Below are 72,089 nucleotides of genomic sequence, written 5' to 3'. Positions count from 1 at the left end.
ATTGATCAAATCCTCCTTATCAATCAACTAAGTGATAGTACTTGAATCTTGTGAGCAATTATCTTACCAATAGATAGTAGGTTGACATCAATGACAAAATAATGATTGAAACACATAGTCTACTTCAACAATCTCCTTCTTAATAGTTTCTTTTCAAATGATCTTTTCAATTAGATATCAACAATATCCCTCTTTGGCATTGATGGCAAACCAAACCGATCAACCTATATCATCAAATGATGAATATCTTGTTCAACCAAATTGACTAGGTTAAGATAGTAAGGTAATACCAAATAAAGAACGTGTATTCCTTGTATTCCTCTTTCAACAACTTCAATCTTCTGATTAGGTTACAAAATCTCTTCCTTAAAACTCCCTTTGAGTTCCTTCTTATATCTCCCTCTTACTAGGTAGATTAGGATTTCTCCCTCTTTCTTTCTGGCTCTTTGATTTTCTCCCTCTCTGTTCTAACTTGATTCTTGATATTTTTCTCCCTCTCTGATCAATAGATCACTTTAGGACTTTCTTCCACTTTTCTCTTGATCTTCTGATGATGTACTTTCTCCACTATTCCTCTTGTACTTGATTAGTTTAATGTATTTTCTCCCTCTTTGACAACAATGCCAAAGACATATACCAAACCCTTGGCATCTTTAATACATGTAGATATAGGCTTTTGCAAGTTCTTCAATTTCTCCCTCTGTCACCTTGCTTGTGACTAATTTGAAGTTTTAGCTTCTATGATTACATTAGGTAGTTCCTAAAGTAAGATCCACTGCATCAATTTGTATTGTATGAGCATCATCTTGTTTGATGCAGGGCACTCCCTCTTTTCCTTACATAGCCTTAGACAGGGGTATCACCCCTAGTTTACCTCTTAGATACTCATGAGCATCCTTAGGTAATGGTTTTGTGAAGATATCAGCAATTTTCTCCTTTGAGTTAACATATTCCATCTTCACCTCTTTGCCTTGAACCAACTCTCTTACATAGTAATACTTGATTGCAATTTTCTTTGTCTTTGTGTGCATCACCGAATTCTTTGATATATTGATAGAACTTGTATTATACAATACAGTTTCATTGGTTCTATCATTTCTTCCTTCATTCCTTTGAGTAGGTACTTGATCCATACAATGTTTGTGTAATTTACAACAACAACAACATATTTTGCTTCAGTAATAGATTGGGAAGTACAACTTTGTTTCTTACTTGTCCATGTAACTACTCTCTTGCCTAAGAAAAATGCTCCTCCATTGGTGCTCTTTCTATCATCAATGTTTCTAGCCCAGTTAGCATTAGTGTAGGCTCTTAGTTCAAACTTTTCATCCTTCTTGTAGTATAAACCAAACTCTTCTATTCTTTTCAAGAATCTCATTATTCTTTTCATAGCCATCAAGTGATTCTCTCTCTGATTACCAGAGAATATTGTAACTATCCCTATAGCTAATGCAATATCAAGTTTTTTATGTACTATATATTGCAATTTCCCAATCATAGATCTGTATAATGTTTGATTCGCCTCATTTGAATTATCATTCTTTGATAGCTTATTTCCTATCACCATAGGTGTACTTATTGGTTTGGAATCCTCTAGTCCAAATATCTTCAATATCTCTTTGAAATATTTTGACTAAGTGATGTATATATCATACTTCATCTGATATGCTTGTAATCCCACAAAGAATTTGATCTCTCCAAACATAGACATTTCAAATTCTTGTTTCATCTAATTTGCAAAGTCCTTACACAAAACATCTTTTCCTCCCAATATGATATCATCAACAAATATTCCTGATAGAAAAATACCTTTTTCTTTTTCTGTCTTCATGCACAAATTTTTGTTATCATCAGTCCTTTCAAATCCAATCTTCAGAAGATAAGTATGAATTCTCTCATACCATGCTCTTGGTGCTTGCTTCAATCCATATAGGGCTTTGTGCAGTCTATATACCATGTCCTTATTGTTTTCATCAATAAATCCTTCTAGTTTTTCTATGTAAACTTCCTTTTCTAGTATGCCATTCAAAAATGTAGATTTAAAATCCATCTAATAAACTTTGAAACCTTTGTATGCAGCATAAGCAAGTAGAATTCCTACTCCTTCCATTATTGCAATAGGGAACAATGTCTCACCATAGTCAATTCCTTCTTCTTATGCATATCCTTTGCAAACTAATCTTGGTTTGTTTCTTGTCACTTCACCATTCTCATCTAGCTTGTTTTTGAATACCCACTTGGTGTCAATCACATTCTTGTCTTCTGGTCTAGGAACTAGACTCCATATTTTGTTCTTCTCTATTTGTTGAATCTCTTCTTCCATGGCCTTGTACTAGTCATCATCTTCTAATGCATCTTTCACTATTTTAGGCTCCTTCATTCTTAACATACATGATTCAATTCTCAATCTATTTCTTTTCATTGGCCTTACATCTTTGTTTCCACTGATTTGATCAATAGGATGATGTCTTTTGACATATTTAGACAATCTTGGCTCAGCTCTTGTTTCTACACCATCTTCTAGCTTTAGTGTCACTATGTACATCTCTATTAGGTATCTTAGCATCTCTTTCATGTGTACTAATCTCAGAATTAGAATGTGCATTTTCTTCATTCTGTAACTCGGCATCTGAATGTAGCTTAGTTCCTGAATGCAACTCAACATTCACAGGATGTGACTCAATAGTTACTAAGACTTGTTGTTGGTTTGTAACTTGATTTGTAGCATTTTCTTCAGTAGGAATTCCTTCATAGAAGTATACAAATGATTTGTATTCTTCTAGTTCTTTTATAGGTTCATAGCCTCATGTACTTTTGTAAATTCATCAAAATTCACATTTGCACTTTCCACAATTTTGTTAGTGTTAGTATTTAAACACTTATAGGCTTTGCTTCTTGTGGAGTATCCAAGGAATATACCTTCTTCACTTTTTTCATCAAACTTTCCATTCCTAACATCTTTAAGAATATAACACTTACTTCCAAAAATCTTAAAGTATTTCACATTAGGTGGATATCCATACCATAGCTCAAAAGGTGTTGAATGAGTACCTTTCTTGATTTGCACATGGTTTAGGGTATAGACAGTATTACTTACAACTTCTCTCCAGTATTTTAGCGCAACATTCTTCTCCATCATGAGTGCTCTAGCATAGTCCATTATAGACCTATTTCTTGTTTCATCAATTCCATTTTGTGGAGGGGTCCTAGGTGCAAATATTTGTCTTTTGATTCCTCTATCTTATAGAACATCTCAAACTCATTTGAAGTGAATTCTCCACCTCTATCTAATCTCAAGCATTTTAGACTCTTACTAATATCTTTTTCAACTCTTGCCAAGTACCACTTAAACATTTGAAAACCATCAGATTTTTGTTTCAAAAACATGACTATCATCAGCCTAGAGTAACCATAAACAAATAACATTATGTACTTATCTCCTTTGTAGCTTTGCACTTCAGTTGGTCCACACAAGTCAGTATAAACAATCTCTAATATTTCTTTGGAGCTATAAGCTTTACTCTTAAAGCTTGACTTTGACATTTTTCCTAGCTAACATTGTTTACACACTATATTATTAGGTTTCTTCAACTTAGGCAATCCTCTAAATCTTTTCATGTTACTGATACTAATCATATTATCAAAATTAACATGACATAATCTCATGTACCAAAGCCATACATCATCAGGTTTTGCAATAAGACAAGTAGCATCCTCTATATCCAGATAGAATAGATTACTTCTAGTTTTATCACCTTTTCCAATTAGCTTCCCATTTGTGTCATATATCTTGGCAGTTTTATTTTCAAAGTCAACCTTGCATCCTAGATTATTTGGTTGTGCCACACTTAACAAATTATAATTTAATCCTTTAGCATAGTAAGCATTGTCTCATGAAATCTTGTCTGTGAGTTTGATAGACCCTTTTCCTTTTATCAAACATGGTGCATCATTACCAAATCTTACATTATTTCCATCACAAAAATTTAAGGTAATGAACTTACTTTTGTCTCTCTAGTCATGTGATGTGAGCATCCACTAGAAATGATCCATCTATCATTCTTGTTCACACAAATCACAAGTGCAGTTGCCTCATCCTCATCAGATTTGTTGTTCATCAGAATCATTTTCATCAACAATGTAGCATAACTTCTTGCCTTTGTCTTTTTAATCTCTATTGTCATCTTCTCTTTTATTTTTGTGCTTCTTTCCTTCTTTGTAGTTCTTCTTCTATGTACATCTTGTAGCTATATGACCAACTTCATTGCAATTGAAACAAATGATGGGTAACTTACCTTTGAACTTGCCTTTACCTCTATGAAATCTTCTTGTCAGTAGTGCTTCCAATTGTTCAATTTCTTCCTCATCTATATTACTATCACTAGATGCATATTTCATCTCTCTTTTCTTCTTCTTATGCTTTACCTTCTCATAATCCTTGAATAATAATTTATCTTTGAAAGTAGATTCAAAACTCTTTGGTTTGTAATTGTCAAAATTAGATAGCTCAAAAGTAGTGAGTCTACCTACTAGACCTTCAAGGGTTATATTATTTCCTATTATACATCTCAACTCTTGGATTGTAGAAATTCTAATAGCATAAATAGGCAGTAATGTCCTCAAGACTTTACTTAGCATAGTATCATCATCTATTTGACCTGTAGCACCTTTTATTGCACTAACTTCTTTTATCCTATCAACATATTGAGCAATATTCTCACCTTCTTCCATTCTTATATCATCAAACTTACCTCTGAGGCTCTTAGACTTGGCTCTTTGAACATTTTTGTCTCCTCCACAAATGGTGGTTAGGGCATCCCACATCTTCTTTGTAGTGTCACATCCTTTGATAACATCAAATTTGGCATAGATTAGGGTAGAGGCAATCTCCAACATTTCTTGATTGTGTTCTTTATTTTTCCTCATATCTTCAATAGTTAGGTCTCCTATTGGATCAACATGTTCTACAGTAATGGTAGATTGTGCATTATCTCCAAGTCCTCCAAGGTGTGGCTTCATCAAAATTTTCCATGTAGGAAAGGTATCTCTATTGAGCTTGGGTACTTCTCTTTTCAACATCTTGATCTTTGTGCTTCTAGTACCTTAAAACTAGTCCTCTTAAGTAGATGGCTCTGATAACAATTGTTGGAATTACTTTAGAATAACTGAGAGGAGGGGTGAATCAATTATTCAAGGTCCAAATGTACAAAATAAAACTTTTTCACAATTCAATGAACCCATAAAATATTCATACCCATGCATGCATTCATTGTGTATCTACTAAATCTTATATATTATTGTCAAAACGACTTGCAAAAATGTAAATCATGAAACACAACACATTCATCAAAACACTTGACACAATGATTTAATGTGGAAACCCAATTTGGGAAGAACAACCAATAACATGCTACTCCTTTTCATTCTTCTAAAGTGATGCCTTGTGAAAGGCCAACCCTATTAAAGGTTACAATACACACCATTAAATGTGACCCGGTTAAGGGATTTCAATCACCCTATTAAAAGTAAGCCTTGTTATAGGACTTTAGGCCATTCACTTGGAATGCCACCCTATTAAAGGATTTTCCAGTGATTGTTAGATCAACCTTAATCTAAAGGATTTACCCTAGACTGATACAATTGTTAGAGAGTAATAGTAGAGCTTTGATCTGATACAACTTACAACTTCACTTATAAATTACAGATCTCTATTCAATCCTCAATTTTACTTGTCTTTCATACTTTGTAGCTCTGATGTTTTGTTCACCCTTCAAGCATTCATCTCCTTAAGCCTTCTTGCTTGGTATGCCATTTCAGGCTCTTTTCTTGGGTCACTTGATGAAGCAAAACCCTTAATTCCTTCTCCTTAGGTTCTTGCACATGACACCAATCTCTCTAACTCTTTTGCTTCATGATCAAACATTCCTATATAAATAAAATTAGAGTATTTTCTTGCACATTATCCATTTCCTAAATTAGGGTTTTGGGTGGATTAGGTAGGATACAATGTATCTATCCCATGTCTTGTCTATTCTAGAAACTTCTCCTAGAATCCATTTGAATTTTCCTAAAAATAGTTTACATAAAATTCTGTGCTACCAGCTCATTAATCTTATCTTCCTCCTAGTTCAAAAGTTCCAAGAAAAAAAAAATTTGGCTTATATTTGGAAAATATTTGATCTTTTTTCATAATGCAATAGCTCGACATTGTTAATCTTTTGATGCTCGACACATACTGCATCACTCGAAATCAATTGTAAAATCACTCGGTATCAACTAGATTTTACTAGTGCATGGCATCAACTAAAACTTACTCGACATCAACTATCTTTCTTGGTGTCCACTAGAATTTTCTTTCACTCAGCTCCAACTAACTTTTTGCTCAGCTCGCACTAACTTTGCTAGGCACCTACTATTCACTCAGTCAAGCTTGGCAGACAAACTTTATTTAACTTATTCTTCTAAACTTTCTAAGTGTAGCCAACCATTTTGTAACGTTAAGTAGATCATCAATACATCATATCATTACTGTCTTAACTGATCCTTGTACTTCATTACATAATCATAACTCAACCTTTCCTCTAGGTGCTTTTGTTACATCTTATTGATCAAATCCTTCTCATCAATCAACTAAGTGATAGTACTTGAATCTTGTGAGCAATTGTCTTACCAATGGATAGTAGGTTTGACATAGTGACAAAACAATGATTGAAACACATAGTCTACTTCCAAAATCTCCTTCTTAACAATCTCTTTTCAAATCATCTTTTCAATAACATATCAACAACTCCTTCATTTCCTAATAAATATTGGCATGTGCTAATCCACTAGTCCTCTTAAAACTCCAATTCAAACTTTCATTTCTTGCCTAGGGTTCTCTTGAAAAATTAGCTTCCTATCTTGCACAAATTGCAAAAGCAATATGTACACTATTTACAAATTTTATTTCTTGATTTGCAAGAGCCATGGTATTTTGACCATGAAAACTCAAGCCAGAGCCATGTTCATACTAGTAATACAAAACTAGACAACATGAACACTAAAACTAACCAATTTTATAAACCATAACAAATGAAAGCTTGAAACCAAAACAAGTATGAAAAGATTCAAGACATGGTTCCAAGACTCTATTCCATTCAAAACAACAAGTTATTAAATCCTTCAAAACTACATTCATGTTCACAAAATATTTCCACTATAGGTATTGTCTGTACAAGTAACTATCCAACCCTTGAAAAATAGTTGAAGAATGTTTAAATAGACTCCCCACTCCATTTTGGCCATCAATTTGAACCATAAATACACAAGTAGTTTGTTCTTCCAAAACTGCACACAATGTTGCTAAGCAATTTTGCAAAAATTACAAAGTTGTCAATGCAACTTTTTGACAAATTTTGCAGTTTTGCATATTGGACCTCCAAACATGGCTAGTCTATTTTTAAACCTCCTAAAATGACCTTTTAACACCTAAGGACCACCCTTATACACATATTTCCCCCTTTTAAGGTAGTTTCCCACATTTTGCCTCTTTAAGCAATTTCTAAGCAACTTTACCTAACAGGACCTTATTGACAAAACTTGACTCACATTCCAAATCCTATCTAATAATATCTCCTAAACTCACCTTGGGACTTTATTTCTAGTCCTTATTCCCTCAATTATTGGTAAGACCATTTACAAACCAAAAGTTTCGTTAGGGCTTTACCTTACCTTAGGTGCTCTTACCCCATTCTCCCCTACAAGAAAAAGTTTAAGATACTTTTGGAGAGAGGAAGTCCTTGCTGATACCATGCTTCTTGAAATCACTCTCAATAATCCAAGTTACCTTAGATTTAGGTGTATTCAGCCACTTCACTAGATTCTCCTTATAAACCTTGTTTCGTGTACTCTTCTTTATCCTGGAATACAATATCCTCTCCACCTATGGTTGTTTCTTTTTAGGTACTTGTAGGTCTGAGATGTCCTTGCTTAACTCTTCTTGAAAATAAACATGAAAGTAAAGACATGCATGAAAATTGATAATACACAAATTTGGTAACCCAAAAACCATCCAAAATCAGAAGGTAAAAGTGGGGTGGGGATGACACCCACAAAATATCACTACAGCAATGTGTAACTATTCAAGGTTACAATGTTTGACTACTTCCAATGGTCTACCTTGTGAAAGGCATGTCCTGTTAAAGACTTTACACCTTGTAAAAAGTGACCTGGTTAAAGGATTTGACTACCCTACTAAAAGTAGGCCTGGTTAAAGGACTTTTGTACATTCACTTGGAATGCCACCCTATTAAAGGATTTACAAATGGCTACAAGGCCAACCTAGGTCCATAGGATTTCCATTATCTAATACAATTGCTAGAGTATTAGAAAGTCTTTGACCTAATCCTTTCTTGATCTGATATGTCACTCCTCGAAGTTCTGATACTCTATTCTTAGTCAACTAAATTTTGTAATGCTACTCTATTCTTTACTAAGTCTTTTAAACTTCCCTCTAAATTTTGCTATAGTTCACCCATACACTTCTCTCATCTACACATACAATGGGGTTTCATCCTCTTTTTAAAGATTTTGAAGACTTAGGGTTAGGTATGAATCTATTATCAATATTAAATCTTCATTTCTCACACATTTCTTGTACTTTTCTTATTGGTTGCATGTCTTCTCCATTTTTCTTATTGGTTTCATGTTGATTACATAGGTAATGCAAAAGATTCAATCTTATCCTCAAGATCCTTCAAGATTCATCCTATGTCGGATCCAAAAAATGGTTTACATCTAAGTTTGTGAAGACACAAACTCATATGTTGATTCTATGTTACTCGGCACATACTAGTTGCTGATGCTTGACACATATAAAAAAATTGGCTCGCTCAGCTCCTATAGTAATTCTATTTCACTCGACATCTATTAGTGACTCATCATATATACTTTTCTCGAAACTTGAACTTTGCTTGGCACCTAAAGATTACTTAGCACCTGAAGTTTACTTGACACCTATTAAATTTTGTGGCTTAGCATACATTATAGCTAGACTTCTATATTATACTAGGTGTCAATTGAAGAATTGGTTAAGTGTGTTGACACTCGAATATCAAAACCAATCTAAGACTAACAATCTCCCACTTTGACATGAGTGGCAAAAACACTTAACTTAAATATTGTGAATCTAATCTCTATGAGTATACTACATATTATGTTCAGCATATGTACAAGACTTCAAAAACTTATTCAAAATTTTGTATACCTCAAAATCTTGTGACTCCCTCTGAGCTGATGTGCTATTTCCATTCCTGTAACTAAAACTCTTGTGTTGAATTTGTCTCATGCTAATATATCTGATACTCTTTGTCTTGTTTGCCTTTGTTTCTATATCTATGTATCCTATTTCTACTTCCTGTACTCTATATCTATTCCCTATCACATCTTCTTACAGTTTTACACCCTTCTTGACTTTTAATTACTTCCTCAAAATGTGAATTTGAATATCTCCATTTGGATAGTCTTTATTGCTTCCATGTATTATCTCCTATTATCTCCTATTCTTATTCACATCTCTGCAAAACATTATATCTCCCCCTTTCTAATTACACACTATATCTCCCCCTTTTTGACACTTATGTCAAAGGGTCCTAAGGGTGAATAGAATACCTTCCCAAAAAAAAATTTATTTACCTCCATAATCATCTTGAGAGAAGCATCCCAATTATCTAAATCAATTACCAATGACTTGTGTTGGATGGCTATCTCTACTGCAAGATGAACAAGGCCTTCTATAGTAGAAAGATTAGGATCTTTCTTGAGAACATTATTTGCATAGGCTTGTTCCTTATGGAGTACTTCTAGATGTGGGGTAATGGAAGATTTAATTTGCATCAATTTGGCCTTAATATTGGCCTCTTCTACTGTCAATACAGCTAATTCTTTTTGTGTGTGAAGCATAGCTACAAAATGTTTCTCACTTTGAGCTTGATCTTTGGGTAGCTGAGTGCTAGAGATCTTTAGATTTTGTTCCAAGGTCAATATACTTTGGCTAGTTTCCTATGTGAAATATGATGAATCACACAACTTGGTGTACAATGAGAATACATTCTCAAGTACTTTCTTCACTTTTTCAATATTCTTCACCAATTCAACTTGTGAAAGTGCTATTTCACTTGATATTTTCTCATTCACTTTCATCTAAAACTTTTTCTCTGGCCATTCTAATAATTTAACATTAGTGTCAAGGTCCTCATTTTATACCTAGTCCATAATGTTGGACAATTGCTCCATGATGTTGGGTTTCATCAGGTACTTGCAAGCTAAATGCATCAAGAAATATGTCCTTGATTTCCACTAGTGCTTACTTTTGCCTATACTCATTTCTGATTATCTCTTGTCTCTTCCTTCTCTTTAGTGCCTCTTGCACTTCATTTGTTTGTTGTAGGTTCATAGTTCTTGAGTCATAACTAGGTATGACTATTTCTTCATCAAGTGCAGGGTCTCCATAGTGAAGTACCCTTGCAACCTTGGTGGAGCTCGAGCCTGGTGCTGAAATTTGCAATGGGACTGCATTAGTGCTCAGTTTCTTATTAGGAGTCCCTGAGGTAGGCAAGTTTACCAATGTCTGTATTGCCTCCTATTCCTTAGGGGTTTTCTCCTCTTCTTTCTCCTCTTCTCTTCTACCTTGATCAATAATGATAATTTGAGGAGGTACACCTTGGGTTTTTGCTATAGGAACATCTTGTCCTATTTGTTCCTTGGTTGGCTCCTTGGTAGTTGTTGCTATTGTAACTATACTATCAACCTTAGTAATTTTTTCTTGTTCTTCTTGCTCTTTGGGTTGATTTTTTGTAGTTGTGGGAGGTTGTGTAGATTGTTCTTGTGTGCTATCTTTCTCCCTTTTTATCTCTACTATAGCTCTCTGCAACTCATCAACACTCACCAAAACTGGATTTTTATAGAGTTGTGCTTGCAATGTAGATTGGTGAAGGATATTTTTGAGATCCTCTACAGTTAAAGGATTGATGTTCTAAGCTGAAGTGTTAGGAACATCCTTTAAAATTAGTACAACTATAGGTGTTGTGTGTGGGGGACTAGGTGGTGGTAGTTAGATGTCTTGGACACTCTATTCAGTCTATTGCTCTTTAGTTGTTGCCTCTTCACCATGTGTCTTCTCCACTATCTCCTCTTCTATCTCTTTCTCTCCTTCATCTTTTTCTTTCTCTCCTTCCTCATCTTTCTCTTTTTCCTCTTCTTCTTCATCATTTCTACCCTTAAATGGGTCTTCTTTTCCTTCCTTCACAATTGTCAAACCATATATTAATTTCCATATTTATGTGGACTTTTGGACATCTTCTATTTGGTTTTGCAAAATTTTAAAGGCTCTATATTTTGTTGCAAATTTTCTCCCATGCTTCCTGCTAGCATTTTTTATTTGACCTTTAGTAAGGTTTAGCATTACATGAGCCAATGTAGACTCCCTTATTTCTTTCTCCATTTTGAGATAGTAATGCAATTTGTTCTCAACTAATGAGCTTAGATCCTTAGGCATTGAGTTGTCTAGTTCAAGTGGGGTGGTCTTGAACTTAGCCATCATAGTGTAGATGGACTCTTCCACTATGTTTTGTTGTTCCTTTGACAACTTATTAAAATCTATGGTCTTTAGACTAGTTAAATCAGTATTTCTCTAATATTATTACAAATTCTTTCCAATTTAGATGTGGTAGAACAGCTTACCAATCTAAATTGATCTTCATCAGACTCTGTCCCCTCTTCATTTGATTTAGGAGGTGCAACATACTTTCTTCTATTCTTTGGTTCAACAAGCCCTCCTTGTTTTGTTACCTTTTTCTTCTCTTATTTTTTTTTCACTTGAGTTGTAGCCCTGGTATCTACCCTTGTAGTTGGCTTGGCTAGGCTTGGCTTTGTTGGTTTCTTCTTTCCCTTGGGTTGTGCAACTAGTTGTTTCTTTTCCTTTCTCTTCTTTGGCTCAGGCTTTGGTGCTTCCTACTTGGCACTTTCATCTTCATCTACATCCTCTCCCATACCTTGGGTTAAGGTAAGTGGCCCCTAATCTTGTTCTTCTTCATCACCCTCAACATCTTCACCTTCTACTTCTACTTCTTCTGTAGTGCCTTCCCCAAATTTAGCTTTTAGCTTCTTAATAAGCTTCTCTTTCTTTTTTGAAGTGGACGTAGTCTTCAGCTCCATATCCACTTTTGATCTCACCATGTCATAAGTTCCAAAATGTGGTGCATCCTTGTCTATTTCCTCTACCAATAGTGCAATTATTGTTGTTGATGCTTCATGTATGTTTATTTCATACCCAAGAGGTCTCAACCATCTCAGTCTTGGTATGGCAGCTTGTATGTATGTGTAATCTATATCTACAAGAAAACATACATCATTTACATGTTTTAATACTAAGGAACTTGGAATTCTGAGCCTTTGTTTCATTGTCTTTTTAAAATCCACAAAATTACTAGTCATCAAGGCCTCAAAATTATTTCCCATCTACTCAATGTATTCATTGAATTGAGCTATGATTGACCTATCGGTTTCCCATGAAACTTTTCCAAAAGAAGGAAATTCATTCTGAGCATAAAAGAAAATACATATCAAAATGGCACCAAATTTGCATTGGGCTCCCTTGGTTCTCTTGATTGCTACTAGATTTTCATTGATTTGTTGTAGTTGCAGTTTTGTAAGATCATATGTGTGATCATTCTTCACCAATATATATCCTACATCTACTACAATGCAGGGCACACTATTGAGTCTTCTAGATTGATAGAATTTGTGTGCAATGACCCTAACAAAAAAAATCAACTAGAGGATCTTGGATAGTGTCAATTGCCATCTCTCTCTTATTCCACTTATCACTTGTATTTTTCTCAATTGCTTCCTTAGAATCACTCCTAAGGGTTTTTGGCCAATCTAGGGTTGGGTATCCTATCACTCTATGTACAATTATCTTTGTGATTTTTATAGGGGAATCCTCCAGCCATAAGCTACCATCATGCATTCTGCTCAACACTAGTCTAATCCATTCAATCCTTAACATTGTAGGGAATTCTAGGGCTCGCGTTAAACCCTTGTTTTCAACAATTTTATACTCTTCCTTCAACACTCCATTTTTACATAATTTCTCATATGCCTCCCTCATTTCCATATCACCTATAGCTCCAATCTTGCAATTATAGCATTTCCTTACATCTTGAACCATTACAACCTTAGGGGGTAAGATGGATAGGGCTCCAACTGGGTTGTTCTTATATGTAACTTTAGGTATTGGATGAAAATTGGGTTGTCTAACCTCTTTGGACACTAGTTGGACTTCAAATGATTCCTTCTCCTAATTTTTTCTAGAGCTAGAAGCCATTTTACACAATCCAAGGTTTTAGCATGAAGAAAACACAAAATTGCATAGCTTGACACAGTTGTAAATACCTTGAAATTGATGGAATCATTCTAGAATGTTGTTGAAATCTTCTTATACACTATATTCTCTACTTTGGATTCACTTTTCACTCTTCTCATCTTTTCTCTTTGTTCACAATGAAGAAAAATGATTAAAAATATGATAATATACCCCCATTTTTGCTGCATTTAATGCTTAGTGTGTTTATAGCTATCCACTTGGCTTATGAAGGATTAATGGATTACTCGGCTTCCATTTCCTTTTCACCACTTGGCTTCCACAGAAGTATTCTTTACTCAGCTTCAACTAAAAATTTCTTCTTTTCAGTTTTTGTTTTTCTAGGAACTAAATTATGATAAAGCTTTGTAAATCGGTTCCTCATGCTTTTACTTTGCTTAGTTTGGTGAAGCATGATCACTTGACCTGTTAGGTGTAGTGATCCTTTCATTTAATGTGCTACACCCATATTTATTCTTCCATATCTTATTCATTTCTCCTTTGATGTGTTCAAAATCTACATTCTCTTTGCCTTTGTCATTCTTTGAGTTAGGTACCTTTGACTTTGTTGGGCAATTCCTATTGATATGACTATTCTTCAAGCAACTTAAACATGTGGTTTGGCTCAACCATCTACTATAGTTCCCTTTGAAATGTGTTCTTATGCAATTTTTAAGAATGTGTCCATATTCCTAACATTAATGATAGCTATATCTGGTTTTGTAGTCCCAATTGTAGTGATGCCCATTATTTGCTCCTGTTGGCTAATTTGGTGTCCACATAGACTTTGATCTGCACTCAAAAGCTCTATGTCCATACTTTTTTCAATTGTAGTAGTGACCTTCAAATCTTGGTGTCCTAGTAGTCCTAGTCCTATAGTTATGTACTTGATGTCCTTCCTTTTTGCACTTATGAAAATAACTTGCATTCTTAGGTTTGTCATGCTGATGGGCATCCTTAATCCTACATACATTAGAGGTATGTCCCTTTTTACCATAGAAATGACAACTAGGTTTAGTGTTCTTACCTTTTTTACTCCTTTTTTTGTAGTCTTGGAAGACTCTCCTTTTTCAGTGCTGGTGTAACCAAGTCCTGAAGTATCATTGCAAGCCCTTGGTGATTTTAGTAGCTTCTCAAAGTACTTGATGGCTTCATTATGTTTGTTGACACTTTTTTCAATCTCCTTTTCTCTTTTTAGGTCATTTTGTAGTTGATCATTTTGCATCTTCAATCTGGAGATCTCAATATCCTTGACATTTAGTTCATGATGTGCATTCATCATCTAACTCAAGGTGTTTAGCTGCATGTTTGAAATTCTCACAAGCTCAATTGATTTTTCTTCTAGTCTATTGGCAAGGTTTCTCTTATCTTCTTCTAGCATATCCTTGTCTTCAATGGCTCTTTTCTTCTATTTAGTCACTTCACAAAGCATTATGGCTTGTGATTCTTGTTCAAGCTTGAGTGTTCTGATTTCTTCTACTTGAGCTCTATTCTTCTCCATTAGGTCTACTATTGCTGCATCATATTATTTGGAATCTCCATTTGAAAATAGATTTGAGGTGTCAATCTCTTTATATTGTGTGTCATTCTCTACTATGGCAATCTCTCTTCTTCTTTTTAAGGATTTTCTCAGTTCCTCTCTAGCTTCCTCCAATGCATGTAAAGAAAGTTGTATATCAATTGCCTAATTCTCTATGATCTTCCCAAGTTTGTAGACCTCCATTTCTAGATCTTTTTGTCCAAGCTATAAGGCTCCTTCTTATGAAAATTGTGCTCTAATACCAATTGTTGGAATTAACAAGTGAGAAGATTTACTTCTAAGAGGGGGCAGTGAATTAGAAGTAACTAACTTTAACCTTTTTAAATATTTTTACTAAAACTATTTATATGCATCTAATTCATCTCATAAACATGAAAGTAAAGACATGCATGAAAACTAATAACACACAAATTTGGTAACCTAGAAACCCTCCAAAATTAGAAGGTAAAACTAGGGTGGGGATGACACCCACAAAATATCACTGCAACAATGTGTAACTCTTCAAGGTTACAATTTTTGACCACTTCCAATGGTTTGCCCTATGAAAGGCATATCCTATTAAAGACTTTACACCCTATAAAAAGTGACCTGGTTAAAGAATTTCACTACCCTACTAAAAGTAGGCCTATTTAAAGGACTTTTGTACATTCATTTAGAATGCCACCTTGTTAAAGGATTTAAAAATGGTTGCTAGGCCAACCTAAGTCCATAGGATTTCTATTATCTAATATAATTGCTAGAGAGTATTAGAAAGTCTTTGACTTGATAGCTTAGCAATCTTCAATTACTGATTTCAGATCCTTGTTCCACTTTGATTAGCCTGATCCTTGCTTGACTTGATATGTCACTCCTCAAAGTTCTAATACTCTATTCTTAGTCAACTAAATTCTGCAATGCTTCTCTATTCTTCACTAAGTCTTTTAAACTCTCCTCTAAATTTCACTATAGTTCACCCATACACTTCTCTCATTCACACATACAATGGGGTTTCATCTTTTTTTTAAAGATTTCAAAGATTAGGGTTAGGTATGAATCTATGATCAATATTAAATATTCATTTCCCACTCATTTCTTGCACTTTTCTTATTGGTTGCATGCCTTCTCCATTTTTCTTATTGGTTGCATTTTGATTACATAGGTAATGCAAAAGATTTGATCTTATCCCCAAGATCCTTTGAGCTTCATCCTATGTCGGCTCCAAAAATGGTTTACATCTAAGTTTTTGAAGACAAAAAATCATATGTTGATTCTATGTTACTCAACACATACTAGTTGTTGATGCTCGGCACATATAGAAAAATTGGCTCACTCGGCTCCTATAGTAATTCTACTTCACTTGGCATCTATTAGTGACTCAAAATCTATACTTTGCTTGGTACTTGAACTTTTCTTGACACCTAAAGATTACTCGACAGCTCAAGTTCACTCAACACCTATTGAATTTTCTGGCTCGACATACATTATAGCTCAACTTTTGTATTATACTTGGCATCAACTGAAGAATTGGTTAAGTGTGTTGACACTTGAATTTCAAAACCAATATGAGATTAACAAATCCTTGGGTAATTCCACCTTGTAGGTATTGGGTCCATACTTCTCAAGTATCTTACATGGCCCAATTGTCTTCATCTGCAACTTACTTGGGATGACCTTTTGTAACTTGGCTTTGTTCAGATAAACTATCACCATGTCTCCCACTTGAAATTGTAGTTCTTTTCTTCCCTCATCTTTCTTCTCCTTTAATTTTTGATTTTCCTCCATTGAGGTTTTTTTCACTTGATCGTGCACCTCCTTCATTGACTAAACAAATTCATTAGCATGCCTACTAATTTTTTCAAGTGAAGTTAGGTCCCTTAGCTCCATTATACCTCTTGGGTGAGTGCCATACACTATTTGAAAAGGACTTAACCCTATTGTCCTATTCTTGCTATCATTGTATACAAATTCAGCTTGGGGAATGACTTTCTCTCAACTTTTTCCATACTCCTTGGAAAGACACCTTAATAGGTTTTCTAAGACCCTATTGATGACTTCTATCTTCCATATATTTGGGGATGGTAGGTATAGCTATGTGCTAGGTTTGTTCCTAGTCTTTTCAATAGGGTCTTCCAAAAGTGCCCCATAAAATTGACATCCTTATCAACAACAATTCTCCTTGGTAAGCCATGTATCCTAACCACCTCCCTAAAGAATAGATTGGCAATATGACCTACATCATGGGTTGTTTTTCATGGTATGAAATGGCTCATCTTGTTAAACATGTCTTCCACCACAAACACACTATCCAACCTTGTCTTGGTCCTTGGAAGACCTAATATGAAGTCCATATTGATGCATTCACAAGACCTATTGGAAATGGGTAGAGGTTGGTAGAGTCTTGCATTTGATGAAGTGCCCTTTGCCTTTTGACACATGCTACATTGCTTCGCATACCTCCTTACATCCCTTTTCATTTTTGGCCAATAATAGAACCTCTCCACAAGCTCTAAGGTCTTGTTAAGACCAAATTTTGCACTCATGTTCCCATTGTACTTCTCTTCTATGAAATTTTCCCTCATAGATCCCCTTGGGATGCACAACTATTGACGTTTGAAAAATAATCCATTAGGCAAGGTGTATTCAACAAAGTCACTATGAAAATGATTAGCAAAATTAGTATATACCTTGTAGACCTCTACAAAATTAGTGTCTTCTTGATATAGGTCTTTGAATCCATCCAAGCCTATGCTTTGCAACTTGACCTTCTATACTGTCAGCAACCTCCTGCTCAAAGCATCTGCCACCATATTGTTTGTCCCCTTTTTGTGCTTGATAGTGAAAGTGTAGGACAACAAGAACTCCATCCACTTAATGTGCCTCAAACTTAGCTTCAATTATGAATTGATAAAGTTTAGGGATTGGTTATCTATGAAAACCACAAACTCCTTAGGAAATAGGTAATTCCTTTACTTGTTAAGGTCTTGGACAACTACATAGAGCTCTAGGTCATATGTTGAATAACTTGTCTTAGCTTCATTAAGCTTCTCACTAAAAAATTCGACTAGTTTTCCCTCTTGTCTCAAAACTTCCCCAGTTGCTATGTTGCTAGCATTACACTCCACCACAAATGGCTTCTCAAAACTAGGAAAAATGAATATTGGTTGTGTTGCCACTTCTTTCATTAACCTCTCAAAACTTGCATCTAATGCCTTGATCCATGTGAACTTGGTCTTCATTCCCCCTTTGATGGTGTCATTCATAGATGCACAAATTTCACTAAATCTGATCACAAATTTCCTATAGAACTGTGCTAGGCCATAAAAACTTTTGACCTTAGTAGAAAATCTAGGAGTAGGCCAACTCAAGATTACTTCCACCTTGTCCTTCTCCATCTTCAGATTCCCTTGGGATATTACAAACCCCAAATACACCAAATCCTCCTTCATGAACTCACTCTTTGTTAGGTTTACTATCAATTTGTCCTCCTAGAGTTTCATCAATGCCAATTCTAGGTGCTTCATATGTTCCTCCTTGGTCTTTCTAAAGATGAGGATGTCATCTAAGTATACAACAATAAATACTCATATTTTTCCTTTCAAGACCTCATTCATGACTCTCATGAAGGTACTTGGTGCATTGGTAAGGAAAAATGGCATTACCAACCACTCATAGAGACCCTCAGTAGTCTTAAATGAAGACTTCCATTCATCCCCTTCTTTAATCAGAATCTAATAATATCCACTTTTAAGATTAATTTTGGAAAAGTACCTAACTCCACCTTGATATTCCATTAGATCCTCTATCCTAGGAATAGAAAATTTGTACCTAATTATGATTCTATTAATTGCTCTAGAATCAATGTGCATTCTCCACATACTTCCCCTTTTAGGTGCTAGTACAATTGGTATGGCACATGGACTGATGCTCTTCCTAATTAGCCCTTGATCAAGCAACTTTTGAACTTTCTTTGGAACATCCTTGTTCTACTCTAGAGTCATCTTGTATTCATCTTTTTTTGGTAGTGATACTCCTAGTATAAAGTCAATTTAATGACTTATAGCTCTCGTAGGAAGTAATTTTGGTGGTGTTCCATCACAAATTATGTATTTGAACTAATATAGTAAGTTTTGTACCTCTTCACATATAGGGGTTTGTGAAGATGTCTCCTCCTCCTTGAGATTCACCATGATGGCATACCCTACTCCTTCACCTTCCTTCAAATCCTTGAGAAACTCTTTCCAAATCATCAACAATGTCTTGGTAGTAGTCTTTTCAACTTTTTCTTCTTCCATTATGGATTGTATCCTATAGATGACTCCATCCTTCTTGAAGAAATACTTATTTTCCTTCCCATGATGCACTACCTGCCTATAATATTGCCAAGACCTTCCTAACAATAGATGGCAAGCATCCATGGGGAGCACATCACATAGAATCTTGTTGTGATACTTACCAATGGTGATGTCTACCCATACTTGTTCATTCACTAGGATATTATACCCCTTGTTCAACCAAGTCACCTTATAAGAACACACATGTGGGATCTTTGCTAGTCAAAGCTTTTGTACTACTTCCCCTGATAGTACATTGTTAGTAGAGCCAGAGTCTATGATTACCTTGCATATACCTTCCCTACTATCTTACAAGTAGTTTTGAATAGTTCCTTCCTCTACTTGGGTTCATCCTTTACTAGTTCCTTAACTAAGACTCTTCTTAACATGAAGTTTCCAACCTTCTCTATGTCAAGGTCTAGTTCACCTACCTTTTGACTATCTTCCTCTTGGATATATGTGATCTTCTTCTCTCCATAGGAAGATGATGGCTTCTCTGGACATCTGTATGCAAGGTGCCCCAACTTGCCATAGTTATAATAATTCATATTGTTGAAGTGTGAGCCTCTTCTAATGTTCCCATATCTTCCTCTACCACCATTGTTGGGTCCTCTACCTTTTCTAGAGCCTCCCCTCTAACTAGTCTCACTTTCCTTCTCATTTCACTTGGAATCCCCATATCTTCTCTTCTCATTGGTTCTACAACTAGAAGCTCCTCTTGAGTCTCCTTCCCTTTCTTCCTCAGTTTATCTTCCACTTTTCTAGCCATATTAAAATAGCTCTACAATGTGGTGAGGCTAAACAAAATCAACTCTTCTTAAATAGACCATTTAAGGTCATTTAGATACTTGGCCACCTTGACTCTCTCTGCCTCTTATACTCTTGACCTTAGAGTCAACTTTTTAAACTCCTCTGTATAGGTAGCCAGATCAAGATCCTTTTGCCTAAGATTCTAGATCTACTTGTGAATATAAATTTCATAGTCCTTTGGAAAATAGGTTTCTTTTTTCTTTATCACCATAGCCTTCTAGTTAGCTATAGGTTTCTTCCTTTCACTCTCTCTTTCCTCTTGCACAAACTTGCACCATGTTAATGTTTGACCTTACAATCTAGATTTTGCAAATCTTACCTTTTGAGCCTCTATTGTCCCTTCACATTTGAAGTAGTTCTCAATGCTCTCAAGCCATTCTAGGACCACCTCTGCATCCATCTTACCATAGAAAACTAAGACATTTTCTAGGCTCCTTCCTCCAAAAGCCTTGAGGGCTTTAAGGAATGGTTCTTGTTTACCAAGTGGAGGATCTAGTTTAGGTATATCATCCTCCAAACTCACCTTCTCCTTACCTTGCCAAAGTCTTCATCTTCCTTAGCTTGGGCTACAACTTCCATCTCATTTATCTTATCTTTCATCTCCTCTATGGCCTCATCAAGGATCATAGTCTTCTCCTCTAGGAGCTTCTCATGCTCATCTACCTCCTTTTCCAACTCTACATTGGTAACCATCTTTGAAGATTCACTTGACTCTATGGAATACAACATACAACCACAAGCCTATATCATATGGATCTAATACCACTTTGATGGGGAGCTTCTTTACTCTAGAACTTTCTTGCTCTTCCAAGGCTATTCTAAGCCCACTTAGGTTTGATATCCCAAAACCCAACCTAGAGGACTCCTTCCCAATCCCCTTTCATTAAAAAACTTTCCCAAAAATTTAGGTTTCCATCCTTTCCCTTTAGTTCACCAACTATGCACTATTTGACCTAGAATGCCAAAAATTCACCAAGTACACATAAAAGGCCAAAATTAGGTTTGAACATTCATTTTAAGGTTCTTAACACTTTTTTATGTAGGAGCATCCTAGGGTTGTTTACAATCCTACATGTTGGAGGGATTTTGGTTTGTTGAAATGGTGCTCAGTTGTTATTAGGCATAGTTTATGCCTAAGAGCTTGACATACTCTAGGAGCTCAGCATACACTATGGAGCTCAGCATACACTATGGAACTTGGCATGGTCTTGGAGGTTGGAATGGTCTATGGAACTCTACAAGGTCTAGGAGCTTGACATGGTCTATGGTGCTCAGTTTTCCCTACAAGCTTAGTGATACATAGGATTTTACTGGTGCTCATCTTGGTATTGGTTTATGTTCATTTCAAGTTGTCTATGAGCTGACTTTTGGAATTTAATTTATGTATGAGTATTTAATTTAGTTTGGTAATAAGCTAGGCTAACTTGTGGCTTAATTGGGTATAAGTAGGGGGTCTTGTATAGTCTTTAGGTAGTTTTTATGATCCAGCTTGGAGAAGGGGATGAAGTGTAGATGAAAATGTTGAAGAGATAGGGTTGCATCTTGAGAACTAGGGAATTTCTTGGTTGACCTAAGGGTACAAGTGTGGATTCTTCTTGGTGTTCTTATCTAGTTGTGAATCTGGACTAGTTGAGATTGGGATTGAGATTGTGAGTTGGAACTTATGGGATCTTGCAGAACTGATATTATAATTATTGTTTGTATTTGGCCTTAACCCAAAAGACCTTATAGTTGAGCATATTGCATGTAATATGTTATATCTATGAATTAAGAGTTGTGATTTGGTATCAGATCTTGCATTATTGCTACTTTTTCATGTTGTTTTTGTTGAGTGGTTATTTTTTGGGGTTAGGACATCTCCTTTGGGGGTTCTCCTACCTTGCATTGTATCAGGTGGTATTAGAGACAAGTTGTTCCTAAGTGTGTGGATAGATTGCTAAAGTTGTGACAATTTGCACCAAGATCTTGGATTGGAGAAGGTTGATCTTGTGGAGTTGATTGATCTTTTAGATTTTTGGATCTATTGCTTAGGGTTTTCAAAAAAATTTGAAGATGCCTCCAAGAAGATTGGACCCTAGGGCAATTGATGATCTTAGTAATGCTATGGAAGAAATAATCTTAGAAAAGATTAGAGTAGAATTTAGATATGAGATTGCATTGATAAAGAGTGACATGGTTGAAATTATAAGTGCTTTAGGTGGTGTACCTAGGAATGTGGGTACTAAAGGTAGTTATGAGGAAGATACTAAAGACTTTGAAGTTACTAGATCTAGTGGTGAGGATAGAACTGATCGTGTGGAGAGACCTATTAGAACTAGGGCTGGTAAGTTAGGTAGACTTGGATCTTAGTTAAAGTTGAAGCATAAGATGGAGGTTTCTAATTTCTTAGGTACTTTGACTTTTGAAGACCTGATTGATTAGATTGGTGAATTAGAAGACTACTTTGAGCTTGAGGATATTGAGGATCCACTTAGAGTGAGGTTGGCACAAACTAAGTTGAAAGGACATGCTTCTTTTTGGTGGAAGGAACTACAAAGAGACAAAGACAAAGAAGTTGAAATCAAGATCTCTAAATGGAGGTTGATGGTAACTAAGTTGAAGACTAAGTTCATTCTTGCTGATTATGAACTTGAGTTGTTTAAAAGGTTGTAGAATCTAATATAGAAATATATGTCTATGAAAGATTATATTGAGGAATTTTACAAGTTGACTATTTAGTCTAGTCATAGAGAATTATCAAGGGAAAAGGTAGCTCAATACATTAATGGTTTGAGATTCAATATTCAGGATGAGGTTGGTATGTTGAATATTTCTTCAGTTGAGGATGTTTATCAATATTCTCTGAAGGCAAAAGATAAGTTGAAAAGGAAAAGTCAAAAAAATGCTAGAGGGAAGGAGAAGTAGGATAGCTTGGCACAAGCTAAAATAAGTGTGGAAGGTGAACCAAGACTTGTTGATTAGAAGAAAAGGATAGGTAGAGGTGAGTTCAGAGGTAATTGTTTCAAATGTGGTAAAAAAGGGCATAGATCTTTTGAATGTTTGCTTGGTAGAACAACTACTATTGTGAATGAGGTTACAATCTATAATATTCAACTTGAGCAAGTAGAGAGTTTGCTAGCTTACTGAGTACTGGTTGGTCAGAGGACATTGGATTCTTATCAGAGGACTATTTTTTAAGGACTTGTGTAAGTCTGGTGGTAAACTCTACAAGGTGATTGTGGATGGTGGTAGTATTGATAACCTTTTTGTTGTGGAGATGCTTCAAAATTTTGGTTTGAATATAGTGAGACATCCGTATCTTTATAGGATTGGTTGGTTGCAAGGTGAAAATGCTTTGGAAGTGAGGGAGAAATGCCTTATTGATTTCTAGATTGGGCAGTATAAGGATCAAGTGTTGTGTGAAATTGTGGACATGAACAGTTGTCATGTGTTTCATGGTAGACCTTGGTAGTATGATTGTAGGGTTGTGCATGATTGTGTCAAGAATTTGTTTACTATTGAGAAAGATGGTAAGAATTTTTCCCTGATTCCTTTTTAGAATGAAGATCTCAGTAGGAGGAGCCTAATTATTGGTAGCTAAGTTGAGTTGACAAATTTTGAGAAGGTTAAAGATCAATATGGAAAGTAGACCTGTAGCATACTAAAGATGGATGTGAAGAAGCAGAAGAAGAACAAGGGAAATAATGTACAAGTTGAAGACTTGGCTAATATATATGTGAAGAACTAGTTTGGGATTTATATGTTGAACCCTAGAGGATGTTCTTCCAGCTATTGAGAACATCTTTTCAAACTTGGGGTGTCTAATGTAGGAGCATCTAGGGTTGTTTGCAATACTACATGTTGGAGGGATTTTGGTTTGTAGAAGTGATGTTTGATCATTATTGGACATATTTTATTCCTAGGGGATCAACATACTCTTGGATCTTGGCATATACTATGGAGCTTGGCATGGTCTTGGAGCTTAGTATGGTCTATGGAACTCGACAAGGTCTAGGAGCTTGACATGGTCTGTGGTGCTCGGTTTTCACTATGAGCTTTATGATTCTTAGGAATTTAATGGTGCTAGGATTGGTCTTGGTTTCTATTGGTTTTGAGTTGTTTGTGAGCCAACTTTTGGTATTTAATTTATGTATGTGTATTTTATTTGTGTTGTATCCAACTTGTGGCTCAACATATATTTAATGTAAGGGATTTAATTTAGTTTGTAATGGGTTGGGCCGACTTGTCACTTAGTTGGGTATAAGTAGGGGGTCTTGTAGAGTCTTTAGGTAGTTTTTATGATCAATCTTGGAAAAGGGGATGAAGTGTAGATGAAAATTTTAAAGAGCCAGGGTTGCGGCTTGAGAACAAGAGGATTGCATTGGTTGACCTGAAGGGTAAAAGTATGGATTCTTCTTGATGTTCTTATCTAGTTGTGAATTTGGACTAGCTGAGATTGGGATTAAGATTGTGAGTTGGATCTTATGGGATCTTTTAGAACCTATATTGTAATTTCTTTTTGTATTTGGCCCTTACCTAGAAGGCCTTATAGCCAGGCATATTTTATGTAATACATTATATCTATGAATTAAGAGTTGTGATTTGGTATCAAATCTTGCATTATTGTTTCTTTGTTGTGTTGTTTCCATTGTGTGGTTATTTTATGGGGGTTAGGAAATATCCTTTGGGGATTCTCCTGCCTTGCACTACATCACTTTTCCTAGAAATCTACATCATTCTTTCAAGTTTCACATTCATACATCTCCAAATTCCCTAGCTTGACCTTATAGCCCTAAGAGCCCCTATTAGCGCTCCTAGAAAAAAGTGATATACAATAGCTCACAAAACACTTAACAAGGCCACCTATTATCTTTAGGAATTTTTTTCCTATTGACTTAGACTTGAAGATTTTTTAGTTCTTAGGCTCCTATGATGATCATATAGTATGGCTTGATAAAACCCTCATTTTAAGGGTTTTAAAGGAAATGATCAAGAATCCTTCACCACTAGCTTCAAAATCCACTTCCAACATCCTTCTATTGAGTTATGAACCCTTGATACTCTACTCCTTCATTATCTAATCAATATTGGCATGTACCAATCTACTATTCCTCTCACAACTCTAATTCAAGCTTTCATTGCACCTTGCCAAGCTTTCATTGCTTACATAGGGCTTGCTTGAAAAATTAGCTTCCTATTTTGCACAAACCTAAAAATAAATATGTACACTATTTATAGAGGCTATTTATTTATTTCCAAGAGACATGGTGTTTTGACCAAGGAAACTCAAGCCATATCCCTTTTCATGTTGGTAATACAAAACTAGATAGCAGGAACACTAAAACTAATCAATTTTCTAAACCCTAACAAATGAAAGCTTGAAACCAAAAAAGTATGCACATATTCAAGACATGATTCCAAGACTCTATTCCATCCAAGACAACAAGTTATTCAATCCAATTTCACTATTTAGTCCTTCAAAACCATGTTCTTGTTCATAAAATTACTCCACTATAGGTATTGTCCTTACAAGTAACTATCCAACCCCTAGAAAAGAGTTGAAGAAGGTTTAAATATAATACTCCCTCTATTATGGCATTTATTTTGAACCATAAATACCAAAGTAGTTCATTATCCCAAACTTACTCAAAAAAAATGCTAAGTAATTTTGCAAAAATTGCAAAGTTGTCAATGCAACTTTTTGACAACTTTTGCAATTTTGCACATTGGACCTCCAAACTTGGCCAGTCTATTTCCAAACCTCATAAAATTACATTATCTCACCTAAGTACCACCCTTATACACATATTTCCCCCTTTTAAGTCATTTTCCCACATTTTGCCTCTTTAAGCAATTTTCAAGCAATTTTGCCTAACATGACTTAATTGACAAAATTTGACTCACATTCCAAATCCTATTTAACCATACCTCTTAAACTCACCTTGGGACTTTATTTCTAGTCTTATTCATTCAATTTTTTGTTAGACCTTTTACAAACCAAAACTTGGGTTAGGGCTTTACCTTACCCTAGGTGCTCTTGCACCATGATACGAGAAGTGTGTGCCCCCATGTCAAATCAATTGCAAAGACCTTAATGGGAGAAATACATTTAACATAAGAATGCATGCATCTACTGAATAATGTTTCCAATATGACATTCCCCTAATAAGAGAAACATATCAAGGGAAATGATAACATAACAAAAATAATGAGCACAAAAATAGATCTACTAGCTATGGAGTTAGTAAGATCATATGATAATATGTAATATTAAATAATAAGTATGGAAATATAACCGTTCCCCAAAGGAAGTCAATCTATGACACAATGGAGAAAAATACACACAAGAACTATGAATAAGAGTCTTTTGGGCCAATAACATAGAGACCAAAAATAATTGGTGCTACCATATCATAAGAAACCAAGACGATTATACAAGATTGTTGGTATGAATAATATAACAATTACAACATAATACTCAACAACATATAGAATAAAAGAGATACAAATAGAAGAATCTATTTGACAGGGAAATTACTTTATCCTTATGAGCTTAATGAAGCAACAAGGATCATCCAAAGCAATCAAAAGACAAAGCATAAAAAAAAATATAGCATGGGGGAAAACACAACACAAGAGTACAAAGACTACTATGAAGAATGAAGTCCACATCAAGCATTTTGCATGTCCCCCTCTCCTCCCCCATCACAGTTTGAAATGGTAGCGGAAGGATGGTGACTTGTGAGAGGAAAAATATCCATTATAGTAGGAATCACATTTATTTCTAAGTAAGTACTTTGGGAGTCATGATGCTCATTACTAGTAGTGATCATAAGGTGCATAGAAGGAATGTTAAGAAAAACTCTATCCATATCAATTAATTCTTCATCACTACTATATAATGTATCTTCTATATCAAGATTAATAGAATCTTAAATACAAACATAATCATCATGTTTATCCAAATGCATAATGTTACCTTGTTTAACTTCCTTCAAAGCCTCACGCATGGTTTCATTAGAGGAAAATAAAGATTGAGATGAAAATGTAGGCTAAGTAGAAAGAGAATTTGCCTTAGATTTAGCTTGATGTTCTTGCAACATTGATGAGCAGGTTGATTACAAATAGTCTTATGTGACACAATAGGAGGATTGGGATTAACTACCATGGGTTCTGAAGAAGGAACATCTACAAGTTCGATAGGTGTAAAGGGGGAAATGGATTTAGAAGTAGGAGTAGTAGTAGGCAAGACAAGTGCAGGTTAACAACCATTAGTTGGACTTAGTTCCATGATCTTGGCTACTTTATATTATTGGTAGTTTCTATATAGATAATTAGGATAGGTATGAGGTTTTTTAGGACTAGATGGCCAATAAAAATCAATCTCAGCACAATCTCTAGGATGCAATGGTTTATAAAGAGAATGATTAATAGTAATAATATTTCTACCATGAGGGAATTTAAGGCATTTATGAATAGGAGAAGCTATGACTTGTATGGAAGAAAGTCATAGAATACCAAGCTAAACTTGAAATTTATTAGAAATGAAATAACAATGAAGTTAGTAAAACCATCTTTCCCTAATAAAGTAATAATTAAAGTGATAGAACCTTGAGGATGATAAAGAAAACCATTACAAGTTTGAATCCACACAAGAGTAGTATCATAATTACCTAGATTCATTTCTTTGTTAAAAATGTTCTCTTTAATGATAACATTCATAGCACATGAAGGATCAACTAGAGTACCACAAGAAGGAATATGAATGACTCTAGTAGTGTTGTAAAGAGGACTATTAGGTGCCTTAAACATATTAGGCTAACTAAAGCTAATAATAGGTCTCTGTTCAAGATTAGGTGGAGAAGAAATTGATAGTTGAGGTGTAATTCAACATGATTAACTAAATGATTTGCTTCTTGTATTTTCTCATCATAATCAATATGGTGATCGGAAGACAGTTGATTAATAATATTCACTGAGTGAGAAGGTAAAGGATTAGTATAAATTTGTAAATTTTGATTAGGTGGCATAATAGAATTATTCACATTATCAACTTGATCATTAATAGATATAGCCTTAGAATCAATAAGGTCCTAAATAGCATTCTTCAAACCATAACACTTGTGAGTATCATGAGCTGGTTGTGACAAAAACAATTTGAATCAAAGGACTTAGGCAATGGTTTACTAGGATCAATAGGATGAATAGGAGGAAGATTAAGAATATGATAATGAATCAACTTAGTTAGTCTTGGATAATGGCCCAAATAATGGAGTATACTAATGATTAGGATAAAATACAAAGAAAAAATTAGTCGTACCTCTAAATATAGTAGCCACTTGATTATTAATCGTAATTGTAGACTTGATTTTTATGAAATTGTTAGGTTTAGAGAACTTGTTTGAATTTATAGTGGTGTCACTCTTATCACTAGACAAAAGAGCCATCCTAATAGAGCTCTTGAATTGATTCACTTGTAACTAGTAATGGTGAAGCACTCAACCTAGATGTAAAAATGAGTTATACTAAAAAAGGAGAATCTTATCCCTAATGTCTTTTTGTAAATTAGACATAAAGATACATTAAATATCATGATCAAGCACAAGATGCGAAATTTGAGCATGCAAATGTTTAAATCTACCAATAAATTTAGTATTCTCTTTAACATTCTAATTACACTACACTAAATATGTTAAAGAAATTTAAGGACCAATATTATTATAAAACTATTGAATGAAAGCATTAGCAAGAAATTGAAAAGAATCAATAGAATAAGGAGGTAGAGATAAATATGATTTTAAGAATCTATCCCTTAAAGTATGTGGGTACACCTTAGCCATAAGCCTATAGCTGTGAGTAAAATCACTACATATAGCACACAAAATTTTAACATGAATTAGGATCTCCCATACCATCATAATTCTCTAGATGAGGTACCTCAACATGTTTGGGGATAAAAACATGAAGGATATCCAAGTAAAGGGGATTATCCACATTACATGTAGGAATATTATACTTTGATTGAGTTAACTAAGCAAGTTGTTGTTCTAAAATAGTAAAACTTTGAACCAATGCACTAATAGTAAGATTAGAAGAAATTATAGTTGGCATAGGTATGCTAGATGATTTAGGAAAATTATAAGTAGAAGGAACATGTAAGGATGTCAACATAGGATGAGAAGGAATGGGTAAATTATTCAAATAAGTAAAATGATCCGCATTGTATGAAGGTAATGAAGAAGGAACAAATTTAGGAGGAACACTCATGGTAAGTGAAAGGCGAGGAATACCAAGACTTGAAGGAGTGGACATTTGGGAAGAAGGAGTCATAAGAGGTGCAGCATATGTAGGTATGCTAGAAAGGGTGGTAGAAATTGGGATGGAAGGTTCAATAGTTGTAGAAGGAGGAGGATATCCTATCTCTTGAGCACATTTTGTCCAAGGCTTAGCATGAGTACTAATAAGGTGAGATATACCACACAAGATAAATAGATTATTATCATCATTATTAACAATATTCTTAAGAGCTTCAATAATAGAAATGATATTTGGATTGTGAATTTCTTGAGCAAGCCAAGTTTCAAACTAATAAAATTCACTAGAAATCTTATCAACTTGCAAAGGATAAACTCTTAAAGTATCATCTTTGTTATGGCATGGGTGAGAAGAGTTATGCTCCATTGTAGGATTAAGATCACTAGTAAATATTTGAGTTCCATAATGAATCCTAGGAAGAAAAGATGAATCATGATCAAAGGAGGCCATGAGTCTAGGACTTCACCTAACAAGAATGGTAAAGGTTGGAATTTGTGTAATTAAGTTCATAAAAGAAGAGATCGCAAAATAAAACCATAATGAGATCTATCCATGAAAATTTAATAAAAAAAATAAAAGAGAGATCTAGCCACACACAAGATAATAAAATCTAACTATATAATATATCTCAAAATAAATGATCTAACTCCAAAAAGAAAGGGGCACAAGTTGGGTTCACCAAAATGTTTAGGGGGCAATGTGAGACACTTTAATAGAACTGTAGATCTCCCAATTATTGCATCCACTAAGCCATTCTAATATGTGTGTAAGAGAAAGTGGGGAATTTCCAAATAATATTCCTCTTATGATCCAAATTAAATTAGCCAAGACCCAAGGGAATAAGGGTGCTAATACTAAATCTAAATGATAAAGAGGAATGAAATAAAAAGAAACATTATCTCTGTCCCTTGATAGGATAATGTGAATGTGGAATCAAACTAATTTCTTAAATAATGTGAATCTAGATGCTATGTGAAGACAATCAACCCAATTAAGATATAAATCTAGGGTAAAGATATGAAAGGAAATAAAAAATGAAAGAATCACCTTGAAATGCATAGAAGAAAAGGAATTTTAGCTCTAAAACTTGTAGATTTGAACTATTTGTAAACTTTCATTTGTAGATCTTGTAATAAAATGATGAAAGGAACAAAACTAAGAAATCTCCCCAAAAATAGAGACTAAAGGATTAGGTCAAATTGGGAAGATGTCCTACAACTAGGTTGACATAGTTTGACAACCTAAAAACTAACTTCTCCAAAAAATTCCAAAAAGTAGGTTCTAGATTCGTAATCCTTTCGTTGTTATTCTAAAAATCAATACAATAAAGAAGGGTTTGGGAATTGGGTATTAATGAGGGTTTTCCTTGTTCAAGCCCTAGGTTAAGTAATTAAAGTTGTAATTGAGAAATGTAAATGTAAATGACTAAAAAACAAGATAAATGTTAGGATTTACCTTGCTTGAAATCCTTATTTGTAAGGATTTCATATGTAAATGTTTTGTAGATCTTGAATTAAGAATTTAGGGTACCTCCAATCTTTGAAAAAGATCTACCATAATCCCATCATGGTGCCATAGATATAAAAGTGCATCAATTAATAAGATGATGAATGATTCAATGTATATCTCCTCTCTTGCTGGCCAACAACAAGCTCAATCTTGAAGAGGAAATGCTCACAAAGGGTCCTTCAATGCTAGATAGAAATCTCCTTTCTTAAATTCTTGAAAATATTGAATACTTGAACTCCTTGAATGAAAAAGCTAGAATATTCCCTTGAGAGAAAGAACTCAGATTACTTGAGTGCTTGAATGAATGAGATATGAAAATGAAGCCGCCAAGTCTCTTTATATATGATTTTTTGGATGGGAATATTTTACAAGCTAATTGAAGAATGGAAAAGAACTAACTAAACCCACCAAGCCTTTCACGGTCCAAGCCCCAAAGCCTTCAAGGACTAGGTGGACTTGGGGCAACCTACTCCTAAACTAAGGTGACTTGGGTTGACTAAGTCCAAAACAAGTCAACCTGAGAAAACTTAGTCCTGGAGATTAGGTCTAGGAAGCTAGAGAGAAGGGTCAATTACCAGAAGAAATAAGGTGGAAATATGAAGAAGAAGAGGGAAAACGAGATCACACATAGGCATATCCACAGTCCAAAGAGGGAATTATGAAGAGGGAGCTAAAAGGTCTTTAAAGGAAAGTGTGTGCGTTTTAAGATGGTACAACCTCCAACTACTAGATAGTTATGGAAAATTTTTGATGAAGATGACACCTCCAACTACTAGATTGTCATGGAAAACTTCTAATGGAGATGGCACTTGAAACTACTAGACTATTATGGAAAACTTGTGATAGAGATGACACCTACAACTACTTGATTATCATGGAAGACTTGTGCTAAAGATGGTACCTACAACTACTAGACTACCATGAAAAACTTATAATGAAGATGACACCAAGGTATATTTTAGTGGCTAATATTCTCAAATTGGCTAATTTTAGAATTTTTTGGCTAGTAATTTGGCTAATAACTTAAGATTTGATACAACCTAAATTGCCATAATTTTATAAAATTTAGTTCAAGAATATTTAAAATTGCTCAATAATTTATTTTATTGTAAAATTTATATTCAAATATTTTCCACAATATTTGTTACATGATTAGATTTCAGTGACCTAAATATAATATATTATTGGATAAATTAAATTGAACTAACCAATAATCATTGCAATTATTAGTCACTTTAGGGATATATCACTAATATTTAGTTTTCACTATTGACTTAAAGTATATTAACAATCCTCATAATATTTCATTAGGTAAAAAAATGTTCAATTTTGGTTTGTAATATTCCACGGTGATTAATGATATTCCTATTATTATTTAGATTCATCAATATTTTAAACAAATAAAAATATGATTCAAAAATAATCGCCAATATTAATCATATTTAGAATGCAAATTTGAGAAATTCGTTAATAGAAAAAAAAAAAAAAAATTCAAAATAATGAAAGATTTGCCAATATTTTATATCCTTTTTTGGAGGTGACTTTCTTAAACTTTACCCTAGATGGCACCTACAACTGCTAGACTATCATGGAAAACTTGTGATGAATATGGCACCTCCAACTACTTGGCTGTCATGGAAAAGTTGTGATAAAGATGGAACTTGAAACTACTAGACTACTATGGAAAATTTTATCTCCCTTGTTTTGAATTTATGTATTGAGTGTACACATGCATACAAGTCAATTGATGGGCTTTAAATTCCTTCTCTATTTATTAATTATGCCTTTGATTATTTCATTCATGTGTACACAATTAATTGTTACTTATATAGAAGAATGTGATTTAATCATTACGAACATAGAGAGAGAGACCAACTAATAGGGGTACCTCCATAATTATATCCATACAGTCACCAAAGCACTTATCAACATCTTTCATTATTTCAAGATCTACACTAAATTGGCTATCAATGTCAACCATCAAATTTTATTTCATCTAGGAAAGAGATCCAATAATTTTTCTGGCTTTTTGAGAAGAATATTGTTGCAAGGTTCCTTTTTTTTCGTGCTAATTTACCCTTAGGTCAATTTTAGACCCTTTTTCCTCCTATTCTTGACATACAAAAAAATGAATCATAGAATTTTTGTTCATGATAAAAATCAAAGAGAAAGTTGACTAAAATGAATTGACATACCTTATAGTTTTGACACGCACTCTCTCTCATTTCTCCACAAGATGATTTATCTTCTGGTTCAACCATAAGAATATATCTCCTATATCTTGACCTTACATTATATTTTTGCATTGCAATTAGGTCTACCCTATAAGTGTTTCCATTTGGATGAACAAAAAACTAAATGATTCTAAGAGCCCCAGTTTGACTTCCAAAAGCTAAAATTTCCTTGATAGAATTGGTATTTGAATCTTGTATAAAAAAGAATTATGCATTGCCCCTCCAATACACCCCTCCTTTGGTGGGCTTTGGGTAGTCTTTGGTAATACACCTAATTTTCTTACATTTTTTATTTATTACTCTCACAACATTTTGAACTAGATGATGAAGTGATTGAAAAATGTGATGGTTATAATGTGTCTCATGTATGGCTAGTTCAAAGCATGAAACTTGGGAATTAGAAATCTTTTATAGTTCCCTAGTTGACCCAATCATTTATTTGATGACATCAAACCATTTTTGGGTAGTTTCTTCTTTAATTGGACCTAATTAGGCCTATGAACAATTGATTGTACTTTTACACATACATAACATGATCACGTTATTTCTAGTATAGTTGTACTAAACACAACATAGTCGTGTTATGTCTAGTATAACACTTTACTCATACAAAGCATAACATGATCATGTTTTGTTAACAAAAAGGTGTGACCATGTTTAGGGTTGGTAATAGGCTTGTTTAACTACCCAAAGTCTTGGGTTTATGTTTTCCCTCTATTTTCTTTGTTTTAGATATTTTTCATCTTCTAAGATAATTCTCATCTTTGAATTTTCATATTTGGGTTTACAAATGGTGAAGTGGGTATCTCTAAAATTACCATTGCACATTTTCTTACCTTTCTAACCATATAAAAAAAATTAATTTTTGGACAAGATTAGAATTGTGAGGTTAATTTTTTATATCAATGCCTTTCCATTCCTCTTAGACATTCGTCTCCCATTTTTCTAATAAGTTTTGACCTAATTAGCCAAATTGAAAATAAATTACATATTATTGTTCTACACTTGATTCTGTGCTCTTTTAAAAAAATACATGTCGATTTTAGCTTATTTTGATGAAAGTTATGCCTAGTGCATGAAGAGGTACTAGAATATCAAGATGAAGTCACTTCAAATAATCAAAGAAAATAAATACTCATCATAAAATTATGAAAACAAACACAACTTCTAAATCTTGCTCTTATCTATCATCCTTCTAGTAGATGGTGAGTATTCATCATCATCATTTGACATAGGCTTACATGCATATCTTACTTCTTTCCTTTGCTTCTTTCCCCTTCTTAGCTTTTCAAGTCCTTATTTGTAACTTCTATCATGGGTCCAAGAAGCTCTTCCCACTCTTTCCTATTAACCAAGTGGGCTTTGTCTCTTAATCCTGAGTAATTTGTTAATAGTTTCATTCTTAACAAAATTCATAACCAAATCCTCTATAGCTAGTTTTCTTCTTGATCACTACAATACTTTCTCCTCAACTTAACATTTTGTAATAAGTTGATATACAAACATGGTTTTCTCTTGGCCAATCCTTTAATCTTGTGATTGAGCTTGTAGATCTATAAAATGATTGAAATCTAGATCTAGTAGAAGAAAAGTATTAGATCTATCAAGTGTGGTTGAGTCAGGTACCATATTGTGGTCCATTAACAAAGATTCAAGGTGGCCTATGCCCCCCTATAATATTTTATGACCAAAAAATCCCACCACTTATATAACTCTCTCATAGATAGAAATTATAAATAAGGTCTTGAAGATCTTCTTGGACCCATGATAGAAATTATAAATAAGGTCTTGAAGATCTAAGAAGGGGAAAGCAATAGAGGAATGAAGTAATATATGCACATGCACCTATGTTAGATGATGATCATGATGATGAATACTCACCATCTACTTGTAGCTCAAGTAGTGATAGAAGGTCTTTGGTGTGCATGTACTTAGAAACAAAATTTTAAAGGATCTTATGAGATCTTAAGGGATCTTAAGGGGTCCTAATGTCCCTTTTGACACACTAGGACCCCTTATGACCCCTTTCAACACATTTGAGATGACAAGTCTCTAGAAGCACTTATATTTGTCAATGGAGAAGATACATCCACTAGATATGCAAAAACTTTATATCTAAAGAGAGGAATAATAAGGGTAGGGAAGGAAAGAGAGAAAATGGGGGGTAGGGGTACATAAGGGGAGTGGGAGAGTGAGATTGTGTGTGTGTGTGTGTGTGTAAGAGAGAGAGAGAGAGAGAGAGAGAGAGAGAGAGAGAGAGAGAGAGAGAGAGAGAGAGAGAGAGAGAGAGAGAGAGAGAGAGAGAGCACAATAAAAAGTAATGGTATAATTTGGATAGCAAGGATCACTCTACTTCATAAATCAAGAATTAAAACATAATCTTAGATATCTCATCTCAATTGATGTCACTTGTTATGAAGCATTATCCCAATTAGAACTCCTTTTCCTTTTACAATACATATTATACTATCAGCGAAAGCTTGTGATGAGGATGGCACTCATAAGTAGTAGACTGTCATAGAAAACTTGTGATGAAGATAACACCTGCAACTACTAGATTATAAACTTGTGATAAAGATGACACCTGCAACTATAAGACTATGATGGAGAATTTATGGTGAATATGGCACCTACAAATACTATATTATCACAGAAACATTGTGATGAAGATGGAACCTATAACTACTAAACTATCATAGAAAACTTGTGATGAAGATCACACATGCAACTACTAGACTATCATGAAAAACTTGTGATGAAGATGGCATCTACAACTACTAGGCTATTATAGAAAACTTGTGATGAAGATGACACTTAAAACTACTAGAGTGTCATGGAAAAATTGTGATGAAGATGACACTTGCAACTACTAGACTATCATGGAAAACTTGTGATGAAGATGATACCTCCAATTGCTAGACTGGCATGGAAAGCTTGTGATGAGGTTGAAATCTGCAACTACTAGATTTTCATTGAAAAATTGTGATGAGGATGGCACTTGCAACTACTAGACTATCATGAAAAATTTGTGATGAAGATGATACCTACAACTACTAGATTTTCGTAGAAAACTTATGATGAAGTTGACACCTACAACTACTAGACTATCATAGGATCTTGTGATGAAGGTGGCACCTCTAACTACTATACTAGAAAAATTGTGATGATATGACACTTGTAATTCCTAGGCTACATGGAAAAAAATTCTCTTTTTCAAATTTATTTATTGAGTGTATACATGCACACAAGTTGGTTGATGGGATTTTAATTCCCTCTCTATTTCTTAATTATGTATTTTTTGATTTCATTTATTCGTACACAATTAATTGTTACTTTTATCAAGGAATGTGATTTTATTAGTGTGAAAGGAGAGAGAGAGAGAGAGAGAGAGAGAGAGAGAGAGAGAGAGAGAGAGAGAGAGAGAGAGAGAGAGAGAGAGAGAGTAGGGCACTTTCACAATTATATCCAACATTCACTAGAGTGCTTATCCACATGTTTCATTATTTCAAGATCTATACTAAATTGGGTATCAATGTTGACCATCAAATTTTATTTCATATGGGCAAGAAATCCAATAATTTGTTTGGCCATTCAAAAACAATATTGGTGTAGGTTTCCTTATTTTTCATAGTGATGTACCCTTGGCTCAATTTTAGACACTTCTTCCTCTCATTCTTGACATACACACAAAAACCAATTACTAAATTTTCCTATGTGATAAAAAACAAAGATAGAGTTGATTAAAATGAATCAAAGTACATGAGAGATTTCACAAGAACTCTTTGTCATTTCTTCACAAGTAGATTTATCTTATGGTTTAACCATAAGAATATCTCTCCTATACCCAAACCTTACATTGTGTTGTTGCATTGTAATCAGATCTACCCTACAAGGGTCACCATTTGGAAGAACAACAAACTAAATGACTCTAAGATCAACATTATGCATTCTAGAAGCTAAACTTTCTTTGATAGATTGCATTTGAATCTTTGTACAAAACTCACTGTGCATTGTCCCTCCACCATACTCCTTTTGTGGTGGGTTTTGGGCAGTCTTTGGTAATACATATATTTTCCTTATAGTATTTTTTTCTAATTACTCTCACAATATTTTGAACCAGACGATGAAGATATTTAAAAAAGTGATGGTTCTAATGTGTCCCTTGCATTGCTAATTCAAAGCATGAAACTCATGATTTAGAAAAAATGATAGTGCCCTAGATGATCCAAACATTTATTTGATGAAACTAGTCCATTTTTGGGTTGTTGCTTCTTTAACTAGTCCTAATTAGGTCTATTAGGCCTTTCAAAAATTGACTATACTTTTACACATATACAAAGTGATCACATTATTTCTAGTATAGTTTTGCTAAACATAATGCAATCATGGTATCTCTAGTATGATAGTTTACTCATACAAAGCATAGCATGATTGCATTTCGTTAACAAAAAAGCATAATCACATTTAGGCTTGGTAATAGGAATGTTCAACTACCCAAAGGCTTGGGTTGTTGTTTTCCCTCCATTTCAATTGCTTTAGGATTTTTTTCATCTTCTAAGATTAATTATCATTTTTGACTTCATCAGGTTTGCAAATGGTGAATTGGGTATCTCTAAAATTACCACAATAATCTCATAAATTTTCTTACCTTTCTAATCACTTTTTAAAAAACATTTGGACAAGATTAGCATTGTGAAGTTAATTTTTCTATTTGTGTCTTGACAGTCCTCTCTGACATACGTCTAACATTTTTTTAATAACTTTTGATCTACCTAACCAAATGGAAAATAAATTATATATCATTGTTCTACCCTTGATTCTATACATTTTTATAAAAAAAGTGTTGATTTTAGATTGTTTTGATGCAAGTTATTCCCAAAACATGAAGAGGTACCAAACTTTTAGGATGGACTCACTTCAAAAATTCATACAAAACAAACTACTTATTAAAAAATTATTGCAAAATACACAACTTATAGATCTCACTCTTACCTATTAACCTACTAAAGGGTTTTTAAAAATACTAAATATAACTACATGTTTTGTGGAGCACACATAAATAACTATGTTATATTTTCAACTAAAAATAGGAATAGTTTTTTGTGAGCATGGGGTTTGACCCTCTTAATCTTATCCATTTTTAAAAAAAAACCTTAGTAGTTTAGAAACTAGATTGAGAGTAATATGATTTATTTTTTACACATTTTCTCATCTCGAGTGCATGAACTTCAAATGGGTCTTCTAATATGAAGTTTACTTGATTTAAGAAAAAATATGTCCACTTATACCCCTTTTTTTCGCACCATCTTGGTGTGCACACCCATGAGTCTTCTAATGCTTTAAAACTAATCATACAACTTTGCAAATTAGATGCCAATTTTTCTAATACATTTATGATGCTCAATTGAGGTGTTTATACTATTTATTTTTCTTTCTCTATATTTGCTTGCATTATGTCCATGTGTAGTGTGATTATGCCTTTTAGCTCCAACATCTACATCTATTGTATCTTCTCTTCTAATTTTAGCTCCTATTCCTTAGAAATAATTTCTTCCATTTTGGTTTCATACTACATATAATGTGAGCTTGTAGGTTATAGGCTATTGATATATTGGTTTAGCTCATTCTTTATTCCAATAGTCTTTCCTTCAATGTCTATAGTAAATTCTATAAAATTACACACAAGTGTCATTACATTGTTGTATCACTCTTTAATAATTCCTTCAATTCTTTAATAATTTCCAATAATTGAACTTGTAATAAGGGAATTTTAGTTAATAACTTTTGAACTATTTCCTCTTCCATTTTCCTCTCTGTATCTTCAGCCAATTTACCTTCTAAGTCTTGTCTGTAGCATTTCTACACTTTATACATGTCTTCAATTTCTTGATCAACGGATTAACTTTATCAATTGTAACATCTGGTACAAATTCCTCAAATAGATTTAAATTTTGTGTTAAAACTCTCTACTAGAACATTTTTCTCTCTGCTTATCAAATCGAGCCTTCTTCTCAAGTAATCTAACATATTTTTATTTCTCCTTTGACCTCTTGAATGTCTATGGATCTTGCTTTAGTATTGTACTCTATATCATCATCATCTAATAGCTACAACCTCTCTTTTCTTCCAGAATTATCTTCCTCTTACATTTAGTATCTTTAAGTTTATGTTTCTCATCTTTCTTGATGTTCTTGTCTTTATCTATATATTTATCATATTTCTCTTCTTTCTTTTCTCCATTTTCTTTTCATTAGTTTTACCTATATTGATTGAATTTCTTGGAGCTTGTAAAGATTGATCATTAATGTTTTTCTCACCGTTACCTTTATGACCTGCATCTTATTGTTTGTCAGTGTTCAACTTATTGTCAATGTCCTCTAATTTTTTTGATAGGGAATTTTGTTCATCAGCTAATATAATATTTTCACATTCAGGTCTTCATTTTTTTAATACTTCCTCTACTATCTGCCATTTTGGTTTTGGCAAGTCCATAATGTGTACAGTAGGTGTAACAACTTGTACAATCTCTTATCAATTTGTATTTCTCTTGTTGGTTTCTATGTTGACACTGGTGTCAACTTCATCAGCTTATTTCTTTACATTAACCTATAATGATATCTCCTTTCTTTCATTTTCATCATTTATCTTGTGTTTCTCCTCATTTTCTTTTTCAATAACTTGTTCAAATTTATCCATTTGCACTTCAGTTGCACTAGGTGCATTACCAATTTACTCATTTACTATAAATGTATCATTGAAACTACATTGACCTACCTCTAAATAGGCTTGTGGCTACTCTTTATTTAATACTTTGTTCCATAAGTCTATAATATCATTTTCCAACATTGATTCCTTATCTACTAATACCATAGTTGTCAAAGTGTTTATTCAAAATACCTTCTTATACTTGTCCAAAGTGATCTCTACATTATTGTTTGACATTTGTGGTACAAGTTAGTTTAATGTCCTCATTCTTATTTCTTCAAATTGATGTAATTCTAAGGTCCATCCTGTTGTTAGTGTCTTATATAACTCTTTTGGTACATTATCCTTCATATCTCTATCATATTTATTGAACTTAAGAAAATGTATAGTAATCATGTCCTCAATCAATTTATTATCATCTTTAATTAGTTTGGCATAATTAGATGCACTTATTCATCTAGCTAGTCATGTTTCAATAATGTGTTTAACAATTTTGGTTGGAGTTTTCAGTATCTTAAATTTCTTCTTCCATGTGCATCTTTCCCATTTTTTATTTCTCTCTTAGGTTATGTATCTTCTTTATCTACTTCAACTTGTTGTGAAGTGGTCAGTGGTGTCCTTGTTTGACTTTGAGTAGTCCTATCATCCTGAACTTTTCATTAAGGTTGCCTCTTTTTTATTACCTTTCTCTTTGGTGTTTCCTCAATGTTCATTTCCTCTTTGCCAATAATAATAGGTGCTTTCATTACCTCTTCTTTTTCTTCACTTTTCTCTACTTTATGTATAGTTGGTAAGGCTAGTGATTTAGTAGGTATGTCACTACACTTTGATATTTTTATTTTTGATGTAGAAGAGGGCTCTAGTAGTTTTTCTTTAGGCTTCTCTTATATCTCTTCTACCTTTGAGCTACTTTCCCCTTTACCTTTTACATATCTTGCTTCCATATTTTATAACAGTCGAAAATATAAGAGGAGTAACTGAGAGGGGAGGGGTGAATCAATTACCACTAAAATAAATTCCATATCCCTTAGATGCCAATACAAATCAAAACTCTGATTAAATTGTATTCTATTGTAAGTTGGAAAACACACATGCACTTAGTTTATACTAGCAAATATTGTAACTTGGTAAACGTCGAAATAACTTGGCAGCTACTTAACATGAAAATCTTTAAGATATTATTTTTGATTAATCTTACTTAATTTAGTTGAACACATATAAATTAAATAGCATGAACACAATTGACACCAAGATTTAATGTGGAAACCCAATTTGGGAAAAACCACCAATGGCAACTAGTTATTGATTTTCACTCTTCTAAAGTGAGCCATATTAGGAGCTAACCCTATTAAAGGTTACAAAACACACTGTTAGGTGTGACCCTATTAGAGTATTTAATTACCCTGTTAGAAGTGGCCTCGTTAGAGGTCTTTAGACACTTCAAATAGAATTGCCACCTTGTTAGAGGATTTACAAATAGTTGTTAAGACAACTCGGTTAAGAGATTTAGATCACTACTAAAATGGTTAGAAAGTAATAATGAGATGAACTAATTTCTAATGCAATTAAATTTCTGATTATAGATCTCAATTCTAGCTTGTATACTTGTTCATTCCTAATTGAATGTATCTTTGTAGCTCAACAAGGATATTTTGTTTATCCTTCCAATTCACTTCCTCTAAGCATCATCAAATTTTCTATAATGTTCCACACATTCAATCCTAAACTTTACCTTATATTTATATCTTACACATTAACAAGTCAGCTTCAATATAACTTAGAATAATTAATATTCATCTCCTCAATCGGCTATTCAAAAAATAATCCAATTGAACTCAATATGCCAAAACAAGAAAATACTTCATTAGATGACCCTACTCAGTACAAATTAACTCAAAATGATTTTCCTATGTTAACCAAGTGAACTCGATAAACACTACATATTCACAAAGTTCTTTTGTAACCAAGTGAGCTCGGTTGATGCTAGTTTCATCCAACATTTCCTTCAATAGCCAAGTGAGCTCAGTTAACACACAACTTTTATAAACTTTTCTTTTTCACCTAAGTGGACTTGGTAGACACTATCTTTTGAACTAGGCAAACTTTGGAATGCTCGACAAACACAAGAAACTATCTTCGATGCCTGAGTGAGCTCGATATATAGTGAATGGAAATGATATGACATTTTTTGTAACATCAAAGACAATACACAATTAATCTATTATTTTCAACAATCTACCTCTTTGAAATTGATGGCAACACAACATGTCATAATACAATGAAATTTTTAGAGCAAGAATAAAGTAAGGAACATATCCTTAGTTTCATTCTAATTCTTGTAATCAACTAAAAATGGTCATCTAGACTATGAGCCCCCTTTCTAGAATTTTTGCTTAATTTTTATAATGGTTATTTTTGTCAAATCCTCAAAAATCTTTTTAGTTGATTATAACCTATGGTATGACCACTTTATCCCAAGTTCATGTTTAATTAAAAGAACATGTCCCCCTTTTAACTAAATAAAATTTCCCACTCATCTCTTATCCTAAGTGTGCACACATAAAGCATTATTAATTTATTCCTATTTTAGAAATAAAAGAAAAGGCATTTTTTTCTACACATAAATACACAATTTCCTATGTGAGAGGAATCTTCTATTTTTAAAGTAATTTTAATTCTCCTCCACACATTTTAAACCCTCTCAAAATTTAGCCATTAATTGTGATTGGTTAAGATGCTTGTGCACATGGATCACTCCCACTTTCAAACTCCAACCTTGATTAAATTCATCTAGCCTCTTAATCTCTACTATCTATTTTTCTTTAAAAGGGAGGGCTCTCTCTACATTCAAAAAATCTTAGTCTCTCATACTATTGTTATGTTGCAAGTTTTCTTTGTGATTTTGGAGACTTGGAGCATTTTTGCATATTTGCATTTTAGCTTAGCTCTCATTCTACTTAGATTATGGCATAATTTTTAGCTTGGTTTCATTTATTCTTTATCTTAGTTCTCTTTTTTAGCTTGCATTTCATTTAGAATAGCTTGTATTTGCATAACATTTTATTCTAGATTCTTGGATATTGGCACTCTTGCCTCTACTCTTTGAATCTCTTGTTCTATGGTGCACCGTGCAAGGGTTGCATAGTTTGGTTCATTTGAGATCCACCATCTCATAGCCTTTACACATCATAGATAAAGATCTATAAGCCAAATCTTGAGGCTCCCTCTTCCATGGGTTCTCTCAAGAATAATGGTTTATAGAAGCGTGATACTTTTATGCACATATTTTTGGCACCCACAGTGGGGCTTGAATCAAGTTTTTAGCTCCATTTTCTTTCATTTCCCATTTCTAGTTTTTTTATAGAAGCATATTGGATCTAATCAAGTGGTTTTTTAGATTTATCACTTTGGTTTTAAGGCTAACCCATATGTAGATTGGTTTGAAGGCCAAAATCCTAGGTTTTTGAAGATTTGATCATGTCTCCTAAACCACTTGGAGTTTGGTTCTTAAATTATTTTTGTAGGTTGACTATGTGTCTAATATGTCTTAGTTCAATTTTTAGATCATTTTGACTTGATTTGTGTTAGTTATGAATTTTTATTTATTTTTCATTAAAAGTCATTTCTGGTCGCAAATCATCAATTTTTTCAGAAAACTTCATTTTTAGAAAGGTTTTTGAATTCTACAACGAGTAATTTCTTTGTGTTTTTAATTTTGAGGTTATATTAAGGATAAAAAACTTGCATGTCAAAGCTTCAAATGCGCAAGGGCTACTAACACTTGTTTGCAAGGCTACCCAATACATAGAAACCCAAACTTGCTTGGTTTTTTTTATTTCATGTGTGGCATCTACTAGTTGTTCTTTTTTTGTAGGCACATTAAACTTGAAATTAGGATTCCTTAGTGATAGGAGAGTATGCTCTTCACCCTTGTGGTGAATTAGAAATCTTGACCCAAATTTGGATTTCAAAAGCAAGGGGGTAATTGAATCTTCTTGGTGTGTTTGGGAGAAACAATCAAGATAGGAGAGTATGCTCTTCACCCTTGAGGTGAATCAGAAATCTTGACCCTTGAGAGTGGATCCATTTTGTGGTAGTTAGGATCCTTTAGAGGGCCTACTCTTAGACAACCTAAGAGGAATGAGCCAAGTGAGGACAAGGTAATACCTGGCTCTTCTAAACCACTATAAACTCAAGGCTATCAAGGACACAAAACTTTGGTAGATGTAGTGTTTTTCTTCACTTAGTGTGATCACTTATGGGATTTTGACCATAATGAGATCACTAGGCAAGAACACTTAAGGTGCTCTTGTGAACACGAGCTTTATTATCCACCACAAGGTGAGGTGTCCCTTAATTGGGTGCAAGAGGAACATTACAAATGAGAGCCCTTTCTAAACACCTTAGGTTAGTATCTACCCTATTTTTCTGCTCAACTTCTTGGTTCAAGGATCGATCCTAGTGGACTACCTAGATCACCCAAAGATTTACACTTCCCATATGTGTTCCCTTGGTTGTGCTTATGGCACTTCCATGACAAAGCCAATATCTCTTGTGGGCAACCACTTGGTGTGAGGCAAAGGAGCATCAAGTGTGGGCCAAGTTGTTGAGTAATGAACCATGACTTTTAGGTAGATATTACTTGATGTGTTCTTGAATTTGCTAGACCTGTGGAAATATTTTGAACATACACATGACTATAGTTCTAGGAATTTCTTTTAAGACATCACATATGCTTGTATCATCCAAGGTTGCTTTGCCTCTTGCTTGATTGTTTGAAGACTGCTCCATGTGTCACTATCTTGCTTGGAAAGAAATTGATTTTGAACATCAAACTTTCTATGCTATCAACTATTGTCAAACTTTGTCAACCAAGTCAAAGCATCAAGTCTTAACATTTTTCTTTTTGTTTCTTTCTAAGGGGAGTCTCATCATTTGATGTTTCTTTTCTATGTCTCTAGTGCTTGAACATGCTTAAAGTGACTCTTTGGTCTTAGTACTCTTGGTCTTTCTATCTTTATGGTCTATGTCCACTTGCTAGTTATCTTTTTTCTGAAACGGTTACCTTGATTTCTTGACTGCACTCTTATGTTGGAAAAGTTGTTCACTTGTCACCCCACTTGCTCTATCTACTTGGCTATTTGGCTTTTTGCGTAGATCTTGACTTGAGTCACTAGCGTTGTAAGTTTCTTGGACACTTTCTTGACAAGTCACTTTACTCTATCTTTACTATTTTGGCAAGTGAACACTCTACCTCTCTTGTTTGGACATCAAGTTATCTTGTGTCACCTTCTTAGCTTCCTCTAGTCTCCTTCATGCTTGATTATCTATCTACTACTATGGCATTCAAACCTTGTGCTACCAAACCTCAACCAAAGCTAGATGATCATGATATCCTCCATACCACTAAAGAGTTTCAAGATCAATATGCTTGATACAAAGAACTAGCAAAGACAAATGATCTTTCTTAACTTCATTTCTCTAAGCATCTTATAGAAATGAAGTCTAAACTTGAGAAAATGTTAGAGGAGAAGATTTCATTCTTAAATGAATCTCCCTTAAGACCTTTACATATACATGGTTCATCTTCTTCAAGGTCTACATATTCTACTCCAAGACATCAAATGTCTTCATCTTATAGATCTAAAGATCTCCTTAGAGAGAAAGAAAGTGGTACCTTTTTTTAGCCTATTCCAAGGTGTCAAGATGGACCTATCTTTGACCAAGACAATGATGAAGACATGGATGCATACCATTCACTTGAGAAACAACAAAAGGACTCTAGACATACTTTTGATAGAATTTTTTCTCCCTTGGAAGATTCTTATGATGACACTTTGCAAACAGTTCTTGGCACCAAGCTCATCACGTTACCTAAGTCTAGCTCATATGGAAACCCATTCTTGGATATCCATTGTGTTTATCATCAACATAATGAGCATAGTACTTCAGATTTCATTGAGTTGAAACATAAAATCCAAGATCTTATTGATAATTGGATTATTGATACCCCTAATAACTCATGTGATGAGGATACTTCTCTTAAGCAAGATTATATTAATGAACCTATGTCCAGTGGTGTTTTCCTTGATACCTTTGCTTCTTCCAACACTCATACATCTCCTAAAACTTCAAAGCTTTCAAACATGACTCCATCAAACAAAGAACCTAGTTCTTTCCATATGGACTATGTGTACCCTCAAGGGCTACCTCTAAAAGAAACTCAACCTAACCTTCACTTGGTTGCAAACCTTTTCCATGCAGCTAATCCTAAAGATCCAAGAACTACTCCATTCACTCTTCATTCTCCCTTGTCCTTAGAAGTGGTTCCATGTCAAAAAGACTCTCAAAAAGAAAAAGCTATAAATGTCAAGAAAGATCAAGATTAAGCACCCTTTCATCTCCTTCAAAATTTCACCCCTCTGTATCCTATGTCTTTTCCATCCCCCAAGTATGATGAAGATACCACTTCCATTATCTCCCTTGAGCTTACTAAAAATTATGAGAAAAGTTCTCTTCCTATGCTATCCAAAGCTACTTGTCAAGATCAAAGTGTCCCCTCATGTTCTACTTCTCCATATCCACTTCAAAATTGTGCTCAAGCTTCAAGTGCTCCTATTAAAAATGTTGTTCTTATCAAAGCTACTCATGAGTCTATTAATGGATTTGACTATGTTGCTCACTCTAAAGATGTTGATATCCCTTTTCACTATCCATTTACATATCCAAAGTCTATCCTTGGTCCTTATCCATCAAAGCTAAAGACTTAAACCTTCCATCCATATTGGGACCTTATGTTCCTTCATCTCCTACATTTTCTACTCCTAGCTCTCCCATCATACCTCAAGATCAACAAAGACACTCATCCTTGTGACTTTTCACCCATCTATCCATCTAAACCAATCATATCATCCTTATTCATCCAAAAGTACCAAGTCTTTTGGAACTAAGAATAAACATAAGAATCCATTGAAAAATGAAGATCACTATGTCTCATCTAATCAACATGTGAATGCGAAGAAGAAATTCAAGAGACCACAAAGGTCCACTATTAAAAAAGATAAATCAAAGAAAATATGGGTTCCTAAACCCATTATTGAGGAAATGTATTATGAAGTATTCAAAGGAAAATCTAAAGCTATATGGATTCCTAAGTCTCTCTTGAAAGACTTGAATACTTCAAAGTTGACATTCAAGCTTCCAAAGGCTTCCATTCCATCTTCTTCCAAAAATCTTCCTAAAAAAATTCCAAAGCCTTGCACTCCACTTTTTCCCAAATCTCTTCTACCACCTCATACATTTAAACCTCAAGCTATTTCATCCATGATTTCTCCATCATTCCAATACCATTCAAGGTGTGTGTCAATGTTGATCTTGGCCAATATTTTAGCTAGCCTCATGAAATCCTCTAAAACTTACACTTACTTGCTATCCATGCTCATCCATTTCTTTCAAGATGTGAACCCTTATCCTTCATATACTCCTATCATCTCCATTCCATCACCCTATCAACATATCTGAGCATACCTTTCTATGGTTTTGACTTATCATGACTTATTTTTCCTATAGGAGCACTATCTACATTCAAACAACTTGAGATCTTTCTAAAAATTCAAAAAGAAAAAAGATAAAAATTCAAAAAAAAAAGTGCCTTGGTGAAAGCCACTTCTTATGGCACCCTAGTAGCAAAAGCAAAGAGAAATAAATTCATCCTATGGTGAAAACCACTTCTTGTGGCACCTTGGATAAGTACCATGATGAAAGCCTGGTAAACAGGCATCATGCATAATTCTTCCATCATCCATCTATCCCCTTGTCCCTCTTCCTCTTTGATCTTGACATTGTTGAGCTATCCTTGCATATTGGCTATCTTATCCATGAGATTATTTATTATGCTTGCTCATTCATTCATATCCTTCATATCCAACTTTATTCTTATTGTGCTATCCCATTGTTATCCTATCTAGTTGACCCCTTGGTCTTGATCACAATAAATAAAACATGATTCTCATTGGTCTCTTGATATGGCTACTCTTTTAGAGTACACACTTCATGCTATCTCACTTATTGGCTTCCATTACTTATCCCATATGCTATCTTAGTTAGTGGCTTCCATTGCTTATCTTGTTCATTGCTTCCATTGCTATTCAAAGCCTTATTCATTCAGCAATCTTTCTCTAGCTTGGGTACTCTTGAGGAGTCAGTCCTTGAGGATCACTTTCACTTGCTTCATACTCCTTTCTTATCCATCTCTGCTTATCCACCAACTTGTTGCTCCATATTATACACCTTGCTAGACATTGGGAAAAAATGATGTGATCTTGCTTGAGAACTAGTAATCTCTAAATCATTCTAAAAAATCTAAAAAAAATCATATATGATACTGAAAAAATCCTAAAAAATCAGAAAATGTCTTGAAAAAATGATCATATTAGTGAAAACCTAGCAATAAGTGCTTTGATGTATCACCAAAAAAAAATACAAAAATAAAAAATACAAAAATAAAATTGAAAAAAGTTCTGAAAAAATCTGTTAAGTGGTGAAAACCTAGAAACATGTGCTACTTGAAACCCTTACACCTATGTCTATCAGTACTCAATCACCCACTTCACAACACATTTCTTAGCGTGGGATTATTTTTTGTCCTTGTCTCAAGGGCACAACTGCTTAGCCTATTTGAAGTTTCCTTGTGCACTAGGGTTTCTTTAGCAACTCACACAATAGTGTTCCTCAACACTTCCCCCAACTTGACATCAAGTGTTTCTCAACACTTTTCAGATAGTTTACCTATAGTCTAGGATGCTACGATATTTCTCGCTATTAGAATCAAGTCTTGAAGAAATGGCCAAGTGACTTACACACATGCACTTAAACATTTAAATGACTAAGATATGATGAACTTTATCTTCTTCGTGTGTTATCTTATGATGATTTATTTACTATGTGTTCCCTCCCTAATAGTCTTTCGAGGATGTCATGGACTAGAACACTAGGGGTATGGGGAATGTTTTACTTGCTTTCTACTTGTGGGTATACTTTGTTAGTCTAAGGTATTTAGAGAATTCATGCTTATCATCCTTGTCTATTTTCACAAGACTACACTCAGGGGTTATCCTAGTGCTTATACCTTGGTACAAGTGTAATCTTTCTATACTAAACTTAGGGAACCTAATTGCATGGTCATCTTGACCTATATGTCTTTGATGCATAGGTTGGTTTCCCACATTCCTATCTGATATAGATCATATTCATATCCTCATATTTTATGCAAGTGATGATTGTATGATCTTCTAACATCCCTAGTAAGGCTCAATGATAAAAACTAGGACCTACTTATGTAACCCTTGTAATTGCACCTTTTCATACTAGCTTGCACTCTAGGGTTCATTCTAGATTAGCTTTGCATTTTGCATGTTGAGAGAGATATCTTCTTTATCTTTCATGGACTTGTTAGCTAACTATGTTCATCCTTCTCTTGTGTCTTCTCGATCTTATCTTATCTCTTCTTTCCTATTTCTTGCTTCTTTTCTATCTTACCATCTCATCTATGCTTTTGACCTATCTTTTCTAATCTTGACATCCTGGATCCATTTTTGGGATTGAAATCCAAATTTGAGTTCATCTTGCTAGTCAAAATTTCTTCCTTCTTCTATGTAGTTGGCTGACCTATTGAGTCTTAATCTTTGAATCTTCTAGGGGAAATCATCATTTCTTCATTTCTTCATCATTTCTACTCTCTTCCACTCTTTGCTTTCATTTCTATTTCATCTCATTTCATCTTTCTTCTTTCTTTGACCTAATTTTTATGCTTTACCTTTCTTGGTCAAAATTAGTCAAACTAGAGCATATCTTCATTTCTTGGTGGTCACTCATTGATCTTAATCTCTTATCTATCATCATGAACTTTTTTTTGTTCTGATTTGATCAAATCTAGCTTATTTCTGCATCTCCTCTATCTCATTTTGATTTCGATCTCGAGGAGGCATGAATATTCTATCATTGTTGTAAATTTTTTTTCTTCTACAACTATATATTTTCTCTTGATCTATCTTCTTTACTTGGTGTTAGTTCCCTTTTGGAGTTTTGATATCTACTCTATCCTAGTGTTCAATACTATCGCTATCAGACTATACATCTAGGGCTTGCTATCTCTTTCTACATTTCATTATTCATAATTAGATCTCTCTATCTATTGTTATGTACTTTTATTATGTATTATTTGGTTTCATGTGTTCCCAGATTGATCACACATTAGTCAAAGAGGAGAAAATGTAATCAATTAAAAATGGTCATCTAGACTATGAGCCCCCTTGCTAGCATTTTTGCTTAATTTATCTAATGGTTATTTTTTATCAAATCCTCAAAAATCTATTTATTTGATTATAACCTATCATATGACCACTTTATCCCAAGTTCATGTTTAATTAAAAGAACATGTCCCCTTTTAATTATATAAAATTCCCCACTCATCTCTTATCCTAAGTGTGCACACATAAAGCATAATTCCTATTTTAGAAATAAAAGAAAAGGCATTTTTTTCTGCACTCGAATGCACAATTTCCCATGTGAGAGGAATCTTCTATTTTTTAAATAACTTTAATTCTCATCCACACATTTCAAACCCTATCAAAATTCAACCATTAATTGTGATTGGTTGAGATGCTTATGCACATGGATCACTCCCACTTTCAAACTCCACCCTTGATTACATTCATCTAGCCTCTTAATCTCTACCATCTATTTTTCTTTAAAATGGAGGGCTCTCTCCACATTTTAAAAAAATTTAGCCTCTCATATTATTTTTATGTTGTAGGTTTTCTTGGTGATTTTACAGACTTGGAGCATTCTTGCATATTTGTATTTGAGCTTAGCTCTCATTCTACTTACATCATGGCATTTTTTTAGCTTAGTTTCATTTATGCTTTAGCTTAGTTCTCTTTTTTAGCTTGCATTTCATTTAGAATAGCTTGCATTTGCATTGCATTTTATTCTAGATTCTTGGATATTGGCACTCTTGCCTCTACTCTTTGAATCTCTTGTTCTATGGTGAACTTGCAAGGTTTGCATGGTTTGGTTCATTTGAGAGCCACCATCTCATAGCCTTCACATGTCATAGATAGAGAGCTAAAAGTTGACTCTTGAGACTCCCTCTTCCATGGGTTCTCTCAAGAATAATGGATTATAGAAGTGTGATACTTTTATGCACACAATTCTCATCCTTGAGAACTCTATCAGTTTGAACACCCTTTGCCTTCAGTTTCTCCCCTTGACTACAAAATTTTATCTTCACTATATACTTCTAATAGTAGATCAAGTTCTCCCTCTTTGACATCTCTGGAAATATATACTCTCCCTCTTTATAAAATTTTTGTGAGATATGACATCAAACTTCCCCTCTTTGGCATCTCATGCTGAAGATAATGGTGAATATCAATGTACCTCATGTACTGATTCATTTGTAATGTATCTTGTCAATACTAAATCAACTATTTGATCTTCAACATGCTCTAGTTGATGCATCACTAAACTACATTTAGTAAGCTTCAAATAGGGGAATGAACCCTAACTTACATCTTAGATATAAAAATACATCCTTAGGTAATGGCTTAGTGAATATGTCTACAATTTGTTCTTTAGTATTCACATATTCCAATATTACCTCTTTTTCTTGTACCAATTCTCTCAACAAATGATATTGTATAGCAATGTGCTTGGTTTTGGTATGTGTCATAGGATTCTTGGATATATTAATTGCATTGGTGTTATCACAAAAGATAACCACTATATCCTTAATCTTTATCTTCATATATACCAATAGTTTCTTGAACCAAATAATATTTGAACAATTAACTAATACTGCCACATATTCTACTTTTGTTGTGGACTAAGAAATACAATTTTGCTTCTTGCTTGTCAAGGATACTAGTCTTTTACCAAGAAAGAATGCTCCACCACTTGTTCTCTTTCTATCATCAACACTTCTTGCCCAATAAACATCTATGAATGATTTCAAATCCAAATTGCCTCCTTTTTTGTACCATAAACCATATTCTTTAGTACCTTTCAGATACTTCATGATTCTCTTGATTTCCATTATGTGATTTTCTTTGTGATTTGTTGAGAAGCTTGCCACCATACCAACTACTAATGCAATATCAAGCCTTGTGTGCACTACATATTGCAAATTTTCAATCATTGATTTGTATGTGATCCGATCTACTTCTTTGGAATCATCACTTTTGGAAATCTTATGTCTAGTAGACATAGGTGTTCTAATTGGTCTTGAATCTTCCATTCCAAACTTCTGTAGTATTTCCTTGATTATATTGGATTGAGTAATGTAGATACCATCTTTCTTCTATTGGATCTGCAATCTAACAAAGAATTTTATCTCTCCAAACATGGACATGAAAAATTCTTTACTCATCTCTTCTAAAAATTCCTTGCTTAAGTCATCATTTCACATAAATAAAGTGTCATCCACAAATATTTTTTCCAACACAATTTTCTTGTCTAGTCCTTCTTTGAAATATATACTATTGTTATCATTTGTTCTTTGAAAATTAATCTTTATCAAGTGATTATGAAGTCTTTCATACCAAGCTCTGGGAGCTTTCTTGAGACCATACAATGCTTTGTGTAAATTTAGACCATGTCTCTTTTGCTAGGATCTACAAAACCTTCAGGTTGTTCTATGTAGACTTCCTCATCAAGAATGCAAATTTTACATCCATTTGATATACTTTAAATCATTTGTGTGCTACATATGCTACAAAAGTTCTAACACCTTCTAATCTTGCAATAGGAGAAATTTTTTTATCATAATCAATACCTTCTTCTTGAGAATAACCTTTACACACTAACCTTTCTTTGTTTCTTGAAACTTTTCCATCTTCATTTAGCTTATTTCTAAATACCCACTTTGTGCCAATTACATTTTTATCCTTGGATCTTGAAACAAGAGTCCAAGTCTTATTCTTCTATATTTTTTATATTTCTACATTCATAGCTTCAATCCAACTTTCATTATCCAAAGCATCTTTAACATTTCTAGGTTCAAATTCAACAAACAAACATGTACCTTTCAATTTATTTCTTGTTATTATTTCATCTAACTTGTCTCTAATGATCTAACATGGGTACTTTTGATGTAGAATTTGTTCCACTAACCTCTTCATGATCTTTTATATTAACATCACGTCTCACTATCTGTGACTTGGTTTTCTCTAGCACTAGCTTGGTAGCTTCTAACTACAACTTAGGTCCTTTAGACTATGACTCATGTTGCACTAGTTACAACTCGATAGCTTTTGGAGATTTTGGGGCTTAGGAGGTGAGGCCACTTGACTTCCAAATAGATTTGGCAATGTATCAGGTTCATATTAAATAAACTTTTTGTAATCCTCAAGTTCTGTGTTTCTTTCCTCTTCACTCTTTTCTAGAAATTCATCAGTTCTCACATGTGCAATTTCTATGATCTTATGAGTAGTTAGATTCAAACACTTGTAATCTTTACTTCTACAAGAGTATTCTAGGAATATTCCTTCATCACCTTTGACATCAAATTTACCTTTCCTAGATTCCTTCAAGATATAACATTTGCTACCATATACTTTCAAGTAACTTACATTGGGTTTGTAGCCATATCATATTTCATAAGGAGTTTGATTTGAATCTTTCTTCAACTATACTCTATTCAAGGTATGTACTATAGTACTAATTGCCTCCTTCTAGTATTTGATTGCAACATTTTTTTCTATCATCATAGTTCTTGCACAATCCATGATGGATCTGTTCCTTCTTTCAACTATAACATTCTGCTGAGGTGTACCAGGGCTGATACTTGTCTCTTAATTCCTTTTTCAATGTAGAATTTATTGAACTCATTGGAAATGAATTCACCACCTCTATCTGATCTCAAACATTTTAGCTTATTTCTAGTTTCTTTTTCTACTCTTGCCAAATACCACTTAAACTTTTGAAAAGCTTTAGATTTTTCTTTAGATACATTACAGTCATCATTCTAGAATAATCATCAACAAAAAGAATAAAATACTTATCTCTACTATAACTCTCTATTCTAATAGGTCCACATAGGTCTATATGAACCAACTCCAAAACTTCTTCTAAATGATAGTTCTTGCTTTTAAAACTAGTCTTTCCCATCTTTCCAATTTGATAATTTTTGCATAAACCCGTATTAGGTTTCCCCATACTAGGAATACCTCTTACTCTTCTATGTTTGCTTATCTGGGCTAGTTTATCAAAGTTCACATGACACAAACTTTATACCATAACCAACTTTCTTCTACTTGAGCAATAAAATATGAACTTTCACTGAGATCTAGGTAGAATAGATTACATTTTGTTTGTTTGCCAAACCCAACTAGATTTCCTTTTCTATCTAGTAGCTTGGCCTTCCCATTCACGAATTCCACCTTGAATCCAATGTTATTCAACTGTTGCACACTTAGTAGATTATGCTTTAGTCCTTCAACCCAATAAGCATTTTTTTCATGTCCCCTTTTCAAATAATTAAAAATAATAATTTTTGCTAAGGCAGGCAGGCCCAAAAAGGTGAAGTTTCAGCAAAAGGGGATAATCTTTGGAAGCGAATGGACTAATAAATAAAAATTATTATTAAAATATGTTTTATTAACCCCTGTAGGATGTGAGTTAGGGTTATTCCCTCTTTTAAGGGGTTTGGAGGCATTATGGGCTGATTCCAAAACTTGATTTTTGCTCATTTCTTTGTTATTCTTCAGAGGCTGCCAAACTTGTGGAGAAGGAGACCCAAGAACGGGAGTTTGTAGGTTTCCAGGGGGACCCAAGAACGGGATTTTGTAGGTTTCCAAGAAGGCAAAGGATGGGAGTTTGAAGCCATTCCATTTGCATGCTCATGAAGAGTTTTCCTTTGTGCTGAACAATGCAGATTTGTGAGTTTTCGGGTGTATTTTTTGTAAGAGTTTGGTGTTTCCGGTTGAGTATTTCATATCAGTTTGGGTTGTTGTTGTATATCAAACTTTTAAATGTTAAAATAGAGCTGAAAATATGTATTTGGATATGATTATACTTCTGTGATAGATTATTAAGTTTTTGTGGTGATTTTGAGCTATTTTGTGCTATTTTTGGGAGCCCGATGAGCATTGCTTTTGTCCTCCGTTTGGGAGCTATTGTGTGCATGTTATACAGATCTGGAAATGTCATTTTATAGGCTGTTATGCTGCTCAAATTTCTGTAAAAATTTCCACTTTCAGATTTATTCATAATAGGTGAAGCTGTGAAGCTTTTGGCACTATTTTCGGCATACCCGATTTGGGGTTTATTGAGAAATTGGTGGATCTTTGAAAGATTGGTTGTTTGATCTTAAAGAACTGATTAGAGGATTGAAATATCATATAAAATCAGAGAAAGGGACATTTCAGTGGTATCAGAGCCATGATCTTGCCAGCCTGAGGGTTTGTAGAAGTTTGCATGTTAGTTCTGACAACTACCCAGATCTTGCATGTCAGTTTTGACAACTACCCAAATCTTGCATGTTAGTTTTGACAACTACTCAGATCTTGCATGTCAATTTTGACAACTACCCAGATCTTGCATGTCAGTTTTGACAACTACCCAGATCTTGCATGTCACTTTTGACAACTACCCAGATCTTGCATGTCAGTTTTGACAACTACCAAGATCTTGCATGTCATAATTTATTGTTGCATGTTGCTTCTAATCAGCTACATGTCAAAATCTATGGTTGCATGCTACTTCTAATCAAATGCATGTTAGTTCTTGGTGTTTGAAGAAGTTATAACCTATTGGGGTTACACTCTACTTTATCCAGAATGGATAGGTATAGTACAGAGTCTCAGAGGACATGATCTTGGACAATTGATATCAGAGTCAAAAAAGTAGAAATGATGGTTATTTAGACATTCAAGATAAACTTAAGAAAATAAGCCATGACATGTCTGAACAGTTGGCCGAGCACCACCATATAATGAATGACATGTTGTCCAACCCAGCTAAGGTGGATAAGTTGACTGGATTTCTATTTGGTAGATTTTCTCACAAGGCAGATGACACAATTACCAAGAACTTGCATGAAGAGTTTGAGAAACTAGCTTATAGCCAGGCTGAGGTCTCAAATTCTACTCCGCCACACGAGGTAGTGAGAAAGGATATTACGCAGATTGATAGTAATGGTCAACTTGATACTCAAATTGAGACAATTGTATACAGCTCATCAAAGGGTGATGTCACAGGTATTTAAGATGGTATAGTTACAACAGGTAGTGACTACAGCGTAGTGGGTTCAAATGATGATTATGAGGACGTTGTTGTGCATGATGGTGAGATACTTGGTAGAGATGAGCAAACATTGAGCATTCATGACTTTGTTGAGAAAGAGTACCAGGAACATTTAGATGCTTCATCACATGAGGTTCAGGCAGGTAGTACTTCACATGATTTGTCCAGCCAGCTAAAGATGAACAAAGATAGTATTGTGACTTCATTATCTCATCATGATAAGATGCAGGATATGATAGAGGATCACATTCAGATGATTCAATTACAGGGTAGACATAAGGGAGTTTAGGAAAAGTCTTCTTGTGTTGACTTACAAGCAATTAAGGAAGGAATGGGAACGATGAAGTTGAGTTATTTACATCTTCTATCAAATCGTGACCATCTTCTTAGCCTTGTCAGAGACTAGTTAGATGCCTTGAGGAGGAAGGAGGAGGAAGCTGACAGGCTTTCTCACAAGCTTGAGGACACTCAAGCTTCTTTGGTGAATACTCCATTGGCATTACAAGACTGGGAGAGACATGGGGATAAGCATGGCATGGAATTGAGTTTAGTTTCATCTTGCACTCCTAATACTCAGCTTTCTGCGAATGGTAGATCATATGTCGACATTGATAATGTTGTGAGTTCATCTTGCATTCACATCCAAGATATAAGGATAATGTCAGACAGGTATGTGGAATTAGTTGGTATTGGTCATATTACTCAGGTGAGGATTTTGCTTGAGTTACCAGCTGATTATAGTTAATGGATATGGACTCGAGATTGTTATATTGCCATTTGGGATTCAGTTGATTGGAAATCTTTAACACTTTTTGGTAGCAGTGATTGTTTGGGTGCTATCATGGATTTGATTAGCAGATTGCATGGTGTTGTCTTTTCTTGTGCCAGGAGCTTATCCAATGTTGGTATTAGTTTTTATACACTGGTGTTGGGCTTTGTTCATATATCTAGTCAACCATACTTGCTGGAATGTGTTGACAATCTTTCATATTTGGCAGTGTGTACAGATGAGTCCTAGCATCATATTGGCATTGATGACATCCAGGAGGATGCAGTGGGCAGTTTTGAAGACTTAGTTTCCTTGGGTACAGAGGAGTTGGATAGTAGTGCTAATGTTTTTGATACTTCTTATGTTGATGTGAGCTTTAGATTTGATTCACAGGATATGGATGGTAATACTCTAGAGACTAGTAACTTTGAGGATACTCCTTTAGACAGTGCATCAAAGGAGGTTTGTAGGAGACAGTCAAGCCAGTGTCATCATGTGTCTAATCAGTTGAGAGTTAGTGACCAAGACATTGCTATCACTTGCCAGCATTTTGATGTTGCTCGTCAGTTGTTAGCAGTTTATGGATGGGGTTCTCCTACTAGTGATGAGTAGGAAGGCAGTTATCTTTCCTTGACAGAGTTCCACTCTTTATGGGAGGCTATCCAAATTTTGAGATAGGATTATATGCATTTGGTAGCCGATAGAAATTATCTTATGGAGTGGGGTAGTATAGCATATGATGCATTGTTGGCCAAGGAAGATGAGGTGAGTGAGCTTACTCAGCAGCTTGAGGTGACTTCTAAGATTCTTGAGAGTACACAGTTGGCTTTCAAGGAGTCACAGTTTCATTTGGCTAAGGTGACCATGGAGTTAGAGCAACTACAGTCTTTACCTAATTCTATACAGTCACAAGCTGTGGTGTTTGATGATCCGAGGATGTCCATGGCCGAGATTGTCAAAGGCAGTGGAGATGGTGATGCATCCATCCTTGATACTAACATTGGCATATCAGGTTCATTCCCACTAGAGTCAGGTTTAGTTGAGTTGGGTGTTGTAGCAGATTGTTGTATGCCTAACATGGTGGTGGCCTCTAGTACGGATGGCACAGAGACTAGAGATGTATCAAAGATCATGTGTGATGTTGGTGAGTTAGCAGTTGGCATGGTTCTTGCTAGTAATACTACTCCCTTGGTGATATCTTCGGAGGTAGTAGTCAGTTCCAACATGGTTAATGATCAATTGCAGTTAGTTTCATTTGGATTATAGTCTGAGCCACTGATTAAGATTGGTGCATTCTATCAGCATTACACTGTGAGGTATGCTCATCAATTTACCTTTGATGACCATGTTGATGAGATGATGATACAGAGATGTACTTTGGTTCCTAGTGCTTATCATCAGTTATGGGATAGTTTGATGCCTCAAGATGAGAGTTGTGATGGGCATGACATGGTGATAGGTTCTACGATTGATAGCTTGATAATATGTGACTTAGAGCAAGAGTTTGGGAGTGATGCTTCAGTGGGTGTTGTTATTGATTCTAATCCTTTGGCTATGACATCTCCTGACTTAGCTAGTGATCAGTCACAGTGGGTTGTATCACTTGTTCATGGTGAGTTGTTGACTGAGGTTGGTTTTTTTAATCAACATTATATTGCAGGGTATGTACATTAGTTAGCATTTGATCCTTGTTTTGAGGAGTTGATGGCAGGCAAATTTGGTTTGGGTTCTATTTCTTACTCTTTATCTTGTAATGTCTTTTCACCATCAGCAGTTCATGGGAGTTATGGTTATGAGACAGTGGCCAGTGATTTGCAGAGTTGTGTTGACTGCAGGAGTTGTACAGTGTGTGGATTCTCCATACTTGGTATAGTTTCATTCGAGAGCGTTCACCATTGTTGCAGAGTTGGATTGTACATTCCGTATAGGCTAGTGGGATGCATTGATGGTATTTACTATGTTGGTAGTTTGATTTGTCCACTTTACTTGGGTTTTGATGTTCTAAGAGTTTGTGTCTCATGGGTTTCTGACTGTGGCAGTGTTGATTTTGGAGTTTGGTTGAGCTGTAATTATTAGTTTGATTATGGATTCCTCTTGGTCATATTGCAGAGGATATTGCAGGAGCCTGTGTTAATTGGCAGTAGTATATTTCATGACTACATTTGGGATCTAGGTGGATTGATTGGTTTATTGTTCAGCCATTTCTTGAGGACAAGCAATTTTTGGGAGGGGAGGACTTTTCATGTCCCCTTTTCAAATAATTAAAAATAATAATCTTTGTTAAGGTAGGCAGGCCCAAAAAGGCGAAGTTTCAGCAAAAGGGGATAATCTTTGGAAGCGAATGGACTAATAAATAAAAATTATTATTAAAATATGTTTTATTAACCCCTCTTGGACATGAGTTAGGGTTATTCCCTCTTTTAAGGGGTTTGGAGGCATTCTGGGCTCATTCCAGAACTTGATTTTTGCTCATTTTTTTGTTATTCTTCAGAGGCTGCCAAACCTGTGGAGAAGGAGACCCAAGAACAGGAGTTTGTAGGTTTCCAGGGAGACCCAAGAACGGGAGTTTGTAGGTTTCCAAGAAGTCTAAGGATGTGATTTTGAATCCATTCCATGTGCATGCTCATGCAGAGTTTGTCTTTGTGCTGAACAGTGCAAATTTGTGAGTTTTCGGGTGTATTTTTTATAAGAGTTTGGTGTTTCCGGTTGAGTATTTCATATCAGTTTGAGTTGCTGCTGTATATCAGACTTTTAAATGTTAAAATAGAGCTTAAAATATGTATTTGTATATGATTATACTTCTGTGATAGATTATTAAGTTTTTGTAGTGATTTTGGGCTATTTTGTGCTATTTTCGGGAGCCTGATGAGCATTGTTTTTGTCCTCTGGTTGGGAGCTATTGTGTGCATGTTATAAAGATCTGGAAATTTCATTTTATAGTCTTTTATGCTGCTCAAATTTCTGTAAAAATGTCCACTTTCAGATTTATTAATAATAGGTGAAGTTGTGAACCTTTTGGCACTATTTTCGGCATACCCAATTTGGGGTTTATTGAGAAATTGGTGGATCTTTGAAAGATTGGTTGTTTGATCTTAAAGATCTAATTAGAGGCTTGAAATATCATATAAAATCAGAAAAAGGGACATTTCAATTGTCACATCTAATTTCATTGGTTAGTGAGATACAATCTTTTCCCTTTATGTAACAAGGTTCATTGTTTCCAAATCTCACACTACCACCATCATAATGTTCTATGTGTTCAAACTTTGTTTTATTGCTAGTCATATGAAGTGAGTAGCCACTATCAATAATCCATGTATCATTTTTTCTAACATGAGAGATAAGTTCCATTTTATCTCCTTCATCATTAAATTCATCTTTTATAGCAATATATACCATTTTATCATCTTCATTACTATCTCAATATTTATCTATGAAACAAGATTTATTACCTTTTTCCTTGTAGTCTTTATAGTTTTTTAAATCCTTCTATCCTTTATACTTGTTGTGCTTCTTTTCATCTTTGTCTTCTCTATTTGGGCACCTAGCAAAAATGTGTCCAACTTCTTTACAAGAGAAACAAATTAAAGGAATTTTACCTTTATACTTTCCTTTGACCTTGGCTTCAAATGCTGACTCAAGATTGTTAAAACTAGGAATATAATTATTATAGTTATCTAGTTCAAATGTTGTCAACCTTCCAACTAGTACATCTGAAGTTATCTTGTTATTTGGATCACATCTCATTTCTTGAATAGCAGACACTCTAATTGCATAGATAGGAAGAAGGGTTCTAAGTACTTTTCTTACCATTGTTACATCATCGGTTGTTCCTCCAAAGGCTTTGATAGCACTGACACTAGCTTTGATTCTTTCAACATATTTTGCAATGTTTTCATCTTCTCTCATTTTCATTTGATCAAAATTGCCTCTCGGGCTTTCTACCTTGGTTATTTTTACATTATCATCACCTCCATAGATATCCTTTAGTTTGGTCCATATTTCATGAGCAGTAGCAAATCCTTTTACTTTATCAAATTTAGCATACTTAAGAGCTAATGTTATGTCAATCATCATGATATTATAATTTATTTTTTCAACAATTTCTTCTATAGACATGGTACTAATGGGAGCCTTATAAGCAGTGTTTAAGTATTTCAAACTTGAAATCACTAATGGTTTCCAGATGCAACTTCATAAGTTCTTGTCATGCTACAAAGTTGTCTCTATTCAACTTTGGGATCTCCCTTCTATAAGACATCTTGATCTTTAGCTTAGGTCCTTGAAACATTTTTTGCAAGCACCAAGAAGCTTTGATACCAATTGTTGGAAATATAAGAGGAGAAACTAAGAGGGGAGGGGTGAATCAGTTACAATTAAAATAAATCCCATAACCCTTAGATGTCAATACAAATCAAAACCCTAATTAAACTATATTCTATTGTAACTCATCAAACACACATGCACTCAATTTACACTAGAAAATGTTGTAACTCGGTAAACACTTAAATAACTTGGCAACTACTTAACATGAAAATATTTAAGATATTATCTATCATTAATCTTACTTAATTTTTTTGCATACATATAATTAAAATAGCATGAACACAATTGACACCAAGATTTAACATGGAAACCTAATTTGGGAAAAACTGCCAATTGCAACTAGTTACTAATTTTGACTCTTCTAAAGTGAGCCTTGTTAGGAGCTAATCATCTTAAAGGTTACAAAACACACTTTTAGGTGTGACTCTATTAGAGGATTTAATAACCCTATTAGGAGTGGCCTTGTTAGAGATCTTTGGACACTTCAAATGGAAATTCCACCTTGTTAGAGGATTTATAAATAACTATTAAGCCAACTCAGTTAAGAGATGTAGATCACTGCTATAATGGTTAGAAAATAACAATGAGATGACTTGATTTCTGATGCAATTGAATTATTGATTACAAATCTTAATTCTAGTTTGTATACTTGATCCTTTTTTATCGAATGTATCTTTGTAGCTCAACAAGGATATTCTTCTTATCCTTCCAATTCGCTTCCTCTAAGCATCATTGAATCTTATATTATGTTCCACACATTCAATCCTCAACTTGACCTTATATTTATATCTTATACGTTTTCAAGTTGACTTGAATAAAACTTGGAATAGTTAATATTCATCTCCTCAATTAGCTAGAATCAACATAAGAAAATCCTTTGTTAGCTGACCCTACTCAGTAGACACTAACTCAAAATGATTTTCCAATGTTAACCAGGTGAACTTGGTTAACATTGCATATTCACAAAGTTCTTTTGATAACCAAGTGAGCTTAGTCAACTCTGGTTCCATCCAACATTTCCTTCATTAACTAAGTGAACTTAGTTAACACTCAACTTCTATAAACTTTCCTTTGTCGCCCGAGTGAACTCAGTAGACATTGTCTTCTAAACTAGGCAAACTCTAAAATGCTTGGAAAACATAGGAAACTATCTTCAACACTTGAATGAGCTTGGCATACACTAAGTGGAAATGATATGACTTTTTTTTTAACATCAAAGACAATAAACAATTAATCAATTTGTTTTCAACAATAAAACCTACTTCTTTTTCCTTTGAGTTTGTGGCTTCTTGATGTGAAGTGTTATTCTTTGTATGCTTTTTAATAAGTACCAACATGATGTATCTTTTTTGCCTTTTGGAAATTTGAAAATGTATTCAATACATATAATTATATCCTTCTTTTTAACCTCATATTTGAATGCATGTACCCAAGATGTTCTTGGTACCACAAGTTATATCATGCATGTCTCGATTTCTACAAGAAAAAAACTTGTATCTACACATTTTTCAACTATCATGTTGGAAATGCTTTAGAATAACTGAGAGGGGGGGTGAATCAGTTATTCAAGGTCCAAATGTCCTAATAAAACTTTTCACCAAGTAAAGTGAGCCCATTAAACTATTCATGCATCTAAGCTTAAACTTTCCTACTTAGCAAGTTACTGAAAATCAACATGCAAGAACAACACATGAAGAATTAACACATAACACAGTGATTTATGTGGAAACCCAATTTGTGAAAAACCATCAGTAACATGCTACTCAATTCTCACTCTTCTGAAGTGATGCCTTGTGAAAGGCCTACCCTGTTAAAGGTTACAACACACTTTTAAATATGACCTGGTTAAAGGATTTAACCACCTTGTTAGAATGGGCCTGGTTAGAGGACTTTAGAGCCTTCACTTGGAATGCCACCCTCTAGATTCTTCCCTCCTTTTAATTTTAGATTGAATGGATTAGGTAGGATTCAATGAATCTAACCCATATCTTTTTCCTTCTAGAAACATCACAAAGAATCCTCTTGAATTTGACTAAAAATGATTTATCTAAAATTTTGTGACACCAACTCATCATCCTTATCCTCCGTCTAGTTCACAAAATTTAAGGTAACAAACTTTTTGGCTCAAATATGGCGAATCTTTGACTTTTCAAATAATGCAGCAGCTCGAGACTATTGAAATTCTAGTGCTCAACAAATACAGTGTTACTCGGCATCAACTACATTTTACTAATGCTCAGCACCTACTGTGGATTCACTCGACATCCACTAAGTTTTTATGATGCTTAGTACCTGTTACTTTGCTCAGCTCCATCTATTTCACTCGGCACACAGTAGATTTTACATTTGCTCGGCACTAACTAAAAATCTGCTTGGCATGAACTAGCTTGCTCAGCACTCACTAATGAACTTACTTAAGCTTTGCAGATAGCCTTGTTACAAATTATTCTTCTAGTGTTTCTAAGTGTGGCCAACATCTGTATCTTCAAGTATACTATCAATACATCATTTTACCATTTTCTTAATTGATGCTTGTACTTCATTACAAAATCATAACTCAACCTTTCCCCTAGTGCTTTTGTTACATCTTGTTGATTAAATCCTCTTCATCAATCAACTAAGTGATAGTACTTGGATCTTATAAGCAATTTTCATTCCAGCAAATAGCAAGTTTGACATCAGTGACAAAACAATGATTGAAAAAATTCTTTATCAACAATCTCCTTCTTTACAATAGTCTCTCTTCTTCAATAATGATCTTTTCAATCAGATTACCAACATATTAATGGCAGTATGATAGTGTTCTTGTATTTTGATTTGAAACTCCTTAAATACCCCCACATAATTATGTTAATTTCATCAACCAATTTCTCAATAAAGTTATTTATTTGATAAGTCATGGGTCTATCTACACTCCAACTGGCATGCCCTATTCTAGGAAAGAAATTCTTAACATAGAAGAATAAACAAACTAGTAATGAACCATACTTAACTTCTTGATTCATGTCTTTCCCTAGAATCTTCATGTTCATTAGTATTTGTGTCCAAGTCATTTTGGCCAAATCATATTGTTCCCCTACTTTTGCAATCTCATAGACTACATGAACAATAATCCCCAATATGTTATTTGGTCAGCTCAATTGATATATCTTGTACCCAATTATCATTGTGTAAAATCATGTTTCTACATCTTTGATCTTGTCAACTCTTAATGCCTTGTAATTCTTCACTATATCTATAATATTTTCTACCTCAGTGATATTGTTCAACCTCAAGGTGCATTCTTCACTTCTCTATTGGTAAACCAATAACCAAATGAATTAGGTCTTTTGCAATTCTCACTGATCTCTCCTCATCTAAGCATAAACAGTTCCATGCACTCAACTTAGCACATGATGAATCTATTTCTCATTAAAGACTTGTGGAAAAATGAGCAAATGGGTTAAACCCGTTGTCTCAAGATGCTTGTACCCATCTTTCAAACTGCCATTAATGTACAATTATTTATAATACAATTTCTTGATTTTTGCATTACCCAATCTAGTAGTCTTATTATGAATGAAGTTCTTGATATCATTGATTAACATTAATCTCAGTGGTAATGACAGTAAGGATCCATCATTCTATTTCTTTGTTACCTTCAGGGGGCATAGTTTAAATTCTAATATAGGCTCATCATTGATGTCCACAACATATTGATTCTCAACTCTAACTATCATTATACCAAAATGTTTCTACTTTTTTCTAATAGATTTCAACTTTCACAACATTTCCTATTGATTAACTCAATTTATCTAAACTAGGGACTAAAATACTCTTTTCAAAATCTTACAATGATTTCTTGTTGATAGCAATCTGTAACTATTAGCTCAAAGCTCTCAAGTTTAGCTCAAATGATTTTGCTTCAGGAAAGTAGGGTGAATAATGAATAAGGTTGAGACATAGTTCTTAGAACTAAGGGGAGATTATTAAGTCATTGGAACTTGGGTAACATATCTATGTGTTACACTAATGACATGCCTATCATTGATCTCAACATTTATATATTTGGGTATAAGATAAACAAAGATTATGTATATTGTAGTGGTTGATTTCATCAAAAAAGTTGGGATTTATAAAAGTTATGTGGCCTTAGATTCATGTTCAAGGATATGTTTAGATACTACACATGAGTTTGCATACATACATATATGTGAGAAAATAGGTAATTGGTAAATTTCTTGTATCTAATAAGAAAGATAGAATAAAGGTGATCAATCTTAGATTGTGGTTGAAGAATTTATGATATAAGATTTAGTGTGCAAATAATGTTAACATAAATTTAACACTCACAACTAAAAATATAACAATGTATGAAAAGATGAAGGAGACACAAAGCAAAATACAAACCAAGTATGGTGAGCTCTCCAAGTGTGACCTTGATACTTAGATATGTGCAAATGATGGTTGGATGTGTGCTCAAATGTGTTAAAGATTTGAATGATGGATTATGGTCAAGTATGATGGTGAGTGAAGGGTTTAACAATGGGAGCATGGGTAGATTTTTCCATTATATATAGTCTTTTAATAGTTTATGAGCTCTCAAAATAGCATCATAAGTTTGCATAAAAAGTGGATGATATGTGAGAGGGGAAGGGTCCAATTTATAGGCTAATGGTGTAGTGAGATGGATGGCCAATATATAAGGATGGATGAAGGGAGAGGGAAGGCTAGGATTGAAGTAGAGGGAAACACATGGATTGTGCTTTCTCAAATCCATAGCCTTGTGACAAGTGTCACAAAGGGATTAGATGAGAAAGCAGGGTCAAAATGGGTGGTCAAAGAGAGTTATGAGGGGGGGGTATGGAAGAAGGATGTAAGAGGCCTTAAAGTGCCATTAATGCCTTTGGATAGGAATGTAAGGGGGATGGGATGAAAGTTTGACTTGTTTTCGATTAGAAAGTCTTAAGTCTTGTTTAAAGTTTTGCACATGTTTAGGGAAGGGATTAGGCTTAGCTTAGGAGGGAATTATGATGCAAGTGGCATGTTAGAGGGATGCAAGTGGGCTAGCATTTATGAGGTGGGTTAATTAGCTGGTTAAGTAAGGTCAACACAAGTTTGATTTAGCTAATGATAGGGATTTAGGAATAGTTAGGGGTTGAGGATTAATTTATTAAATTAAAGGGGATTTTAGGAATTAAATTAAATAGGCATAGTGAAATTATTTAATTTAATAGAAGAATAGGGATTTAATTGTTAATTAGGATTTGGGTTGTCATCTAATTTTATCAATTGGACTATAGTTAATCAAATTAATTAATTAATTAGGGGATGATGATTAATTATTAAATATTTAATATTTAATCAATAATGTCCTTTAAGATGACTAAATAATTTTACGTTAATGATGTAATTAGATTTAGGTGTTTACATTTTTCCCCTCTTTGACATAGTGTTGGGACACCATTATTTCAAAGAAGTTTGAACGTAAATGACACAAAGAATATTTTTAAACTAATAAAGCTGGCTAAGTTTCGAATAGAAAGAGGAGAGATTGGACTGTGTGATGCCCCCTCAATAAGGCAACAAGGAGAGAAGATGATGCTCAATGACTTCTTGAAAAGGTACAACAAGCTAGGGTGAGCAAGAGGACGCAAATAGACTAAAGGAGGGTTAAAATTTTAATAAAATTTCTAAAATAACAAGGCTGAGGTGAAAGGGGCCATCATAGGTGGAGGATGGAGAATTAGAGCACCATGAGGGGCCTATAATAGGGTCTAGGAGGGTCAAAAATGAGTAATCATAGTGACATATTGTGATTTGTGAGCTATGGATGAGACAACATGATGGTTGCATAGGGATGACTAGAGCATTAGGTGTACATAGTATGGCACATGCAAGTAGGATAGACATTAGAACATTCGGTAGGCTCAAAGCATTGCCTTGTGGATTTTTTCTGTTCTAGTTATAGTGTTCCCAAATTTGCAAAATCATGTTCCTACAGGGACAAGTCTGGCAGGAACATCATAGGGATTAGTAGGAAAGTGATCCCACAAAAAAGATGAGGGGAATGGGGGTAAAGGGTCATCTTAAGAAGGTTTTTTTGGAAAGCGATTCTAGGATGAATTATGAGATACCAGATACTTTAGCAAGAAAGTGTTCCTAGTAGCGGGAATGTTGTTTGTGGGTTAAGTGGTATCAAGGAGGGGATTCAATGTAGGAATTCATTTGGGGTTTGACCAAGATGGGAGAAAACTAGAGTCTAGACACGTTCCCACTGTAATCTATAGTTGTAGGAACTCAAGGTTAAGTATGGGTCACAAGAACATAAACCCACTTACAGGAATGTGGTCATATGGGTAGCAAGGTGGGAAAGGGAGAAAAAAGGAAAAAGGGGTTTAGTCAAAACTAAACTGACATGTGTTTTTTTTGATGTGGATACAATGATCACTAGACATTTTGGTGTCAGGTGAGCAACAAATCATGGTATTGTGAGTAGGAGAGCATTTCACACTAGCAGATTGCACGAGGATTGATGTGATTGGGCTAGGGTATCTTGTGAGATTACCTAATACCCAAACCTATATGGTGATGGTGACAACATTGTGTAAGTGATGACATAGTGAGACAAGGACATCTCACCTTCTTCCAGGTGAGATGACTGTGACACTAGAGGATGTATATAAGATATTCAAACTGCTAGTGTGAGGTACACTAGTGATAGTTGCGAGGGGAGTTATAGGAGAGAGGAAAGTGTTGGGGCCCAGGGTCTAGTTTAGGATCTAGATGGGGTAGTTCATGTTGGATGAGCATTTGGATCAGGTGGCACTAGACAGATGGATTTATTTCTATTTTTATGGATTAGTTTCAAGGTATATTGCCCCAGACACAAGCAGGATGAGAGTGACACTATCCTTGATCCCAATGATCATTCAAATCATGGATGAGGGAGTCCCAGCCACATGGGGCTCATTGATGCTAGAAAATATTTATCAAGATTTGTATCATATTGTATACTAGGGCATAGGGCATCACCAAGGGAGGAGTGTGGGCTTCCCAGTCTTTTTATAGGTGTGGGCATTGGAGCACATTGTTGTGTTCACACTAGTTGAGTGGAGAGAAGTAGCTAGAGGAGCCTATGGTTTATAACTAGGAAGAATCACTAACTTACCACCATATAGAGGAGATGGACTACTAGATAGTATAGATTGATGAGATCAGGGTGGTGACCTGGAGACCATACTTAGGTCTCAGGTTGTGGGTATAGGAGAGGTAGTAGCTACCATATACCATATCACCATGCTTATATAGCTAAGAAGTATCAGCCTTATAAGGAGTTGTGGCAATTTGGCTAGTCATAGGATGTGCTACGAGAGCTAATGTGGTACCAACAAGTGACAAGAGAATTGATGACCCTATTTAGTCCACCACTATAGAGGGTGGGGTTGTTCCAGGCATGATGGGGCATGCCATCATAGGATTGGGATTAGTTTGTCAAGCCAAAAAATGTTAGGTCCACACATGGGTATAAGGACTAGTTCTAGAGACCAAGGCCCATGGGGAGGGCACAGGTGATGAGAGTGGCAATGGTGGTAGGGGAGATCACCTAAGCAGTAAGGAGGGGGAGATATGAGTGAGGAGGTTGAGGTAGTGGGTAGAGGCGGTGGTGCAAGGCAAGGCACCACAATAAAGGAGATAGTAGGAGGGAGAGGAGGAGGAGAGGGTACAAGGGGAGGAGAGGTCTGAGGAGGTGAAGCCATAGTAGTAAGAGAGAGGAGAGGGGGCCTAGGGACCAGTTAGAGGGGGAGGAGAGGGAAGTTCATCATCAAACAGAGTGGATGGTGGATTAGTAGAGAGGTATGCCTCCCTACAATATGTACAGAAGGATACTAGCTAGCTACTCTAGGATATGCAGTGGGAGAGGGACCAACTCAAGGATGAGAGAGACCAGTTCTAGAGGGAGCAAGATGCTACCCAAGGATAGTTGGAGAGAGAAGATATTGAGAAAAGGGGACTAGAGCTAGGTGCAAGGCATTTGGAGGGAAGGATAGAGGAAATGGAGGTCGAGATAGATAGGCTTTAGGGGAGAGTGGATGGATTGTAGGAGGAGAGGGATTGGATGGTTGTAGAGTTAGTGACCCTTAGGGCTCTGATGGCAGAGGGGGGAGGGTTGGAGGAGCTGAGATGATTGAGGGGAGAGGTGGAGGATCTGCTGGAGAGGGCATGTTTTATAGGGGGCGATACCATGCGGCCATGTCAATAGATTAGATAGAGCATTACAGGCATCTAACATGATTAGGGACAACCAATATGCATATAGGGATGTAGGGTGGTGGGGAGAGTGGGTGGAGTATAGGGGAATCCCAGAGGAAAGGTGGGATAGAGAGGATAGGGTAGAGCCACAAATCAATGTAGAGCCAGAGGTAGGAGAGAGGGATAGTGGGGAGGAGAGATGAGGGGGAGAGCTCTGGTACAAGGGGAGGAAGGGATGGGTGGAGGATGAGGCTACCACCACTAGTACTAGTACCACAAGATTCAGGGAGGGACACATATGAGTCTCATGAAGAGGAGTTGATGGATGAGGGCACAAATGAGCAATGATATGATGTATTTTGACTATGGGGTATTCTTTTATATAGACAAGCATTTTTGCATGCATAGCCTTGTGTGTACTTCTATTGATACATGTACTATATTGACTTTGTATTGGTAGAGGATGTGGACTATGATGAACATTTTTGTATTCTTTCAGGGATGGGTGATGTATTTGTTATTCATAGTAGGATGTGAGATATATGATGAGCATTATTTGGGGTGGGAGATGTGTGTTATGAGTATTGTGCCAATGTGATTTTGTTGCACTCTATTCTTTCATGAGATGCACAAGATATATGTATGAGGTGGACTGACATGTTGTAACACCTTGCCAAGGAACCCAAAGGAAATTAACCTAAAGTTTCACTCAATTTGCCAAACTTTTTTTTTTGAAAGATAATAACTTAACAACAATATAAATATAATAGCGAAAGCAATAACATACACATTAACACATACCATATTTAAAAAAATACAATTCTTAAGGGTACCATGACGTTGAATCACATTTAAGTTTAATTAATACTAAGACCAATATATAACATATCCACATGAAAGAATAACTACTGGTACAAATCCATTTAAATAATATACAATTATAGGATACCACTTGGCAATAAACAAAATGTACAATCATCCACTATACAAGTCACTGGGTATGAGAGGCTGAAATAACATACATCATGAAATAGATTACATCATCTTGTAAGATCTATGAAATAAAATACAATACAGTATAGTACAACCATCTATCATAGTACATAAGAAACAAAATAAAAAAGAGTATAGAATAGGGAACTCTAGCCATGACATCAAACTGCCGGATCTCAATGGTATAAAAAAAAGCACTACCACCCAACCTCGTGAAACTTAAAAGGGTCCACTCCCACTACACTGAGGAGGTAGTCTCAAGTTCCAAATAGGATAACAAACTCACAAGTCAAAACCAACATCTAGGTTTAAGGAATCACCAGAAAGAAAACTATCTCAAAGAGTACCAAGACACAAGTATCAACTAATCCCAGTGGAAACAAAGACACATAAGATATCTACTGTGTAAGAGGATAAGTGTCATCACATGAGCCAACTCTGACATTACCCTAGTAGCCACTATGGACTCTGGATCCCCCTAGTGTCTCTATGCAGAATTAGTATACTTTTGTACAAACAAGGCATACTAACAAGTCAGGTCTAAGGTTACCTTGGTAGTCTTTTAATACTTTAGACCCCGTAGTGACTTTCTATGGTACCAATATCTTATTAATTTATTTTAACCCATTTAATGAAATGTTATCACTTATTAAAATAACCTACAATGGGTTACCTGCCAACCTCTTTAGGGCCTTGGCCTCCATTGCAAGCTACTCCCAACATGACATATAGATAACCTACCCTAAGCTTAGCAAAAGAAAAAGATCTCAAATGACTATAAACCACACATCGATTCTTAAAAAAGCAACTGGAATGTACTAAAACATTACTGATCATAATCACAAATTCCACCAATATGATTATCCTAGCAGGACTGATCCAAAATCAAGTACACATAAACTAAATCTGTGTCATAACATGACATCACCAAAAACAAATCATTTAATCACCTCATTACTATATAAGAAACTGGGAAGCAATCAAGGGTAACTAATCAAATACTCAAAGGTTATCTCAGAAAAGACACATCATTCACCTCAGTTCACATAAGAGAAACTGAAAGAAATAACAAAATATCCAATCAACTCAGCATAGAGCACACATGACACATTACCATGGTCAAGTATAAAATATCATAATCAAAACATCATCATGACATCACAAAACAAAACTCCCAAGCCTTTGGTAAACATCTTGATTTGGTCAAAGCTAACTCAACCCTGAAACCCAACATCAATAAACCACACATCACATATGGTGCAAACAAAAGTCAATTTCATAGTTCATTAGGTTTTGAAAACATGACAATTCAATTTTCACTAAAGGTTTTCAACTTTTCATTTTCATTTCCAAATATTACAGTTGATAGGGTTTCTGATTCACAATACAAGGTTTACATTTTCATTTCATTTTAAGTCATAGATTTTCTAATGTTCTAGAGTCCATCCAAGTCTCAACACTCAACAAAACATAGCAAGGTGTTTGAACATAGTTTTCATAGTTCAATCTGTTTTCTAAAGAAAATACAAGATTCGATATATAATTAGGTTTTTAGTTTCTATTGCCAAGTATTATAATTGATAATATTTTCGATTTCAATTAGGGTTTCAATTTCCATTTCTATAGTTTCCAGATTCACTAAGGTTTCTGAGTTCACTAGAATGTC

This window comes from Cupressus sempervirens, chromosome 2 (assembly GCF_028749045.1).
Source record: "Cupressus sempervirens isolate cs-2001-9-10 chromosome 2, ASM2874904v1, whole genome shotgun sequence".
NCBI classification, from domain to species: domain Eukaryota; kingdom Viridiplantae; phylum Streptophyta; class Pinopsida; order Cupressales; family Cupressaceae; genus Cupressus; species Cupressus sempervirens.
The sequence above is the reverse complement of the archived record's forward strand: the minus strand, read 5'-3'. Positions refer to the sequence as shown.